General features: G+C 39.5%; 3 protein-coding genes across 4 annotated transcripts in view; all 3 read left to right on the top strand.

Annotated features, from left to right (window-relative positions):
- The window catches only part of LOC122874957 (cytochrome P450 2J6-like), a 15177-nt gene extending 2602 nt beyond the window's left edge, over positions 1 to 12575 (top strand). For both annotated transcript variants that reach the window (XM_044193554.1, XM_044193555.1), the window contains 10 exons: positions 1912 to 2074; positions 8489 to 8641; positions 8914 to 9074; positions 9302 to 9370; positions 9629 to 9733; positions 9906 to 10044; positions 11173 to 11258; positions 11590 to 11691; positions 11912 to 12053; positions 12179 to 12575. In XM_044193554.1, coding sequence (XP_044049489.1) covers positions 1912 to 2074; positions 8489 to 8641; positions 8914 to 9074; positions 9302 to 9370; positions 9629 to 9733; positions 9906 to 10044; positions 11173 to 11258; positions 11590 to 11691; positions 11912 to 12053; positions 12179 to 12366 — 1308 coding nt within the window. In that variant the 3' untranslated portion in view covers positions 12367 to 12575. The remainder of the gene's footprint in view (positions 1 to 1911; positions 2075 to 8488; positions 8642 to 8913; positions 9075 to 9301; positions 9371 to 9628; positions 9734 to 9905; positions 10045 to 11172; positions 11259 to 11589; positions 11692 to 11911; positions 12054 to 12178) is intronic.
- Positions 12576 to 14985: 2410 nt separating this feature from the next.
- On the top strand, positions 14986 to 27801 carry LOC122874956 (cytochrome P450 2D15-like). Its single transcript, XM_044193553.1, has 11 exons — positions 14986 to 15451; positions 16039 to 16201; positions 18135 to 18299; positions 18573 to 18733; positions 19051 to 19119; positions 22891 to 22995; positions 23161 to 23299; positions 24219 to 24304; positions 24455 to 24556; positions 25563 to 25704; positions 25826 to 27801. Exons 1-11 carry the CDS (start codon positions 15290 to 15292, stop codon positions 26029 to 26031), a joined length of 1500 nt encoding a protein of 499 aa, XP_044049488.1. The 5' UTR covers positions 14986 to 15289; the 3' UTR covers positions 26032 to 27801.
- A 699-nt stretch (positions 27802 to 28500) lies between these two features.
- On the top strand, positions 28501 to 58541 carry hsf4 (heat shock transcription factor 4). Its single transcript, XM_044194230.1, has 13 exons — positions 28501 to 28955; positions 34272 to 34380; positions 34472 to 34599; positions 42119 to 42243; positions 44428 to 44503; positions 45635 to 45702; positions 46969 to 47068; positions 48352 to 48470; positions 48748 to 48978; positions 49144 to 49261; positions 49556 to 49621; positions 53210 to 53307; positions 55509 to 58541. Exons 1-12 carry the CDS (start codon positions 28830 to 28832, stop codon positions 53267 to 53269), a joined length of 1326 nt encoding a protein of 441 aa, XP_044050165.1. The 5' UTR covers positions 28501 to 28829; the 3' UTR covers positions 53270 to 53307; positions 55509 to 58541.
- The last annotated feature ends 13548 nt before the right edge of the window (positions 58542 to 72089 follow it).

Below are 72089 nucleotides of genomic sequence, written 5' to 3'. Positions count from 1 at the left end.
CACCAATTACAGCCTCAAATCTTTTTGAGTATGATACTGCAAGCTTGGCACACCTATTTTTGGGCAGTTTCTCCCATTCTTCTTTGCAGGACTTCTCAAGCTCCATCAGGTTGGATGGGGAGCGTCGGTGCACAGCCATTTTCAGATCTCTCCAGAGATGTTCAATCGGGTTCAAGTCTGGGCTCTGGCTGGGCCACACAAGGACAATCACAGAGTTGTCCCATAGCCACTCCTTTGTTATCTTGGCTGTTTGCTTAGGGTCGTTGTCCTGTTGGAAGAGAAACCTTCACCCCAGTCTGAGGCCCAGAGCGCTCTGGAGCAGGTTTTCATCAAGGGTGTCTCTGTACATTACTGCATTCAACTTTACCTCTATCCTGACTAGTCTCCCAGTTCCTGCCGCTGAAAAACATCCCCACAGCATGATGCTACCACCACCTTGCTTCACTGTAGGGATGGTATTGGCCAGGTGATGAGCGGTTTCCACCAGATATGACGCTTGCCATTCAGGCCAAAGAGTTCAATCTTTGTTTCATCAGATCAGAGAATTTAGTTTCTCATGGTTTGAGAGTCCTTCAGGTGCCTTTTGGCAAACTCCAGGCGGGCTGTCATGTGCCTTTTACTGAGGAGTGGCTTCCATCTGGCCACTCCACCATACAGGCCTGATTGGTGGAGTGCTGTAGAGATGGTTGTTCTTCTGGAAGGTTTTCCTCTCTCCAGAGAAATGCTGGAGCTCTGTCAGAGTGACCGTCGGGTTCTTGGTCACCTCCCTGACTTAAGGCCCTTCTCCCCTGATTGCTCGGTTTGGCCGGGCGGCCAACTCTAGGAAGCGTCCTGGTGGTTCCAAGCTTCTTCCATTTACGGATGATGGAGGCCACTGTGCTCATTGGGACCTTCAATACTGCAGAAATTTTTCTGTACCCTTCCCCAGGTGTGTGCCTCAATACAATCCTGTCTCGGAGGTCTACAGAAAATTCCTTGGACTTGATGGCTTGGTTTGTGCTCTGACATGCACTGTCAACTGTGGGACCTTTTATATAGACAGGTGTGTGCCTTTCCAAATCATGTCCAATCAACTGAATTTACCACAGGCTGACTCCAATCAAGTTGTAGAAACATCTCAAGTATGATCAGTGGAAACAGGATGCACCTGAGCTCAATTTTGAGTGTCATTGCAAAGGCTGTGAATACTTATGTACATGTGATTTTTTGTTTTTTATTTTTATTAAATTTGCAAAGATTTCAAACAAACTTCTTTCACGTTGTCATTATGGGGTATTGTTTGTAGAATTTTGTGGGAAAAAAAATGAATTTAATCCATTTTGGAATAAGGCTGTAACAAAATGTGGAAAAAGTAAAGTGCTGTGAATACTTTCCTACTGTATTTATGTGATTGCATAACAGTCATTGTTTGTACAGAGTTGACTGCCTGTGAACTTGGGACTGTATCCAGCCAGTAGCATAGGCCTTTACATATTGGGCGTTGTCCAACTTACACCCACTACATGGATGAGTCCAAGGTCTTGTTAAGCCAATATTTGTGAGGAGATTTTGAGCTCTCCACTACTGAGATCTCAATACAATGTAGATGAGAGGGGTTCGTTTTGTGGTGCTCAATGCATCGAAGAAAAAAAAATAATAATAATCTACAGACACCACAAATAATTACAAGGGTTGTGGAAAGAGACATTGCTGTTGATTATTCATTTAACGTGCAATGAAATCACTTAATTTGCACTCCAGCAACTAATTTGCACCCTTTGTAGTTAATAGTTGTCCTAGTGTCTCATTTTGAACTTGTTCTTATTTGCTGGTTAAGTGGGCAAATATGTTTGATTTCAGTGAATTTGCCCCTTTCAAGAGTAACATCCATCTGAAGTTGTATTTCAAACCCGTTATCTCGTTCTCTCCCAGCTGAAGAAGTCCTATGGAAATGTCTACAGCCTGTTCATCGGTTCCAAACGAGCTGTAGTCATCAATGGTTTGAAGGCCATGAAGGAGGCTATAGTGACCAAGGCCACTGATTTTGCTGGACGACCCCAAGACCTGTTTATCAACGACACCACCGACAGGAAAGGTATAACAGACATATATGTCAGTAATGAGTCTCTTTCTATTCATGCATGCATGCATGCATGTAGGGATGGGACAGTTACTAGTATAACAATTATCTTGATAAAAAGGTAGTGCAGTTCAAGTTTTTATTGCCGTCATTATCCCAGTAAATGAAAATGTGCCCTATCCACACACACACTGTGGACACAATGACACTGTAACGTTCAGTGCCAAAACAGGGCAGCAAGGAAAACAGGGGATTTGAGCCAGATGCAGACACCGGAGCAGGTGCAGTTCAATGATTTAATGAGAAAAGTCAGTAAACAAAGGCTTACAGAATGGTGAGGCAGGCAACAGGTCAAAAACTCAGAAAGCAGTCCACAACAGGCAAACAAATCCAAGAGGAGCAGGCAGAAAATCCAAGGTCCAAGTAACAGGCAGAATGTCCACGAACAAACCAAAACAAACTGACACAGAACAAGGGAAGCACACAGACTATATACAGAGGTGAGGGCAGGATAACTAGACACAAATGATACTAATTAGGGTGGAGAAAATCAGAATCAGAATCAGAAATACTTTATTGATCCCCGTAGGGAAACTCTTTGTTACAGTAGCTCGTCTTTACGTCAGTGCACACAGGAGAAAGTACTAGAAAAAAATAAACACTATAAAACGGGTCAGAAATAAATTAAGTATCCTGTCGGTATAAGTATAAGATAAACTAAGTGTCAAGTACCAAGTGGGTTTACTGGTTGGTGATGAAAGTACAGTCTAGAATACAATGTAACTCCTTATGTAATAAATAATATTAATAAGCGGAGGTGCATGTACTGTCGAAGAGTAATTGAGGTATATAGTTTCAGTAGCAATAAATAAGATAAAAACTAACAAGGGGAAAACTAATATTGCACGGAAGTATTACACAGAATATTGCACACTTATTATTAACTATGGCGGAGATGTAATGCTCAATGTCCAGTTTAGTGACCTAGGGTCAAACTGACTAACCCTTAGAGGGAGGAGTTAAATAGTTTGATGGCCACAGGCAGGAATGACTTCCTGTGGCGCTCTGTGGTGCTTTTTGGTGGGATGAGTCTTCCGCTGAAGGTGCTCCTTTGCTTGACCAGCACGTCATGGAGCGGGTGGGAGACACTGTCCAAGATGGCATGTAGTTTGGCCAGCATCCTCCTCTCTGACACCACTGCCAGAGAGTCCAGCTCCACCCCCACAATGTCACTGGCCTTGCGGATCAGTTTATTGAGTCTGTTGGCGTCCCGCTACCTTTAGCCTGCTGCCCCAGCATGCAACAGCATACAGGATAGCACTGGCCACCACAGACTCATAGAACATCTTCAGCATCGTCCGGCAGATGTTGAAGGACCTCAGCCTCCTCAGAAAATAGAGGCGGCTCTGGCCCTTCCTATAAACAGCCTGAGTGTTCTTGGTCCAGTCCAGTTTGTTGTCTAAGTGTACTCCCAGGTACTTGTAGTCCTCCACAATGTCCACACTGACCCCCTGGATGGAAACCGGGGTCACTGGTGCCTTGGCCCTCCGTAGATCTACAACCAGCTCCTTTGACTTTGTCGCATTGAGCTGCAGATGGCTCTGCTCGCACCATGAAACAAAGTTACCCACCACAGCCCTGTACTCTGTCTCATCACCACCGCTGATACATCCCACCACAGCAGAGTCATCAGAAAACTTCTGAAGGTGGCAGGACTCTGTGTGGTAGCTGAAGTCTGTGGTGTAGATGGTGAAGAGGAAGGGAGAGAGGACGGTCCCCTGAGGGGCCCCAGTATTGCTGACCACGCTGTCTGACACACAGTGCTGCAGGCGCACGTGCTGTGGTCTGCCAGTCAGGTAGTCCACAATCCAGGACACAAGGGGGGCATCCACCTGCATCGCTGCCAGCTTCTCCCCAGCAGGGCAGGCCGGATGGTGTTGAAAGCACTGGAGAAGTCAAAAACATGATCCTCACCGTGCTTGCCGGCCTGTCCAGGTGGGTGTGGATGCGGTTAAGCAGGTAGATGATGGCGTCCTCAACTCCCAGCCGGGGCTGGTAGGCGAACTGAAGGGGATCCAGGAGGGGTCTGACCATGGGCCGCAGCTGTTCCAGCACTAGCCTCTCCAGGGTCTTCATTATGTGGGAGGTCAGTGCCACCGGTCTGTAGTCCTTGGAGCCACTGGGGCGTGGTGTCTTCGGCACAGGAACGAGGCAAGATGTCTTCCACAGAATGGGGACCCTTTGAAGACTCAGGCTCAGGTTGAAGACATGCTGAAGGACTCCACAAAGCTGGGGGGCACAGGCTTTTAGCACCCCGGGGCTAACGCCATCGGGGCCTGCAGCCTTGTTTGAGTGGAGCCTCATCAGCTGTCCTCTCACCTGGTCAGCAGTCAGGCACACAGCAGAAGTTACAGGTGGGGGAGGGGGGGAGTCGTCGGTCTGGAGAGGGCCGTTAGCCTGATGGGGAGGGGGAGCAGAGTACTCAGAGGAGCTTGAGGGCCGACAGCAGCTGAGTTAGAGGGGTGATGAGCAGGAGCCGGTGTGTCGAATCTGTTAAAGAACAGATTCAGTTCGTTGGCCCTGTCCAAGCTAGCAAAACAATCAAAACTAGAGCGAAAAGCAACCAAAGACAGGAAGTAAAACTACACAAGACACATGAGGCAGCACACTTACAAAATAAAACAGGAAACAACAAAACCCAAGACCCACAACCATGACAGACACATGCAGCAGCATGCTGGGAAATGGTAAAAAGAGACAATGACAATGTCAGAAAGAAACGGCTACGTGGAGGTGATGATGAAAATGTCTGAGAAACAAGCACAAGGTCACCTTTTGCCTAGAATATCTTTGTAGAAGGCAATTCTATGGTGTTTATTGTCTTCTCTATTCTAAGAAAAACAAATTGTGCACTGAATGGTGTAGTTCTCGCTTTTGTTATTGCGTGAAGATCAGTAATTATCAAGATAATAGTGTATTATTAGATACATTTGGCCAAAATAAAATGTATTTATTTATTATATATTTATTATTAAAGAGAGTTTTTATTGTAAATGTTCTCAGTTTATCACAAAACACAAAATACATGATATATTAACAACACCACACAACTTAAAAGGAGGGACACAGAGGAAAAAAGGGTTAAAGTCCATTTATGAGTTCACTTTGAGCACATGTACTGTATGTTTGTACAGTATACTATTCAGTTTGCCAGAAAAAAGGAGGCAGGACTTTAACTGATTATCCTCTTCCTTTATCAAAACAACATCCAACCAGGCAGTCAGTCCATCATCAAACTTGTCTGCATGTGCGCAGGGAGAAATTCATTAATTATGTATTAACTTGACATGCCCACTCCATGCTCAGTAGGTCCACATATTGTTCTAACCATGGGTCTCTTGAAAAACAGGCTGCTCCACTTTTCAGATCACTGTTACTCTCAACAGCAGGGGAAGCACCTTCCTTGCATAACACTGAAAATGTTATGCAACAACTTTTCCAAAGTTCATTATATAGAGTACTTTTTCCTGTCGTAAGAATAGGATTACATCAGATGGGACAGGATGGGAGCGAGACCTCATCAATATGAAATCTTTTTTTGTGATCAGATTTTTATTATCACACAGAATACACACTGTTTAGGTGCTGCAAGACAATATAGTATAGTCATGTACATATATCAACATAAACAGTAAATTGTTTGCCCCCACACCAAACTGTGTGCCTCTTGTTATCCCAACTCCATCCCTGCCCTGGCAATGTGGCCAAAAGTAAAAGTGGGTACAGCTAAGCTGCCATCATCTTTCCCCCTCTGTAATGTAGATAATTTAATTTGTGGATGACCCCCGTCCACAATAACCTAGAGACCAATTTATGTAAATTATACCAATGGCCGACAGGTGGTGGGAGGGGAAGCATGCTGGAAACTAAATTTATTCTAGGGGGAATATCCATCTTGATTATTGAAACACGAAACTTAAGGGATATCGGAAGATTCATTCATCTGTTCAAGTCTATTTCAATATATTTATTAATGTCATTAAAATGATTTCATACCACTGACTGTAATGAAGGGTAAATATCAATGCCAAGATATCTAAAGGTCTTAATCACTGGAATATAAGATGGTATGGTGGAGGGTTCAAAAGAGGAATTTAGCGGGATCAGGTGGGAACCGACTAAATCAAAGGCATTCAAAATATGTGGGATAGAAGAAGAAGCATTATTGCCATAAAGTAGAATATCATCTGCAAAAAAGGAAATATAATGAGAAGTGTTATGATAGGATTAATTATGATAGGATCAATAAGAGGATGCTGTTTTATCTTTTATCATATTGGAATCAAAGCCACATTTTTCCTGTGTAATCCATTAAACCTTCCACTCTAGTCTATCAATTCATTTGTCATTTGTTTTCCAAACAAGGTCATAAAGTCAGATTTAAAGGTAGGTATATTAAGAGGGATTGCCTCACTTATATTTGGATTGATCTTGTACCCAGACAGGCTGCCAAATAAAAAAGATTCAGAACTGTTGGTGTAGAAGAATTGGTCTGCTTATAGTGAGCATACATGTTCAATTTAAAACCATAACAATGAAGATTTACACCATAGATATCATTGCAGGCGTGAATTGCACATGTTAATGGTTCAATGCCAAAAATGAAAAGCGGGGGACTGACTGGGCAGCCCTGCCAGACCCCGTGCTGTACCCACAATAAACACGGTAGTCATCCGGCTACTTCACTCTGATACTGCTTCCTCTTCATCTGCTTTTGGGTCCACATACCACTATACAGCACCCCTTACGACATTTTCTTCCTAAAGTGATGCAGCAGTGACTTGTTATTTTCTAATAGACGGCCTGAGATGAAGAACTTTAGCCAGAATGTTATAATCGCAGGAAAGCATGCTTAAGGAGCGATAGTTTCCCTCTGAGGTTGGGTCTTAAGAGTAACTTACATGGACAATGACTATGAATAAATCTCACTGATTTGAGTCAACTCCCTGATACAGAAATGTCTCCGGTTTAAAAGTAAATAAAGAAAATACATTAAAGTACTAAAATAGGCTAACACAGGCCCCGCCCCCCGCCCATATTCATAAAGCACCACTCCATATTACCAAGTGTGCCTGATGTAGCCACAGCTATTAAACTATTTCTTGCTCTACCTGACTGTTGCAAGTGTCCTTCTCAAAAGTAGGGACGCTGGAAGTCAGTCACAGTTGGGCGTGCTGAGAGAAGGTCAGTCTATAATGACATCATACTAAATGGTGTGCGATATTCATGTTTTTTTGTATTAATTTGCATGGCCAGGATATCTAATAGTAGATAGGTATCTAATAGTTATTAACAACAATTTACAACAATTTGAGAATGTTTTACACCACAGCAGACAGCAAGCTTGAACACCAACATACTGATTGTTAAAGCAGCCACAGCAACTACATAGTCAACGACACAATACTAATGCATGTGAACTGCAAGGAGATGAAGAGGGAGAAACTGCGACTGAGATGTGACCGAGTTGTTGTGAAGATACAGACGTTTCATAGAGGAGACAAGCGTAGGCTACATAACGCGGATCTGTTAGTTTTTCATAACATTGAGTAACATTAGGCTTTATGATCAAAGAAAATTTTTCACGTCAACATATTCTCACGCTCCCTCTTTCTCACTCGTCCACATGAGCTCTCTCTCTCTGCGAGTCTTCATCACACTTTATTGATGTTTTTTATAATGCCTGGTTTTAGAGGGTACTTTCTGTGTCCATGCTCAAAACTGAAACTAATTTAAACATATCTGAGAAGCACCATGGCACAGGAGAGACTGTCAGGGCTGGCCACGGTGAGTATTGAAAATAAACGCACTGTAAGAAAACAGATACTGTAGTCCTATTGCTAAGATCAATGTGTAGGCTATGTTGCTGTGGTTGAGAAACTGATTAAAAAATATGTTGGCCTTAAAGGAAAAGCTTGTTCTATCTATCTTCACAGTACAGTTGTGTATCAATCTCAGCTGAGTGGGCAGGTGGGCTTTTTACAGTCATTTTGATAATGAAATTCTGCACATTGCGACAATGAGTAACGAGGAGGAGTCAAATACAGAGTACCGTGGACAGCTCCCGCAATCATGGCCTTTGCAGGATCAGCACCCTGACAGCGGTAGTGACACTTTAAAAAGCTCCAACTGTTTAAAATGAACTCAATACAATTAATTTAATCTGTGTCCAGTGTTCTAAAGTGGTCTGTTAAATCTGCGTTAGAAATTATTTAGTATCCTCACTATGAAAGATGTTGAATTTCGCCTGCTCAGTGCAGCAAGGAAGGGGCCCACTCAGGGTTAGCTGCGGGGAGGCCTCATATGTTTGTATTACGGTGTTGCCTGTAAGCTCATACTGTATGCTCTTTGTCACTACACCTGTTGTAGGAGTGATTCTGGCAGATTATGGCTCTAGTTGGAGGGATCATCGTCGCTTTGCTCTGATGACCTTGAGGAACTTTGGTCTGGGGAAGGATTCCATGGAGGAGAGGATTCATGGAGAGATACAGTACACCATTAATACACTGGAAAAGAGCATTGGTATGCCATATTAACTAATCAGTAACACCACAAATATTCTAAAATTAATTAATATTACAAGGTGGATTTTGATCATACATTTCCAGTCATGTCAGTGGATTTTATGGCGTTTCTTTTTAAAAAGCCTCCATTGTGTTCCATTGTCATTTATCTCACTGCGTGAGCTTGTGTCGACTGGTTGAATTTTGCATTGTGCTGTTGTTAGTGTAATGTTCTTTTGTATTCTTGTACAATGCTGTGTCGTACTTCAATCTACATTATGTCTTTTACAGGCAAAGCCTTGAGTCCTCAACTTATGTTTCATAATGCGGCCTCTAACATTATCTGCCAGGTTCTGTTTGGTACACGCTTCGAGTATGATGATGAGTTCATCAAAGTGATTGTTCAATGCTTCACTGAGAATGCCAAGATAGCCAATGGACCATGGGCTATGGTGAGTCAATAAATTACTGCATTTTCAAACTATCCATAGTTCTGCAACACTTCTACAGTAGTTCTTGGTGTCTTGGTATTTCTCAGTGTGCCAAACACACACCAGACATCTTTCTTCAGCTTGACGAAGTTCTCTGCTTGCCTCACAGACGTTTAAGTGTTGCCAGGAGGCAGAATCTGCATGCTTGGATTCAAATACACTAATGATTTGTCTTTTCTTTTTTACAGCTGTATGACTCTCTTCCCATGATTCGTAAATTCCCACTGCCCTTCACCAAAGCCTTTAAGAATGCTGAGGTATGTTAATTGGACCAAGAGATTTATTGTAAATATATAAATATATAATAAATTCTGAAAAAAGCCTGAATTGAAAAAAATATTAAATTGAGGTTTAAACATATAAGAGGAAAAAAAGATATGAACATCAACGGTACAATGTTTTTTTTCTCTAACCTCACACACATATACTGTGACAACCACACATATGCACTTTGTCAGTGGAAAGAAAAAAAAAGGAAATTAATACAAATTCTGAATGTTGACTTATGTTTTCAGACTTGTCAGAATCTTGCAAAGTGCTTGTTGACTGAGCACAAGAAGACCAGAGTCCCTGGAGAACCACGAGACTTTGTTGACTGCTATCTGGATGAAATGGATAAGGTGTGTGTGTATGGGGTGTTAAAGGAGTCAGCTCACTACCAAACGCATGCATGTTTGTGTGCACACGTGTGTGGTAGTGAGCTGACTTTTCACACCCCCGTAGAGTGTATGTATGTGTATCAGTAAGGTATAACTGCATTTACTGTCTGTTTGTCTTAAAACCGCTTTTTAGAGAGCCGATGATGGTTCTTCATTTTCAGAAGAACAACTGACTATGTACACTCTAGATCTTCACTTTGCTGGGACTGACACTACTTCCAACACCCTGCTTACTGGTTTCCTCTATCTTATGACCTACCCACACATACAAGGTATGCCTGCACATGTTCATATGGGTTTATTACTTTTCTGCCATTGACTATAGTCCTACCATTGTCTTTCTATGTAAGATTTGTATCTACAGTGGTGTGCAAAAGTGTTTGCCCCCTTCCTGATTTCTTATTTTTTTGCACATTTGTCAAACTTAAATGTTTCAGATCATCAAACAAATTTAAATATTAGTCAAAGATAACACAAGTAAACACAAAATGCAGTTTTTAAATGAAGGTTGTTATTATTAAGGGAAAACAAAATCCAAACCTACATGGCCCTGTGTGAAAAAGTGATTGCCCTCTAAACCTAATAACTGGTTGGGCCACCCTTAGCAGCAACAACTGAAATTAAGCGTTTGCCATAACTTGCAATGAGTCTTTTACAGCGCTGTGGAAGAATTTTGGCCCACTCATCTTTGCAGAATTGTTGTAATTCAGCCACATTGGAGGGTTTTCAGGCATGAACTGCCTTTTTAAGGTCATGCCACAGCATCTCAATAGGATTCAGGTCAGGACTTTGACTAGCCCCAACCAGTTATTAGGTTTAGGGGGTTGATCCTAAATAGTACAGACTAGAGCCCGACCAATAAATTAGCCAGGCCAATATATCGGCCGATATTAGCCCATTGCAGATGTATTGGTATCATGTATATGTCAGCCAGTAAATGACAAGAACTTGAAAGTACTGAAATGCCAAAGGTATGTTTTCAAACAGTGTCACCATTCTATAGTTTGTCAACCAGAGAGTTCTGACAAGTTTATTTTTTTAACTGTGAAATGTCCTACATTTCTTGGTCGCATGTTAAAAAAACAAATTTAAGGGAACCATATCAAAAGTTAGTATCCATCATTTATTTTGAACTGAACCTTACTAAACCCAAATATTCACTGGTGCTTGAAATGTAGCAAAGTACAATACTTGAGATAAAAAATACTTAAGAATGAGAGAAAATATTATTCGCTGTTTCCACCTTTGCATACAGGCTAACCTTTCACCCACTCTCAGTCATGTTGTTCATCGTGTCATGGTCTTCACATTTCAATTGTATTGTGAATTGTGGAACGCAACTTGTGATGTTAAGAGTATCATATTCCTCTGTCCCCCACCCTCTCTAATGTATCTCTCAGAGCGTTGTCAGCAGGAGATAGACCAGGTGTTGGAAGGGAAGGATCGGGCCAGTTTTGACGACAGACACCACATGCCTTACATGCAGGTATATCATCAGATAGATTTTTTATAATAATTTCACTTTTGAGTGGTCATGACTCAAAGGCTCTAAAGGTAGGTAATTTGCAAAAGTGTAAAAGTCAAACAATAAATCTGGTGAGAGAATACATTTATGTTGGGGTCCTTGCCACAGAACAAAACAAAACTTACTCTGTGGAGTTGGAGATCATTTGTAATCATTGCTTCTAAACAATTTTTTGCCTGGTTGTAGACATATTACTGGTGGGTTCCCATATTGCAAGTTGATTGGTCTGCTTTTTTGTGGCATTGTTTTGATAAAGCATAAGAACATGTTTTTTAAATCTCTCTTCATCCAGGCTGTGATCCATGAAGTGCAGAGGATAGCCAACACTGTTCCACTCAGCGTCTTCCACTGTACGACTAAAGACACCGAGCTCATGGGATATTCCATTCCCAGGGTAAGAAGCAACTGGTTTTAAATTGTTTTTGGCAATAGTGACAGAATAGTGTAGTGCTGTGGAAAGAAACCTCACAGTATTGTATAGCAGCTGTTTGTACCATACTTAAGGCACAAACATTACTTTTACTTAGGTAGCTTGAGTAAATCTTGACCTCTTACATATGTTTTGTATGTTGTTCCTCTATGCCCTTTCTTCTTTTGCTTCATTTTCTCCTCAGGGTACGATGATCATCCCTAACCTGACCTCAGTGCTGAATGAGGAGGGACAATGGAAATTCCCTCATGAATTCAACCCTGAAAACTTCCTCACTGACCAGGGAGAGTTTGTTAAACCAGAGGCCTTCATGCCTTTCTCTGCAGGTATGAGAGCATAAAAAACAAACAGCAGTATGGGTCTCATTGTATCACCTGCAGTGGCATGCACAGATAGGGTGGGTTTAATCAAACTGTTGTAGATGACTTTGAGGGGTTTTTTTATGTCTCAGGTCCTCGTATGTGTCTCGGAGAAGGTCTGGCTCGTATGGAGCTCTTCCTCATCATGGTGACGCTGCTGAGGAAGTTTGAGTTCATCTGGCCTGAGGATGCAGGGGAGCCAGACTACACACCCGTCTTTGGGGCCACTCTGACTCCCAAACCTTATCGCATGAAGATACAACTCAGGGCAACGCAGTAAGGCGGTCTGCAGACACACAGGAGAAACATGGGAGATGCTCCCATATTAACACAAGCAGCCATTAACTCCTGAGAACAAATATGATAAAAACAGTGGAGGGCTTGAGTAACCGGGTCATGATTTCTGGAAAGAGACATTGCTGTTGAGTTTTTCAAATGTATTTTTTTGGCGTTTTGAGCACCACAAGCCGAGTGCCATTTACTGTAGTTCCATTATATTAAAAAAATGCAGACATCTCTATGGCGATATCTCCAAAACTTGGCAACACCAAAACAATCTAGATGGATAAACAGCACTACAGGTAAGAGGAAAAATGTGTATACACAGTCAACAGTGTTTGTTTTTTTGTTGTCCCGAACCTTAACCACGTCTTTATTACTGTAACCATGACAACAAAGGTCCCCTAACCTTAACGAAACATTAATTTTAACCCAAAGCACGATGTTTCCCTTACCCTTAACAAAGACCTTATTTTAACCCAAAGTTTGATCTTCCTCTAAACTAACCATAGAGTTGAAAAATAAATCAAAAAACCTATTATTATTATTTTTCAACAGTGATTTGCAAACCGGTTTTGCAATGAATAGACGTGGCGTGGACAAACAACGTATTTTGTTGTTTAATTTGGAGGACTTGATTCCATTACATGTTTTGATATGTAATTGATTCATATGGAATTGATATGATGGAGGCCATTCTGGTCAAATTGTCATGTTTTTAGTCTCATGTGTAACATTCCTCGCAATAGTATTTTAATGATATGCATTTATGAGTTAAAAAAATAAACTGCAATATTAATATAATCTTATCAGTCTTCCCATTACGTCTGTTGTTTTGGTTGATAGACTGTACATTAAACACAAAATGGCAAAAATAAATAAATACATACAATATAATTGCATGATGGGGTGACAATGACAGAGGTCTTAACTGCAGCCTGAAAGAGCTGGCCATGTTCTCAGAAATGACCATAGAGTGGAATCAACACCTCTGTCACAGTGTCATTGGAAACCATACAAAGGGAGAAAACAGATGGGAAAAAAACAACAACATACAAACTTCATAAAGGTACTGTAGTTTTACTATGGGCTGATCTGGTGGAGTGCATTATATCGCACAGCTGTACCTAATAAACATAATTCAGTACATTTTAAACAATACATTTTTAAAGCTGCATTTCTCAGTATGTATTGTATTTTTGAGCCAACCATAAAAGTTAGCAATAAGTGTATTATTTTCTTCTTTCTGTTATTTCTGCTTTCTTTCATTAAAAAGTCATTAAAAAAGACAAAAGTAAAGTTATCCTGGTTTAACCATAGACTGTATACAAAGTAAGCAGTATGTATAGTAAAACAAATTATAAGTGTGGTAAAGTTAGTCACAAAATGTTGAAGTTACAAAAGTGTTACTAGAAAGCTGCAATAACAACCAGGTGTCAAGGTTAACTGCATTAAAGGTGGGGGAATGCGATTTCTAATCCAAAACACGTCCTTTTGTCAAATTCAGCGAATATCTCCTCACAGGCTGCTAGCTGTCCGTTCTGTGTGTGCGCTGAAAAAAACTCTGGTGTTTGTACACTGCCCTGGCTCTGTAAATGGGAAATAAACTGCCAGTATATGGCACTCCCACAAGCCGAGTGCCATATAGTCCCATTATATTCAAGAAAGGCAGACATCTCTACGGCTGATATCTCCAAAACCAGACAACTCACACCAAAACAATCTAGATGGATAAACAGCACTACAAGTAAGAGGAAAAATGTATGTATTTTTGATTTGGGGGTGAACTGTCCCTTAAAGACAGATAGTTCATGGCTCCTTCAAGTGGACATCACTGGATAATGGATTTAACATTCAAGTTGATTTTGATAAAAACCGTTTTATGTACATATCTAGATATATATAAAATAGGTTATTCATCTATTTTATATATTTCTAGAACAAGATACAGGAAAAGGCATCCATCTTTCTCTGACTGAAGTTTAGATCCTCATTTTGGCCAATCAAGGGCAATTCTTTCAGCAATGATCCATGCTAAAAGACTAGAGTCCAACTTAAAACAAGGGACGACTCCTGCATGGGCTCTGTAGGATAGTTGAAAGGCCCAAGGTCAGCTGCTGCGTGGAAGGGACGCAGCTGCGTCATTTGTAGTCGTGATGCATCTGTCTGTGGTTGTTTTGCGTCTGTTTGTAGTCATTTTTTTGTCTCTCTGTGGTCGTTTTGTCTCTTTGTGGGCATTTGAGGTCTCTGTAGTCATTTTGTTTTTCAAAAGCTGAACCAGAGATTTGTCTTCAAGTTCAAAATTGAAAGAATTCATATGTTTTATCAAAGTTACATTTTGGAACATGAAATGATGTCTAAAAGATTTATCAAAGTAATTGGGTCCAATTGGTTTATTCTTTATAGTAAACAGTGCATTTATGATCAGAGACACAGGTATCTTGAGTGCAAAGTAAGTTTACTGAAAAACCAAAAGAGACCAAATCCATGTATGACTGGGCCAGAGACATGTTGGAAAAAGTTTAAGTCATTCTGAGGTGTTCCCAAGCTACTATTATTATTATTATGTGACCTCTCCACTGTGCTTTACCTTCTTCAGAAGGTAAATCAAACATTAGGAGCATGGAAAGTTTCTCACATCAGACAAGACTGAGGATTGAGGCATGTCCAGTGAGGAACATTTAGCATGTCTTTAAAATTTGAGTTGTTTTATTAGTTGTTGTGTCAGTGATAACTGTGGTGGCCAGACTCTTATCTCCTGCGGCAGATCTTTGGGCCAAATCAGTGGGTAACGCATAAATAACCTTATGCCGTAACTCTGCAGGCCACATGACTGTGCAAAGGTTGTGTGGGTTTGGAAAGCTAATATAATGGCAGAGCCAGAATGAAAAGGAGAGTGTAAATTCATAAGACTCAATTTCATCATGTGTGCATCTGTGGCTCTACTCTTGGTGGCTGTTTTGCTCTTCCTGTTCCTCTTTCAGACCCACAGAGCCAAAAATTTCCCTCCAGGCCCCCGACCTATCCCCATCTTTGGGAACTTGCTGCAGCTCAGTCTGGAGAGCCCCATTGCAGATCTGGAGAGGGTAAAGTAAAATAATGTTACTAAGATACTGAATTCATGTACTGATGGATTATTTAAAATTCTATAGAGTGACACTCTTTTAATCCAAAAATGGTCATTATTTTTGCATCTCTGTTTTTTACTGTGTCACACTGTATGTATCTGACTTGAACTCTGTTTCTCTACTTCTTAGCTAGGGATTGGGAAAATCATGGATTTTGCTTAATACAAAATCATTTAATAGCCTTTGTTTCACACCAGAGGCAGAAAATGCTATGCTCAGGCTTGTCTGGTGAGCTGAGTCCGTCACCCAAAATGACCCAAGACATTCATCTGGGGTGACTTATTCTGTCATCATATACTGGATTATTTATCAGCATTGAGCAATAAAAGTGCTTTAAAGTGAGGCAGATCATTCTGTTAGATGAGAAATATCTATCAAAGTGGATGTAGCAGCAATATGTGCTTAAAGTAATATCACTCATTTAACTGCTACCACTACTCCTACTAATAGCAACTTGAATCATTACAGTGGCAGATGATTGCACTGCATAAAGGTCATAATTCATAAATCCTAGTAATTGTAATCTACTATGTCTTTGTCCCCAGCTGGCCAAACGCTATGGTAACGTCTACAGCCTTTTCATTGGTTCCAGGCCTGCTGTCATCATCAATGGGCTGCAGGCCTTGAAAGAGGCCCTGGTCAACAAAGCTGCTGACTTCTCTGGCAGACCACAAGACCTAATGGTCAATCATGTTGTACAAATGAAAGGTACAGAGCTAGTTCTAGCTTTTTGTCTAGAGTGACTTTCATTGGATGCCATCATTCATTCATTCCTGATAAGTATGGTGTCCTGTCACCCTGTGCTGTTTGGGATTAATTTCTCTGGTGAGTTGTTGCTCTGATGTCACCAGGGTCCATACATAGTCATTTATTATACTCAGTGGTGTAGCACAAAAATCTACATACCAATATTAACCCATTCTGACACACAGGTAGGAAGTTGTGTTCACAAAACAGCTGATTCCCCTCTGATTGTTTTCTTTCTTGCTCCTGTCTTTCTTTTCTCTTTTGGTAGCTTGATTTGACTTGTTTTCTAATCACATGATTGCTCAACTGAAATGGGCATGTTTGTTTTCAGAGGGCAGATGGTTCACCTTAAGACAACAAAGTCAAATTGCACAAATCTCACTTATCCTGATGCCCAGTGATCGTGTCCAAACTCTGATGCTTGATCAGTTTTGACACACACTTTATTGTGGGTCTCAGAATAAGCACAGTCAAATTCATAGTGACTCACCATATTAACCAGTGGTGGCAGAAGTATTTATATCCTTTACCAGAGTAAAAATATAAATACCACAGTGTAATAATACTCCATTACAAAGTCTTGCACTGATAATTTTACTGAAGTAAAAGTACATAAGTATGACCAGAAAACTACTTGAGTATCAAAAGTACTTTTTAAGCAGAATGGCACCCATCACAGTGTCATACACGTATATCTTATTATTCTTAATGCATTGATGTGTAAGCAGCATTTTAATGTTGGAGCTGGTTGTACTAATTTTTACCTACTGCTGTTGGGTAGTTTTGATGTAAAATCTACAGTTGTTAAATAGAATATTGTGGGGTAAAATGCACAACATTTCCCTCTAAAAGGTATGGAGTAGAAGTTTGAAGTAGCATCAAGTGGAAATACTCAAGTACGAAATTGTCTTAACTACAGCACTTAGTTACTGAGTAAACTGGCAAAGCAAGAACAAATATATTATACCAGTACATTGTCTTTTCACAGAGAAATAATACTTAACTAAAAAAACTTAAAATTACTGGTTCTGCAGTGAATGCCCCCTGTGACTGATATATACGATATGACACTGTTAGATTGTTAATACTGATGCATCTATGTGTAAGCAGCATTTTACTGTTGTAGCTGCCCCAGGTGGAGCTAGTTTTAATTATTTTACCCTCAAAGGGTCACAAGTAAATCTGAGCAGTTGAGAGATCATTAATGCAGTAGGAACAAAGAAAAAACTAAGTTCTGCTACACAATGTTCTACTCATTATTTGGATTCTGGGCTGAATCTTTACTTTTATGTGAAATATTGAATAATTTTACCTTGTAGGTTATTTACAGTAAATTAAACCATTTTGCAAGTTTAAAGAGGAAATCAATCTTAGGAACTGAGAACCTAAAATGAGGGGCCCCAACTAGACACTGATTTTATGTCAGGGGTCACAAGCCAAAAACAAGTCAATGTAGTGTATTTTACAAATTAATCATATGTTGTTGTTTTTTTACATAAAATCTTAATCTGAAAAGTAACTAATAACTATATCTGTCATGTCAATAAATGTAGTGAAGTATAAAGTATGATATTTAATATTTCATACTTACTTAAGTACAGTACTTGAGCAAATGTACTTAGTTACTTTCCACCACTGGATGGTAGTATTAGTAATGACACTGAGATTAACAGCAATGCACTCTGCTGAACATATTTTCTTGCTCAGCAGAGTGCATTGCTGTTAATCTCAGTGTCATTATTAATGTTATGTGTTGATGATGGTGGGTCAGAAGGCAGCTCAAGCAGTTGTTAATAATAATATGGACATTTAAACTTGCACTGAAACATTCAGTGCATTTTGCTTTTATAAATGTTTTTTACAGTGAAACTGAATACACTTTTTCTTCCTGTAGCTCATGCTCCCGGAGTGATTCTAGCTGATTATAACCCTGGCTGGAGAGAGCAACGGCGCTTTGGTCTGATGACCCTGAGAAACCTTGCTCTGGGGAAACAGTCCATGGAGCAGAGCATTCTGGGAGAGATAGATCACATCATAAAGCTATTGGAGCAGAGTGTTGGTATGTCCATTTTGCTCACAAACAGGACACAGCTAAACACACTTTGTTTATACAGCTAAACACTGATATTGCGCAGGACATCAGGATCTAGAAATTGATCTTTTTAACTCTGTACTGAAAACCAGAAACCCAGAAGTCAATATCTTTATCTTGTTTTTTTCTCCTTATATCTTTTTTCTCTTTTTTTAAATTTAAGTATATGAGGTTTAGACAATTAGTGACTATTTTGGTCAATGTCATGTCCAAGAATCGTTGTTCATGTTGTTTTTGCAGGTAAGACCATGAATCCACACCTGCTGTTCCACTGTGCAGCCTGCAACGTCATCTGCCAAGTTCTGTTTGCTCGGCAGTTCGACTATGAGGATGAGTTCATGAAGTTTTTTGTTGGCTTTTTTCATGAGACTTCCAAAATAATCAACGGGCGCTGGGGTATGGTGAGTCACATTTTTGACAACAAAACCACTCAATGACATAGCAACACTACTATAAATGTAGAGTGAATATGTAAAGTTGCTCAGTAAAAGCAGTGTGAGATAGATGATGAATACTGAACCATTATATCTCTTATCTGAAATGATCTAGATTAGCTTGTGAACAATACATGTTAGAACAAAAAGAAGTGGATATGGAGATTATCTCAGTACTACAGTACATTGTACCTTTTTATTATTGGTACATAGTTATTTAGCAAACCAACTAATTTATTATCAAATTGCCACTGAGAACTGTAACACGGCTCTCTCCCATACAGATATATGACTCTATTCCTCTAGTGCGCAACCTACCACTGCCCTTCCAGAGAGCCTTTAAGATGTTCAAGGTATGTTTTGTAAAGTGTTAATTTCAAAGTCTGGCAAAAAAACATTAAATTACCTGTTTTCCCAGGTAAGTGACAACAGCCTTCCCAAACTCACACTTGGCAGGATTTAGCATCAGCAATGCCTCAGCAAGCTGCCAGAACACTAATGTCAAAGTGGAAATATGTTTTTCCCAGGTGTTGGAGTACACGACGAGATACACCTTACAGTGAGGCGATCTTTAAGTACTATATGCATCAGGCACTGGAAAGTGGCAGGTGCATTCCTCATACCAAACGCCATCACTGTATACTGCAAAAAGTGGTCCAGGTTTACAAACGCAGAGGCATTAGAAGCTCTGGGGCTCAAAGGAACCTACCAGTATCCTTTAAGTCAAACTTTGTGATAACCACAGCCGGTCCAATGCTGTCAATACAGTCCTCTATGCGAGTCAAGGGAAAGTAGTACTAGTAGTCACTGCGTTAACTGAAATCTGTACAGAAACAGGGAGTGCCATGAGATTTAGGAGCCAGTAAACACAGGGAGCTCCAGGGACTATGACTAGGCCGGGCTAAACCATTTTCCAGCAGGTACTCAGCCTCGTTCCTCATTATCTCTCTATTTCCTACTGGACAATGATAAGCATGCTGTTTGATGCGAGCAGCAGAATCAATATCATGATGCAACATGGTAGTACATGACTGCACATCACTAAACAGAGTGGGGTAGGAACCGACCAAGTTGATTATATCATCACGCTCGTGTTCCGACAGGTAGGACAGCTGTGATGCAATGCTAGTCAAAAACTCGGAATTGGACAAATTACTACACTGCTAACTGTCAGCACACATAGTCAAACCATCATCAGAGGGGATCCCACACAAACCAAGAAAGCAGAGCTCTCTTCTGGGGCAGCAGTCTCCAGAGTTTTTTCCTGCTTCCCCTGAACAGCTTCTCAGAAATGATAGGCTTTCAACATGTTAATGTGGCACAAATGTGTTTTTCTTTGCTGCTCAGGTGTGTGTACAACATAATCTGTGTCAGACACCTTGTTTTTCACCACATAGGGACTGGAGAAACAAGCAGAAAGAGCAGACATTGGCAGAAGAACTAAAACTTTATCACCAGTCTGAAACACCTGTCGCTCCATCACTTTCCTGTCAAACCACTCCTTCATACCACCCTGGGAAGAGGAGAGAGCTTCTCTTGCCAACTAGAACACGCAATACAACTGTTCCCTGCACTGAGAGACTGGAAAATCCAGCACATTAGTCTTTGTACAAGAACTAGACATAAAATGCTCCTTTAATACCTTCAGAGGGCCATGCACATTGTGACCAAACACAAGTTCAGCAGGACTGAACCTAAGCGACTCCTGTTTAGCATTATGGATGGAAAAGAGACCAAAAGGTACCCCTTCATCCCAGCTCTTCCCTGTATCTTGACAGTACTTACGCAACATTGACTTCAGAGTTTGGTGCCAGCGTTCAAGTGCACCCTGTTACTCTGGATGATAGGTGCTGGACACAGAGTGAGACACCCAAGGACTGCAAAGTCTGTTTAAAGTTTTGGAGAGAAAATTCGTTCCCCACTCGGTCTGCACAACCTTCAGAAGCCCAAAAGTGGTAAAGAACTTTATTAAAGTGCTAGTGATGGCTGGGGTGGTAATCTTCCACAATGGAAATGCCTCAGGGAACCCAGTGGAAACCATTACCAGAAACTAGCTACCTGACTTTATTTGGGGCAATGGACCAACACAATAACAATGACATGCTCAAAGGGCTCACCAACAGTGGGAATAGGGTGCAAAGGGGCTGGAGGCACTAGCTGATTTGGTTTGCCCACAACCAAATCAGCAAGTGTGGCAGGTTTTTCAGAAACGCACCACATCTGCCTTCATACCTGGCCAAAAGAAATGTTTTAAGACACAGTTGTACATTTTAGTGACCTCCAAATGACCAGACCACAAGTGCTCATGTGCTAGCTCAAGCACATGCTGTCGACATTTGTTGCTTTTGCTTTTCATTACACATACTAGGATTCTCAACGGCTGCGGCAAAACCTTTTGCTAACGATTGTTCACCTTTCTGAGCGCTGACGAGAGCCTCATGTCAATATCATCCTGGGCTGGCTTATGGGCCTGAGCTGGGGTCAGAACACTAACTGGAAACACTCTGGATGATGTTGGACCAGGTCACCAAGCTCAGTATCAGAAATGGGAACACCAACAACCTCAGGAACAGGAAAAATGTCACCACCAGCTATCTCATTTCCCATGACGAAATCAATACCGTCAATAGGGAAACAGGATCGGACAGCTAACAGGAAAAAAACAGTAATCAACTAAGACTGCACATGTATGCGATGAAGAGGTGCGGGCACTAAACTCATTCCAATACCTCTCACCACAGCTCACATCACAGGCAGATTCAGCACCCAGGAGCAGGACACTGGAGAGAATGATGGACTGCGAGCAAGCAGTGTCTCGCAGCACCGTGATCGGGCACTGGTCCTCAGCCTTCCCTGTAAGAGACACAAACCCATCAGAGATGAAAGATTTAAAGCAGTCATCTGGCTCACTTTTTTTTTGTGACAGACTGACCACCGGGATACACAGTTTTAATTAGCCCCACACCCTTCGGTTTGGAACTGCTGCTTGCTGCTTTCGTTGCAGTGTTAGACAGTCAGCCACCAGATGACCAGGCTTGTGACCAAAAACTCCCCCACAGTTTCTCATCTCTAGCACCTGACACCGGCAAAGTGGCACAAGTGACTGGCATGTCACCAGCAGCCTGCTGCAGAGTGGTTACCTTCTGCTCATTTAGGTAATGATGGTACACTCAGTTCTTAAATTCTTTAAGCAGCATGAGCTCACAATCAGAAGTCTTCAGCCTTACACAAGGAACACCATCGGTCAAGTAGGACCCCTTGTTGTTTTTGTAAGGCTTCAAAAACACTGTCTATATGCCTCTGGAGCCAGCTCATACACTCACAAAATGGTGCGTTTTACTTTTTCATAAACAACACTGTCTTCAACAGACAGGGATGAACAAGCCTCCTGAGCCTTACCAGCTAGCTTACAATGCAAAAGAAATGCCCACACATCTCACGGCCAATGCAAAGCAACTGCAATACGCTCATATGCACTAAAATATGACTCAACCTCACACTCTCTAAAAGCGGGGACCACAGAAATATGCACTGGAATCAGAAATAGAGCGTGCACCGACAGTGACCTTCTGCAGTACTAACTGGTGCGTTTTAATGGCCGTTTCAGCCTCCAACCTTTTCAGCTCCAACTCTCTCCGGAGAGAGAACTCCGGCCTATAAATGAAACAATTTTCAGATCTCCTTTCAAAATTAATCCTGGACGAGCCCCCAATTATGTTACATCCCCAGAAAGGCCAGGGGATGACGGGAGTAATAAATTAATTTATAACCCCAGGTTTTTAAAAGGAGGGAAAGGAAAACAGTTGTATGAAGACAAAAATATGTTTAATTTACAATATAAGTAAATACAAGGTTCAACACAAATGTGCTTCTTCAAACTGGAAGAGGCCGGTCCACGAGTCACTTGTCATGAGTCACAGCACGCACACACACAGGCAATCATCAGCAGTTCTCCCCAGGCTTTTAAGCTCCCACTCCTGACTGGAAGTGGACTCAGGTGTGATCCACAAGTAATGAGAGGGAAGAGCAGAACCTGGAGAGAGGGGAGAGGAGGATACAGACACAAATACACTCACAGCACTAAATGTTTCTAAAACTTGATAAACCTGTTTATTTCTTGCCAGATTGCACATGTAAGACGTTTGGAGGTGTTGGCTGAAAACAAAAAGACCCGAATTCCTGGTAAACCACGGCATTTCATAGACTGCTACCTGGATGAACTGGATAAGGTGTGTGTGTGTGTCTTTTTGTTAACAAGAAGAATTCTGTTCAGAGCAGCTGGTATGAACCTATGAACTGGCATGATGTTGATTGGTAAAACATTTTTGCTGCAGCGGCGGTGACAGAATGCACAGTATTTACTCACTCTTTCTCTCTCTTGTCTGCTTGCAAAGAGAGGAGATGATGGCTCGTCATTTTCTGAAGACCAGCTTTGTGCATTTATTTTGGATCTTCACTTTGCTGGGACTGACACAACTGCCAACACCCTGCTCACTGCCTTCCTCTACCTAATGAACTATCCACAGATACAGGGTAGCCTATATGTATCTGTCAGTCTCTACTTTATTTAGCCATGCTAGAGGCTCTAGGGATGGCAATGTCAGCCAGTCTGACTGAAATATCTCAAGAGCTGTTATATGGATTGACATGAAATTTTGTATTGTATTTTGTTTTGACATTCGTAGTTCCCAGGTGATGTATCCTAATGACTTTGATGATCCCCTGACCATGAGGTTGACATTTGTGGTTTTCAGTTAAATATCTTGACAATTATTGAATGAACTGCCATGAAATTTGGTACACACAGTCATGGTCACCAGACAATGAATTGTAATCGCTTTGGTGATCCTCTGACTTTTGATGTAGGGCCATCATCAGGTCAAAGTTTGAATTTACTCTTTTACTTTGGCTTATGACCAAATAACTGAAAAACAAATGACATTTCCATCAGCCTCAGCTGTACTTTGTACTAATTAGCAAATGTTAGCATGCTAAATTAACATGGAGAACAACAATAAACATTACACCTGCTAACCATCAGCATGTTAGCAGTGTCAGTGTGAGCATGTTAGCATGCTGACATTAGCATTTAGTTCAAAGCTCAGTACAGCATCAAAGAGAAGCTTGCGTGGCAGTAGACTCATGTTTATCGTATGACTATTCCTCTTTTTCAGGGGTTCAGTCTGAGACAATGACATGGCAAACTGATGCTTATCCATGGACAAAAGATCTTTTTAAACATATTTGTCTCACTTTATTTTTGTCACATGGACAACACACCTGCATGTCATTTACTATCTCTACAAACAGTTTGAAACAGTTTCCTTTTGAATCAGCTTACACAGTTCAGGCTGTCATGTAGCTCATACACTTGCATTGTTCTCTCTTTCTGTTAACTGTCTCACTTTTTGTCTCCCACTGTCCATGCTGTCTTTCTCTCTGTATTCCTCAGAGTGCTGTCAGCAGGAAATAGACAAAGTTCTGGATGGGAAGGATCAAGCCACTTTTGAACACAGACACCAGATGCCCTATGTGCAGGTACAAGGATTATTGGATCATATTCATGTTCACACATCCTATTTTGTATCTGATTTTTGTTTTTTCAAAATGCTGTGAAGTGTAAAATCTCAGTTATCTAAAATATCTGAGATGTAGTGTGATGCTTTAACAGCTGTCTCTGTCATGCAGGCTGTCATTCATGAGATCCAGAGGATGGCTGACACTGTTCCTCTTAGTATTTTCCACTGCACCACTAAAGACACAGAGTTAATGGGATACTCCATACCCAGGGTAAGAAGAAAATATAATTGGTGTCAGAATTCAAATTAATTTTATTTACATAGCACCAATTCATAACACAAGTTATCTCATAGCACTTTTCCTATAGAGCAGGTCTAGACCGTACTCTTTATAATATTATTTACAGAGACCCAACAAATCCAAAAGAATTAAAAAAATATATAGAAAAGGCTTATCATAGGAATATCCCTCTGAGCACTTACAGGCCAAATTTACTTTAGAATTGTGTGTCCAAGAAACTTGAGTGAGAGAAATTATGCTAAAATTTCCAGTCTTTACAACCATCTTTACAATGTGGTTCTATGAAGCACTTTTCAAACCCACAGAACTTAATATTATAATCAGGTGGACATCCATGTGTATAAAATTATTCAAATAGATATTTAGACTATTTACAATGTAGCTTTGTAGCCATTAAAAACATAACATCTTGGGTTTGAATATATCACTCAATTTAAGCATCATACAGCTTCAATGAACCGCAATATGCTAAATTTAATCAAGAGTTTAAGATGTTAAATGATTTGTATGAAAATGCTCATTTCTCCATGGTTTATGTGCCTTTTACATTTTACTGATACATTTATTATTATTCATTTTGATAAAAAAAACATCTGGGCAGCATTACATTTCATCCAAAACAGATTTGCTGTTGTAAATTAGTAATAGTTTAGACTTAAAATCATGTCACATAAAAAATGTCAGAAGAATTCGGTGTCATTCTGTAATTCTTATGGTTTTAGTTGTAGAGTATCAAAGATTGTTTCATACCTTTCTGTGTAGTTAGAAAGTTGTGAGTATTGATGTGTGAATTGTGAATGTATCTTTTAACATTTTTTGTTAGCATTAAAACATATTTTTGGCATCCAGATTGAACCTACGGGTTTCTGATTAAATGCGACTCAGTGTAAAAGCATGGGAAAGAGGATCCACAGTGGTGAGAGTCATAGTAGTCATTTTAATAGACCTTTTTTCTTCTTTGTTGTTTGTACTTCAGGGAACCATTATCATCCCCAACCTGTCGTCAGTACTGAATGAGGAGGGACAGTGGAAAACCCCCCATGAATTCAACCCTGAAAACTTCCTCAATGAGAAGGGAGAGTTTGTGAAGCCAGAGGCCTTCATGCCTTTTTCTACAGGTGAGTGAAAATGATTATTACATTCATAGATAGACTGACAGATTGATTGGAAGGTTTGATTGAGGAAATATCATTAGGTAATTAGGTAAACATTAAAAAATGTTGGTATTTTAACCTGCAGGTCCTCGTATGTGTCTTGGAGAGGGTCTGGCTCGTATGGAGCTCTTCCTCATTGTGGTGACTCTGCTGAGGAGGTTTAAGTTCGTCTGGCCTGAGGATGCAGGGGAGCCAGACTACACTCTTGTTTTTGGGATAACCCAGACCCCCAAACCTTATTGCATGAAGATCCAACTCAGAAAAACTATTCCAAGACAGAGGTCATCCTAATACTGTAATTGGCTTACTGAAACATTGAACAAAATTCAACTTTTCAACATAAAACCACTTTTGGTTAAAGCTGCACTAATCAATATTGTTATATGAACAATGGATCAAATGACTATGTGTATGTGAAAGGGTTTACTTGTAGTGACGAACCCATGGATAATTTTCACAAACTCTGCAGTTTCCCTTACCTCTACAGCGCTTTATTGTGTCTTTCAGCTTGTTGTTTTGGTTTTACAGCACACAACAACTCTCGTCAACCTAGTTTCCAGCTATTCCTATAGCTATAGCTAAATCCTTTATTTAAACAGGTTGTCTCATTGAGACCGAAATCTCCTTTTTTAGAGAGACCTGTGCACAAGAGAACATATACAGTATGAACATGGACAAAAAAACAGAAATTCGCACAAACACTCAATTTACATAATCAGAACAGTATTTACACATTTAGAAAAACTTGCTTTAGTCTAATATTTTAAAATCATCAAAAGAAATTAGATATTTTTGTAACTCATCTTTGTGAGTAGCATAGTGTTTAAAACCTGATTTTCCAAGTTCTGTTTGAACACACAGTATAGACAAAGTTAAAATATAGTTGCAGGAGACCAAAGCACAACTAGAAGAAAGTGAATATTTCAATTTGAATGCTAATGAATTCTAATGTTGCTCCATGTCTGCTGGATTTGTAAAGAGGCAACTGTTTGTTTGCATTTAAGCTATAGCAGGTTTATCATGTGTGTGTGATGTTCAGCTTGCTGTGGAGTTCTGCCCCAAGTGGCTGTAATCAATATTTTTGTAATAACAATGTATCAAATGACAATGTAAAAACAATGTGAAAGGGGTTGTTCTTTGTGATTAACCTATAGAGAATTGTCACCTGAATCTGCAGCTCCCCGCTGCTTTATGTAGCTTTATAATGGGTTTCAGCTCATTGTTTAGCTGTCCAGCCCGCATCTTTAGTATTTTGGTTCACTCTCACTGCTCTCATAGTATTGTTTTTTGCCAGGCAGCTGTTTTCAGTAAAAAAACTCTTAAAAACCCACTGTACACTAGCTGCTCAGCACCAAATGGCAAATATCCAAAGTTAGCGACTAGCTGCTCAACACAGTAGAGCATTTAGCTGCTAAAAAGCCAGATATTTCCATTAGGAGTTGTTAGAGGCCAAAAACGGAGCTAAAAGACAGTGAATATTGGATTCATCAGGTGGCCAGAAACACAACTCTGAATTAATGATAATGTTGGTCTGTATCCGCTGGATGTGTAAATAACTAGCTGCATGCTAACAAGTTTGCCATATCAACTTAAAAGTTGTATATCAGTGTTTACAAATTGTTTCTGCCACCCTCAAGTGGCCCAAAAAAATGGATTAATGCAGCTTTAAGCATCACAGAGGAAAGACAAGAATTTCTATAAACTACATTGTGATCTTTATTGAACAAAGCTGCTAATTGTAGTCATAATGTAGTTTACAGTTTGTAAATCATAGCATTATATTTTATCAGATGAAACTATAAACTCTGAATCCAAAGATTTTCTATTTTTCACTTACAATCAGACTGATGTAGTGATTATCATAAAACTTATTACTCAGTGTTCCCTTGTTACCAGTGTAAAATTTAAGTTCTAAAATTATGTACATTTTTCATCAAATTAACAAAGTTGTGCAACATCATGTGTAGGATGGAGTGTCCACAATGGAAAATGTTCATTGTCTGGGGAGCATTAATTTGTCTAATAAATTCAGTGTAAATCTGCCCTTAGATTTTGATATAACTTGTGTACAAGTGGAAATTTTGACCTGATGGTGGCAGTAAAGGAACGGTCATGGAGTCACCAAAATCACCAGGATTCGTTCTGTGGGGACTATTATGATAAGAGTATTTTTACATTTAATACTTTAAGTATATTTATTAGTATTAGGACTTTTACTTGTAATTGAGTATTTTTCTACTGTGTATTAATACTTTTACTTGAGTAAATGATCTGAATACTTCTTCCACCACTGACCAAAGTGTTGGGCAGACTGACAGTCATGGATTCACTTACCCTGTTATGTCCCCTCCCATAAACCTACATTGCCAGACACTAGAACGTCTCTGTTTGTGATTAAATCAGTTAGTTAAAAGTTAAACAATTAGGTCAGCATAGTTGTTGTGGTGTTACTGCACAAACAGTACAGTACGTCCACTTCTTAACAACATCAAGACGTTTGCGATAATTCTCAGAAATAACAAGGGACCTGTCTTCTTTTCTACCTGCCATAGAGGTACACTGAACCCTGCACAATTCAGTTTAACCAGTAGCTTTTTGGATGGTTGGACAGTGATGTATTATTGACGCTTTTGTGTGGATGCTGTATTGTTTTACTGGGTGGTCTATTGATTGTCAGTGGGAGGCCGGGGGGAGGGGCCGGGGGAGGGGGGGGGGCGTATGGGTGTGTGCTGACGTGGACCCTCTGTGATGACACTGAGTTGGATGACTGCTGTGGCAGGGAGGACAGAGACAGAAACTGAAAGAGCCACAAAGATAGATTAAATGTGGATATAGAAAGTGAAAATCAGAGACAAGGTGAGATTGTGTCAACAAGGACTTACAGAGACAGTTTGACTGATTGAAATGGAATCGAAGAGACTGAGACAAACTTGGGATTATCAGTAACGGATCATCAGAAGTGGAGTTTCTCAAACATGGACTAGTCTGGTAGTCTGTACATACATACGCACACACACATATACACACACCGTCTACACACACATTTAGTTTCCTTTAGTGAGCTGTCTTGGCAGTGGACAGGTGTCAGTATGCAGGAGTCTCCAGGTGCCATGGGTGTAGATGGCAGCTATGCCAGCAATGTTCCAGCCTTTCTCACCAAGTTGTGGACCCTGGTGGAGGATCCAGATACCAACCACCTCATCTGCTGGAGTGCTGTGAGTCCGTCCTCAGGACATACTGTACATGATGCTGTAGTAACTCTGTGAGGAATGTAATTGGCTGTGGCATTACATTTCCACCAGTGTGTTTTAGTGTACTGGCCACATTCATCAAAAGTAATTTCAGCTTACAAAAAAACAAAAAGAGTACAACGTAAGAACTATGTCCTCCAAACCACCATCATCTTCCTCAGTGAACACACTGTAATACTAGTGTTCATCATCTATATGCTGTTCTTTGTTTAGGAACAGTCCATTTTGATAAAATGATCAGCAAATTTTACTGTTTTGCACAAGTCAAAAATAAGTCTAAATTTTGAAAATCTTTAATGAGAATGACACACATTATTCACAGCGCTGATCAGAAAATACGTTTAAACAAACAGTAAACTTCATCAGGATAATAAACTTGAACAAATAAGATTAATAAAACATGAGTCAATACATATTGAGCTAGCAATTTAACTGCCCGAATGGAGGTGAGCTAGCTCCGTACTTGGAGTTGCTATCAAGGCTTGTTTCTGTGCTTCCCTAGCTTGCTAACTAGCCTAGCTAATGGATACTTAGATAGCCTCACTAACAAAACTGCTACTTCCATATCTGTTTAGCTTGCTAACAACTCGTGAAGTGGAATGGCCCCAGAGAAAAAGTAAAGCACTACCAAGGTGCAAGGTAATTTGTATATCATTTTACAACACAAGGTTGTATAATGAAATGAAAGTTTGTAGTCCCTTCATGCTACACACATAGAACATAACAGATAATTAAATTCATATTAAATAAAATAAGTAAAATATAACAATATATACATAGCCTGTACGTAGCCTATACACCCAGGAAATAATTCTGCAGCACATTTTCTGAATTTGCGTCTGGTGGAAACAGCAGATAGAGATAGTGATGATAATATGGTTTCCCTCTTCACATAAGACGTTCGACATTTGTGAGACAGTGTCCATCCACTTTGCCTATGTTTGAGCACCAATACCATCAGTAAAAATGAAAGTAACAGTACCAAAACTATAATGTAGAAATACTCCATTACAAGTAAAAGTCCTGCAGTCAAAATCCTTAAGTGAAATCACAGAAGTATTATGAGCTAAATGTACTTGAAGTATAAAAAGTACTCGTTCCACAGAAAAATGGCCCCTGTGACTTATAGCTATTGTCACACTTTATTTTATGTACACTAATAAGACGTAATAAACCGTACTTTGTATCAAATTAGACAGAAACTAGAAATAATGTGTTCTTCATTACAGTAAAGAACACAGTTAAATACAAATATAATACCATATCAGATCCAAAATATGCTACAGTTAGATGCTATTCTACCCTTACTACCAAATTATGCTATATTAGACACCACATTTAATGCTGCCAACATGGGCCTATGATAGCTTAATTAGACAACACAGGCTGTAATTAGACGGATTTAATTATATTGGATATAGCCTTTATAATAGTCAGACAAAACATACCATACCAGTTAAGACATCAGACCATTTAATGCCGTGTCACTCTCTAACCCCAGTAACATTATGGAAGCTGCGAGGACAATGCATCTTTACTTCCCACTGTTAGACCTTCTCAGACCTTCTTAAAGGCTAATATGTGACACATTACAACAGAACTGTACCGTGAACTAAAGTGAAATCATATATCTAACCCTAACCACACATTAAACTGTATTGGTGTGACGACGGGACATCGTTACCAGATCTCTAGTTAATAGTAGCCTAAATAGTATTACTAGACGAACATGGATCATTTATGCACAGATTTGCATATTAGTACATGGGTTAAATAAACACACAAATGTACTCATTGATTGATTGTTTGTGTGTTGCCAATTTGTCTAATTTTAGCCTGTGTTGTCTAGTTAAGCAATCATAGGCCCATGTTGGCAGCATTAAATGTGGTGTCTAATATAGCATAATTTGGTAGTAAGGGTAGAATAGCGTCTAACTGTAGCATATTTTGGATCTGATATGGTATTTTAGGCCTATTTGATTTATTTAGACTATGATCTTGTAAAATGGTGTCTAATTGGGTATTGGGATCTCCTATTTGGTTTCTAATTAGAGTATAATTTGGCATAATAGTGTCTAAGTATAATATATTTGGGGTCTAATACAGCATTATATGCGGTTTCATTACAGCATAATTTAGGTGTATGGTGTCTAATTAGGGTATAACTATGTTCTTTACTGTCTAATAAAGAACATATTATTTCTAGTTTCAGTCTAATTTGATACAAAGTACGGCTTATTACGTCTTATTAGTGTACATAAAATAAAGTGCAACCTATATTATTACACATGTAGCCTACAGTATATTACATTATTATATTGTTACTGATGTAGCTGATAAAGGTGTTTTGTTTTTAAATATTGGAGAGTTTCACCTTTTGGGGCCTTGAACACTTATTTAGTTCATCATCATTCTTTTGTGGAACTGCTGACACCTGAGATGTGACAAGGGGCCCCAGCTAGACAATTATATATTTATAATAGGTCCTAAAAAGATTGTGATTATGTAAAATCCTTTTTTTTTTTCTTAAAACCTCCTTTAGAGTGGTCCTTTGAACTGGTTGTATCGAAACTCCTATATCAAGGCTGTCTGATGCATTCTGTGTAAGAAGAATGTAAAAGAGATTCACAGTACCGCTTTACAACAAAGTGTACTTATGAAGAGTTCATAGGTTTTATAAATAGTTATATTATTGTTTGATTAACCATTTATTTGTGACATCTCACAGTGTTTTACAGTAATGAGCCATCAGAATGAATATAATTACATATATAAAACTCACTGTTTCTCAGGTTGTGAGCCTGCATTTAAGTGAGAGATCTGTTTAATTAGTGTGTATCCTCTGCCAAAGCAGCATGCTTTCTTTGGTGTTAAAAGTGCATTCTGATGACCACACTTTTACAACATGCTACCATTAGCACTTTACTTGACCTTTGACTCAGGATAAGAGGTTAGATTTTAAATTCTGTGAGCAAATAGGAAGTACTTAATCATCGTTTAATTCTTTTTTAATGAACACAAATATCTAATTTTGATAGCACTGTCTAGATGATAGAAAACAGAGACCATATATGGCTTTCTACGTGTTTATCTCTGTTTGTCCTAGGGAATGAGTGATGCAGGACCGATGTGTGACACAAAGACTAGGCTTCAGTGATAAACAGGAAGAGGACAGCTTCTCTGTTCTTCTTCAAAGGGAGACAAACACACAGACAGATGCTGTCCAGTCCCATGACATCTATAGTCAGTGTGCAGCATCAGCTGTTGCTTTGTCAGACTATCAGTAGGCAAGTGAGCATCACTACAACAGCAGCGTCTTATTAGAATTGTCTAAACTTTTTAAATTTCACACCTGTTGTGCAGATGGGTTTAGCTAACTCCTGATGTAAAGTATTGTAAATACACAATATAACAATATACACCAGACTGTTATTCAGAGTGAAACAGAGCTACTGCAGTTGCGTAGTAAGACTGTAACATTGGGAGAGAGAGCATGACTCATCACTCACAGTGAGAGAGAGAGAGAGAGAGAGAGAGAGAGAGAGAGAGAGAGAGAGAGAGAGAGAGAGAGAGAGAGAGAGAGAGTGAGTTTGATTGGCTGACTGAGCTGAATTTGGCTGCTGATGATCCTGCACTCTGGGGAAAATATATCTCCTTACAAAACTCCTTTCATCATGAAGGTAACATTATTTCACATACAGTAAGTATCCATCTAGTAACAGGTAGTGAGTCGTGTTTACGACAGTGATGTAGAACATTATCACATCAGTGTATATCACTGTACACTTAGTGTTGATTAACAAATTAAATGGCTACAAAAGTGTTCTTTTGTATAAATGACATTATGACATAAATGACCATGAAATGACTTCAAACAGCTCAAGCAGAAGAATCTGTAATCTGCAAAAAAAGTGTTCTACAGCCACGCTTTGGATTCAAAAGTGCTATATTTTCTCTGACTCCCTTGACTGAATTTCCCTATGAACTGTTTTTGAGTTATGAGTCTGTTTGGGATATGATGTTTACATGAAATACAGAGTGACCTGGTTAATATATATCCCTGTTCATGTGATTATAATATGGCAGTTTTTGTGATCAGAGGCAGAAATGCAATCAAGCACAGCGTGGTGCAAACTGGAGGAGAGGCCGGACGAATTAGGATCAAATTATTCTCCATTTTAACAGGGTCAGACTTTCACTTTTACTGTCACCTTAGCAATTCATAGTTAAATTTTGTTTGTTTACCTGCTTCACCACCGCATAACATGAGTCACAACAAAAGTGACCATAAACCTGGTATAATCCAGCTAGAGTAGCATGCTCGGGTTTTTAAAACCAAAATAAGGGCTTATCCAGTTGTCTGAACCCATATGACATTTAAATACACAAACATAATCATACTCATTACAAGCTGATTTAGTGTGCATGTCAAAAATATTTTCTTCACTTCTGTTCTTCTGGACTGTCTCACCTTCACCATCAACAGCCTTCAAATGCTGTCAGAAATATTGTAATTACTGGCTGACCGTGCTCAAATAATCCAGTAAAGTGTTAAATTCAACAGTTGTCATGTCTTCAGAACGCATGCGTTTCTTAGTTTGGACTAATTTTAAAGTCTTCTCTTGCCTTTTGGAACTTTTTGGAACATGCTCCCAACTCCATCATTTTTTCGGAGAAGTCGGACAGAGCTGCTACTCTTTTGCAAGTTTCGTTTTAAGTTCCTTATCACTGCAAAGGTCGTCACTAGAAGCGGAGTACTTTATGTGTGTGGCAACCAGTGGCCACACTTTGCAAGCTGGCACTTCTTCCATGACTTTTCAAAATCAGATTCAAATTAACATCAAGTTTCCACACAGTTTTCTACAACAACTCAGCTACTTCTGACAAGTTACAGATTTCAATTTTAACATCTTTTTCATTTTCCAGTGCTGTAATTAAAATACATAATGAATGCTGATTCCTTTTGATGTTTTCCGGGCCAGTATTTCTGATAACACAAAACATCATTCACTGAGAAGTTTTGGCATCTAAAAGTTTATTTTCAGTCACACTGAGCAATGGTAGAAAGAAGTAATGACTAACCAGACAAGTTATGTTGATGATAAATGTAAAATCTATCATTAGAATGGACTGAATAGAAAAATACTTTGATTGCATCCATCATTTACAGGCTCTGTCTTGTCTGTCTTTACTGTAAATGTTCCCTCTCTCTACATTGTATGAGATATGATCAGAGATGCTGTTAACTAACTCTACATTCCTGACTATTCTCTATTTCAGACTGGGACTAGTTTCCATGTGTTTGACCAGGGACGCTTTGCCAAGGAAGTTCTGCCAAAGTACTTTAAACACAACAATATGGCGAGCTTCGTTCGACAGCTCAACATGTGTGAGTACTCTCTTCTCTTCTCTTCTCTTCCCTCAATTACACTATGTATTTATATTTGTGTCTGTGTTGGCTCTTATATATGTGTGTCTAGATGGTTTCCGTAAGGTGGTGAACATTGAGCAGAGTGGTCTGGTGAAGCCTGAGAGAGACGATACAGAGTTCCAACATCTATACTTCCTCCAAGGACACGAGCACATGCTGGAACACATCAAGAGGAAGGTATGGACATACACACGCACATGCACATACACACACACACACACACAAATGCACACATGCACAAGACACAAAGACAAACTGACCAGAAAGTGTCTTAAAATAATGCTGACTTTATAGGCTTTAGATTTAGCGCTGGAGAAGTCTTTAACTTTGATGAAGTGCACATGTAAATAAAGCATGTCAGGGATGCCTTCACCGCATCTATTCAGTGGCACACTTGTTCAGCAAACAAATATAGATCACCGAGTCAAATCAAGTCAATTTTAAAAATATTGTCCAAAATCACAAATTTACCTCAAAATGCTATACAATCTGTACTGTATATGACACCCTCTACCCTTAGACCCTCAGAGCAACATGTTAGCAGCTCTGTAGATGAATCAGGGTGCTGATTTATGTGTTGCTTCTTCAAGCAGCGCCGCCATTACTGCGGTGGCAGAGTGCAACTGAACACATTTACACTGACATTAAAAGCACTGATGTTTGGGCTAATCACGGTCAACAGTCGCCCCCTCCAAGTAACAAATTAAACCCAGCAGGAATTACTTGCTAGGTTATGATTTAAATCATAAGGCTCCATGATGAAATGCATCATCTAATAAAAATCAGAAACAAATGATCTGAAAAAGTGGAATTTCGGCCAGGGCATGTAAGAGAGTACCAAGCTAACAAGAGATATGCAGGGTAGCAGCTCACTATTGACCCCGTGTAGGCAGGACTCAATTCAATTCAATTCAATGGGCTTAATTGGCGACTCTCGGTCTTTAGCTGTCCCTGGTCATTCCCTTGTCGGAAAAGCCACATGATATGATGTTGATTTCATGGAGCAGAGGCTTGTGGCTTTTACTTTCCCTTATTTCTTAAGTTTCAGTTTGTTGTTGGAACAGCTGATAACAGCACAAAGCGTCTAGCCCTCTGTTAAAACTGGACTTAATTTTGTTGAAAAATCTTTATTTTAATGGCATTTGATGACTGCCCTTACAGAATTTCCTGGACAAATTATTTGACAACGGAGCTTAAAAGGTGAAATCCTTTATATACATTACAGTGTTATATGTGGGTTTACATGTGAGGTGCCACCGCAGTAATGGTGGCTTGTCTAAGCTTCTGCCTACAACTTGGATTTGTCTGTAAAGCACATCATTGCTTTGAGCTAAATGCTAACGTCAGCATGCTGACATGTTCACACTGACAATGATAACATGCTGATGTTTAGCAGGTATAATATTTATCATATTCACCATCTTAGTTTAGCATATTAGCATGCTAACATTTGCCAATTAGCACTAAACACAAATTACACCTGACACTGATGGGAAACAGGTTTTTAGTTTTAAAATGTTTTGACCCAATAATGGTGCTAAATGAAAAGTGAAGGGATCACCAACATTATTACACTTCAAAATGAGGGGAACATTAATTCCTGACAACCCATCCAATAGTCAGTCTATTTAATGACGTCATACAAAATGCTATGCGACATTCATGTTTTTTTTCATTCATTTGAATGGTCAGGATAATTTCTATCTAATATGACCTCTCTCTCTCTCTGTGTCTCTTTCTCTCTCTCTCTCCAGGGAGTACAGTACATTTAAACATATTAAATTAATACTCTGCCAAACCTAAAAAAATTAGAGCAAATTCTAGTTACCAGATATATTTCATAATCTAGATCTATAACCAAATCATACATCCTGTTGTACTAATGACCTATATGTGTCACTGTACAGTGGCAGTAATTGCAGTTATGTTATGTACTCTAGCTGTAGCTGGCAGGATTGAACTCTCTGCGTCTGTCTGACCATGTTCCCTGATGTCTTCAGCGGGACACTCTAAACTCCCTAAAACATCTTAATATCTTCGTGTGTGATAGATCTGACCTGCCTTGCCTTGGTTGGAAATGAGGTTGTTTCTGTATTATAGACTAATACATATTAATGATAAACCAGTGTTGGGCAAGCTACTTGGAAATTGTAGTGAGCTAAGCTGCCAGTTACTCTACATTAAATGAAGCTTCACTACACTGAAGCTACCTCCCAGAGAAATGTGGCAAACTAAGCTACAGCAAAATGGCAAAAGTCGCTTACTACATCGAAACTAATTTTTTTTACATTGAATCAACTTCATTCCAAGTCAATGCTATCTCAGTGATCAATAAAACTGTCAATAAGCTGTGCTCTCTGCTCTCACTGTTTCAAGAACCACGCTTAATTTTATTCATTTTCTGCCTGCAGACAGTGAAAGAATTGTAGCTAGCTTGTGGTTAGCTGTTGACAAGCTGCTGTCTGGTGCTTGCAGACTGCACTGAATCGTGATGGTTAGCTTATTTGGGAATCACCTGAATGTGTAAACTGTCAGCATGTTCGTTTATTTGTGGAAGAACAATTGGATAAAATCTATTTCTTAGTTTGGTGTTTTTTAAAGCATTGGAGGATCAAAAGCATCTTGTACAAGGATCTTTTCTATTCAGTAAACCACAGTCAGCAAGCTTAAGCATTAATGTCTCTCACTCACTCTTAGGGACTCTAACACTATTTTTGGTGCTTTGTGATAAAATTCACGGGACTCCCTCAGGGACTCTAACCCTGTTTCTTAGGGACTCTAAGCCTATTTTTTAGTACTTTGGACTCCAACCCTTAGGGACTCTAATCCTATTTTGGCTTTAGCTTTTGATTCTCCAATTCACAAGTCACTTATTGTTTGTTCAATGTAGTTATTTATATTATATGATTTAGACTGTAATTTCCTTACCTTCTCCTCACTTACTTTGATTTGGTAATAGTCAATGCGCAGAATTTGGTTGTTAACAACAGGTTTCTGCTTACCTTTTCTTTAAGGGATCCCGATCGGGGTCACCAAATTTGTGAGCACGTTCGTTTATTTGTTGAAGAACAATTGGAGAAAATCTATTTCTTAGTTTGGCGTTTATTAAAGAATTGGAGGATCAAAAGCATCTTGTACAAGGATCTTTTCTATTCAGTAAACCATAGTCAGCAAGCTGTTAGTCTGTAACCAACATCCTAGAAAAGAGTGCTCTTCTTAACATTACACAGGGTTTTATAATAGAAATGTGCAGTTATCTGACTGGTTGTAAAAAGAAGGGGGTGGTTTAGACTTGGCTTTCCCTTGTTAGTGCACAGGCTGGTCTGAGCCTCTTGGCACACGATTCCACCCATCTTGAGGTGACAGCGCCCTAGGGTGAGGAACCCTACACTTCCTCTGTTAGTGAGTTGTTTACTGACTCTGCGCCGCTCCCCATAACTGCTACTTCTCCTTGTGGTCATAAGTACATAATGTCCTCAGTACATGATATTCTTTCTGATATTCCTGTTTCTTTGTATCAGTGTAAGTCTGTAGCAACAGCTAGTCACATTCTTTCCTGCAGACAGCAGGTCTGCAGAACAACGCCTTAAAATGTTAAGCCTCATGGCCTGTGTGTGTGTATGTGTGTACAAGAGTTTCAACATGGTATTAATATAATAGGCAAACAACCTTTGTTTAAGTTATTAATTCTCACAAATCCCTCCTTTTACACCTTTTAAGGTGGAAACACAAAATGGTACAACTACACACTACAACCCCCTTCCCCGTCTACCTGTACCCCCTGTAACTCTTCTTCCTCATCTGATTCCAAATCTTCACCTAACAGGGGCATTTGGTAGGCAGGCGGGTCTTTCTCTTTAGTAATGGCGGTGGTAATGAGTCGGTTAATCAATGCACGTAAGTAGGGGATGCAGTAACAGCCACAGCACACTAAAATGGCTGTGAAACAAGCAATGGAAACAATTAGGGACATGAATTGGGCCTTATATTTGCCAAAATAATGATCTGCCAAATTACTAAACGGATCGCTGATGCCTGAATTTTCCAACTCTCCAACTCTTCAACTATCCAACTCTTCAGACAGGGAATTAAGGCCAGCTAGAGCCTTGGTAATGCTTCCATCAAAGGCAGTATTATTGGGAATGAATGTACAGCAGAAGTCCCCAAACATTTTGCTCTGCCCTTTTCTACCAACAGCATATCTAAAGCTATCCTATTCTGCCAGGCCATGAGAGAAGTCGGTCCCAATTGTTCCTCTTAGGCCACAGAGGCCTGGTTGGCGAGAAGGGTGCCACGGTTGACCCCTAGGGTCAGCCATGTCAGTTAGGGCTTCTCAACTCTTTGGGTCAGGTTCTCAGTTTTATCTTTTAGAGCCCTTACTCGTGTTTAGCCAATTCAGTTCTAACCTCTGCTAATGTGCATGAGGGTGGTGGTGCTGGTACACAATGTGTCAGGTGGTGCCTAATTGCTCCAGCTTTTCCTTTTACCTGGACTGCGTGGGAGGTACACTCAACCACTTCATAAGGTCCTGTCCACCTGGGATCAGTCCACTTTCTCTTGTGAACTTTGACTCGTACCCAATCCCCTACCTGTACTGCTGGAGTCTCGGTGATGGTTGCTTCGGGTTCAGCCAGCTGTACCTGTTTACACAAAACTCGGGTCAAGTTAGCCAATGCAGTCATGATTCATCACAGTCAATCTGCCAGATATCCAGAGGGGTATATGACCTCCCTCCCTGGGTGGCCTTGCCATTGGCGTACCTGTCAGCAACTCAGGGGGTGTCAAGTGTGTCTTGGCCCCTGGGGAGGTTCTCATGGACATAAGCACCAAAGGCAATGCATCCACCCAACTGAGCTTTGTGCCAAAACAGATTTTAGCGATTTTTCTTTTCAGAGTCTGGTTGGCTCTTTCCACCAGACCCTGCGATGCAGGATGATACACTGCTCCGAACCTATGTGTTATTCCCAGTGGTTTTCCCACCTCCCTCAGCTATTTGTTGCTGAAATGTGAGCCGTTATCTGAGCGTATACTAGGTGGAACCCCATATTGCGGTTTTTGCTTGTTTTCCAACCACTACTTGGTACAACTACCCACTTGGTGAATCGATCTACCATCACCAGCAAGTAACAGTAACCTTTCGTTCTGTTTTCTGCACCCATGTCGGTGAAGTCGATCGTGATGTCTTGGAATGGTGCTTCTGGTACTGGAAATCTTCCCATTGGGCACTTGTATGTTTGCTTAGGGTTGTGTCTATTGCACGTGTGGCAGTCTGTCACATAGTTTTCCACTATGGCTGTCATGTGGGGATGCCACCAGCATCCTTCAATGTTCTTCTGTGTTTTCTTCTTGTTCTCATGAGCTGGTCCGTGTGCTTGTTTGAGTAGTAGCTGACAAAGTTTGGCTGGAGCCACTTTTCTTCCATCATGAGCTCTCCACAGGCCTTTGTTGCTCCTTTCCGATGCCATTCACTTTGCTCATATGCTCCTGCTTGTTCTTGCATGTCAATGATGTCTTTCTCTGTTAGTTCTGGTAACGGCAGCATCATTTCCTTCTGCTATGCTGGTATCCAGCTTCTGGTGTCCTTTGCATTTCATCACTGCCACAGTTGCAGGCAGTAGTACTGCTCTTACCATTTTTCCTAGCTGTGCTCGGTACTTCACTGGAGTGTTAGCTGTAGTCAGGAAGTTCCTTCTGACCCACTATGGTCCATCCACATGTACAGCTCCATGTCCATAGGCTGAGTCTGTGTAGATGTTTACTCTTTTTCCTTCAGCCAACTCCAGGGCACTTTGTTAAGGCCACTATTTCAGCCAGCTGTGCTGATGCTGGTTGTGGTATGAGACCTTGGTCTATTGTGAGATGCGTCTTTGTGTGTGGATCCTGTTTTACTACAGCATTGGAGGCCACATTTCCACTGTCTCCTCTGTAACAGCATCCATCTGTGAACAGGACCACCTCTGGGCTTTGTAGAGCAACACACTTTCTGTGTCTTTTCACACCTCTCCACATGTTCTTCTAATGTCAACACAATGGAAGGGGGCTGAGATGCAACCGGCTCGTCACTTACTATGTTAACACAATATATTCGTAAGACACAGTTGGCAATCTACCTTGGGGGCGTGATACCTCTCCCCAGTCACTCATGTCCATGAGAACAACTCAACATGATACTGTGCAATTTCACAAATTCACCAATATCGTGATTTTCAACACTGCATTTTAAAACACACAGCAAGTTTCAACACACGCAACTATATTAAGATTCACACTATTTTATCATAAAGTCTATTTAAATTTCACAATTTATTTATTATTATTTTATCTTATTATTACTATTCTATTTAGTTTTACTTGCTTTTATAGTGATATCACTTAATTCCCAAATGTAATTGTTCACTTTTTCTCAAAAAAGCATACTTTAAATTTTTTTCTAGTGCTCCTTTTAAGTTTTTTTTTTTTCATAGGTTTCACATTTATTCCCCTTTGTCTTCCCCTTAACAGCCAGTCAGTTTGTATGGAGTTCACCCGAGCAACTGACCCAACCAGTAAGACTTGTTACTGGTTACTCGTTTGCGTTATCACCGCTAGGTTTCCACAGACAAACAGTTTCATTAACACCGCTAGATTTCCACTGTTTGCTGTCTTAGTGAGACACTGTTACCAACTATCTGTAATTGTCTCAACCCGTAAGACTCTGTTTGTGTTAACACCGCTAGGTTTCCACTGTTTGCTGTCTTAATGACACTCTTAATGTCTACCTCCCATACATTAATGACACATGCACACAATATTATTATACACACAAATCCCCAGATAAGGCATTAATGTCTCTCACTCTTAGGGACTCTAACCCTATTTTCTGTGCTTTGTGATAAAATTCACGGGACGCCAACCCTCATGGACTCTAACCCTGTTTCTTAGGGACTCTAACCCTATTTTTTGGTACTTTGGTCTCCAACCCTTAGGGACTCTAATCCTATTTTGGCTTTAGCTTTTGATTCTCCATTTCTGGAGATACACAGAAACTCTCCTGTTTCTGTGTATCAGTGTAAGTCTGTAGCAACAGCTAGTCAAATTCTTTCCTGCAGACAGCAGGTCTTCAGAACAACACCTTAAAATGTTAAGCCTCATGGCCTGTGTGTGTACAAGAGTTTCAACATGGTATTAATATAATAGGCAAGCAACCTTCGTTTAAGTTAATTCGCAAAAAAGTCAAGCTCGCGTGTCCAGCCCAAGGATTGGTACATGATGTCACCATCATACAGAAGTGCTTCTGTCAGAAGCACATGCATGTCTGTGTATGACAGTGGCGTCACTTACTGATCCTTAGCAGTTTTATTTCAGACCGCAGCAGAAAGCTACGCTGTGTTTTAGCTTCAGAAATGCTCAAGTTTACTCGAAATGCTTGGGGAGATGTAACGTTAGCTTGTGTGGATGCTACCGCAGTAAACAATACTTGTCCAATAAAAGAGCTAAGCTACTGAAAAGCTATTTGATTCAGAAAACAGCGGCACTGCTGAAAAAGCTAGTTTCTCTAGTCCCAACCTCACGTTGGCACTAGAGAAAAAAGCCATGCTGCTAGCATTGGTAAAAATTCCACTGAGGTCTCTGCTCACAAACACAGCAGGGGGAATGTGTGGTTGTATGTGCTGTATCTGAGTAAATTACTGAAGTAGGCTGTACTTTGTGTGTTCAGGTATCCATAGTGAAGAGTGAAGAGACCAAAGTTCGTCAGGAGGACCTCAGTAAACTGCTGTATGAAGTTCAGCTTCTCAGAACACAACAGGACAACATGGAGTGTCAGATGCAGGATATGAAACAGTAAGTAGAGAGCTTTTTTATGTGTGCCATGGCCCCACAGGAACTCAGCCCTCCAACAAAGTCCATCCCCATCTGCTGTTGATGTGTGACTGACACTAGCAGGGTAATGGTCTAATGTACACCAAGTTTGAGCATCAGTAACATGTTCACTTTTCATAATAGAGTTAACCTTAATCTCCCATGTCAATCGAGGTGAAATACTGTTTTGTTGGAGAAGTGAAGTCTTTGCTGGTTCAAATTCTTTGCTTAGCTGGGAAAACGATGATCATCGTACCTTTGAGCAACGTACTCAATCCACAACTGTTCCAGTGAAGTGAGCCAGCAGCCATCTGAACAGGACTACAATGGTTACTGGTGTGAAACAAGACTGGATTACCAACATGGCAAAGCGGGCAACTGCCCTAAGGCCCCAGATCTTCAGGGACCCACATCCAAATCCCACCTCCAATTTGTGTCAATTGGTTGTACATTATTTGGTTACTTGCAAATTTGTTTAGGAATTTGATTCAGTTCAAAATCGACTAACACAGGTCCTGCATTATTACGTTATCTTGAGGCCCTGTCTCGTAGAGGTGCCTAAAGTCTAGTTTTAAGCCCCCCAATACAGCCCCTTGTGTAGTTTTAACACTGTTTTCTTTCAGTGCGCCCACTCAATGGGAACTTGAAATTGACAGAGTACATACCCAATGCACAAGGCACAAAATATTTTACAAACAAAAAACTTGACAGTTAAAATTGTCCACTGAGTAATGACTTTGTAGCCTGACTATCACTACAACTTTGTAAGGTTAAATACCAATAAAAATTGCATGGCCTTAAAACTCAAAAATACAAAATGTTGTTCTATCTTTTGTTAAGAAAATACTGCCCCCTTCTTTTTTTTTTAACCACAGTGTAGGGGGAAAATGTGAGAAGAGCAATTGACCTGTATGTTATTCCTTTTGCTAAGTTGGAACAAGGCTATTGTTGCCGAAAATAGCTGCTGTGTGTCTATTGTGTGGTGGAGCTGCTTTGTGCTCAGTATTGTTTGCTAATGAGAGGAGAGAATGTTCACCTGCTCACCTGACTAACACACATACACACCAATAACGACATTCTTAGAAAGGATGACCAGATGTGTGCATGTACGGACAATGCTCTTAGAAAATATTCCACCACAGACTTTTGACTTGTGATGTTAATTGAAAATGCATGAAAATCTAAATCTACATACACATCTTGATGTACAATGCCAAAGTAGGTTTTTTTGTTTCTAGATTGCTTTAACTTACCCACACATCACAGTTTAAAGAGCAGAAGTGAAGGTTACATTTCATAAATGTAACCGTAGGTCTATGAACACAGCCTTCTCCCTCTAACAGAGCTTGTCAGGCTTAGCTCATCAGCTGTGTGCTGAAAATGTACATGTACACTCAGTCAATCAGAATGAGTCCTGAGAAGCGGACCCTGTTTACCATAGCTGAAAATCTGTCGCCATTTGGTTAAATTCCGTTTTAAATGAAAAATATGGCACCCTCGTGACAAACAAAGGAGGCGGAATGCATTGGCCAAAATGCAATCTCGGAACCCATCAGCTATCGCCTGATGGCGATTTAGCTTTTTATCAATCTCAGAACCCTAAAGATTAGATTTTTAAACATTTTTCTGCATTCAAATCATCATGAGACGATAGCCGTTGGGTTCTGAGATTGCCAATCGGACTGTAAACAATGACTGGCGCACAGAAGAGGAAGTCTTATCCAGATATCCGATGGGTACACCGGAAGCCTCGAAACATTGGCCGTTGTCCCCAGAGGCTAAATAGTCGTCAGTACTTTAGCTTTGTTTGTCCCAGCGGCAGCAGCAACAAACTGCACGTGGTGCGTCGCAAAGCGAAGTTCGGCCCTGTTCTCAGAACTGCCATCTTTTCCATACCATTGGAGTTTGCAGGCATGGTTTACAGACCACAATCTCTCTGCTCGAGAGGGGTGGCAGGAGGCTAATTAGAAAACTAGAGTAAATATTCGTAACTACCGTCCTATTTCACACAGGTTTCACCTTGCAAGATTAAAGGGGAATTTTTAACCAGTTGAAAATTAAAACAACTCTTACAACAAAACGAAATGTATACTAAACATGATTTTGTTTTCTCTGTTTCTCCTTTTGCTCTCCACCACCTCTGTCTATCATCTTCCTCCTTTGCAGGCAGAATGAAGTGTTGTGGAGAGAGGTGGTCTCACTGAGACAGAACCACACACAGCAACAGAAAGTCATGAACAAGGTCAGTCTGTGTGTGTGTGTGTGTGTGTGTGTGTGTTTGTATGCCATGAACAATAAGTCATTTGTGTCACAACACGACAATCATCGTGATAGAGCACAATTATTCATTGCAGTTTGCTGCGCGTTCTGTTGCTGAAACTGTCCCCGTAAATACATTACTTCGTCCGTGAACATGATTTCTGCCTAAGTCTCATCAGGTAGATTTTCATCGGCAATGGCAGTTGTCTCCCATGATCCCACGCTACTTCACAACCTCATCAAAGTCCGCCTTTTGTTATTGTTTTGATTGAGAGACCCCTAGCGACAGAAATTACATACTGTGCGTTTGAAGTTAATTACATTCTGATCTTGCTGATGTTTCTACTCCGCCTTTTACACCCTCACAAGTGAGATACTTTGGAGGAACTCTTACACTCAGTGGTGTAGTGTAGGGTGTGTGAGTTGCTGGATTGTATTTGTCGTCCTGGGATCTTGGTTGTTAATTAGGTTCACTGTGACATTCTTATCGCACACAAACGATATATTATTCTCATGTACTAAGCTAATCAACTTTGTTTAGAGGTGTGTTACATCATATGACCCAATATTCTTATTTAAAACATTTACGTTTTTTTTGCTATGCAGTGAAATTGCTCTCAGAGGGATAACATTGGTGGTGGAAAGTACCTAAATATATTTACTCAAGTGCACTTAGATTTTATGCTACTTTATACTTCTACTTCACTACTTTTCAAAGATCAAAAATTCAGCTGGCAGTTAGCTGCGACACTGTAAAAGTTTCTACGCTCAGAAATCCTGCTGCGATTCTTCGTATTGTACAAACTGTATATGTGAAATGTTCAAAATTGAAGTCATTTGTCATTTTTCAAGGTGTGTTTGGTTATACAACATATTACAACTACAGTGTATGATAGAATCCAAAAAAGGTTCAATATGTGTCAGGCCCTCACTTCACTTCACAAGATCACTAACATGTTTTGATAAGATGACACAGGGTAGGTAATGGGTCATGCAACTTACTTTCCTTTTCCTGCTTTTATGTTTCAATAAGGAAATTACAGGTCAGTGTATGTGTGTGTGTGTGTGAGGAGGAGGATGCTGATTCATGCTGTGCTTTTTCTCTCTTTGCCAGCTGATTCAGTTTCTGTTCAGCCAGATGCAGTCCAACACACCCAGCACTGTGGGTCTAAAGAGAAAGCTGTGAGTAAATGCATACACGCACGCATGCACACACACACACACACACACACACACACAAACGCACACAAACACACACAGTGGAGCAATCAACAAAAGTGAGACAAACAGGGCCACAGTGGGGCAGAGGGAAGGGCTGGCTCAGCTGACAAACTAAACAATCTAACTCAACAAGCGCTGTGAATGGAGACAAGTGCTGAATCAGTCAGTCAGACACACACACGTTCACACACAGTGAAGGCAGAGCAGAGTGCATGACCCTGCTACAGCCTGTGTGTGTAAAATGCTGGTTCAGCTTTGCTGCTGAGTGTGAACAAGGCCGACATGAGAAAGGAAAGGCACGCTGGAACACAAAAGTGCTATAGAAATGTGTATTTCAGTGTGTGCTACCTGGCAAATGTGCAATTTTGCCCCATGTTTTAATGATAGTCATGTATGGACTTCTGGCTTTAATATTCTCTGTGAATGTCCACCATCTGTGTTTAGCATCTACCCACTATCATGACTCACTCATCCCCTCACTCCCCCACCCCCCCAATTTCCTGTCACATCTCCACATCAACTACCTAAAAAGGCAAAGAGTGCTCCAAAAGTCTTAAAAAAACAAAGACAAAGACTCTACAGCCATGCCAGAGGGTGTATTTAGGCACAGTGGTGCTTTGAGCTAAATGCTAACATCAGCAGCAAATGCTAATATGTTCACATTGGCAATGATGCAGGTATTTTACCATTTCTAGAGCCATGGTGCTAGCGTGGCAAAAAATTGTATTCAAACTTATTCTCACTTATCTATCATGCTATCTAGAGGCATTTATGTATACCAACATACTTAGCTTTAATAATACAGTATGTCAGAAAATTTTAACTTAACAACTCTTAATTTGCAGTGTACAATTACCACAAAAACAAAAAAAGGAATCAGAAGGAGTTGATGACCTTTCACAAATGTTGTCATGCATTTGAAGTTATCAGCATAAGTAGTGATATACAGCAGTGTAGTCAAGTAGTTTTATACAGTAGACTATATGTAGTAGATGTAGAGTCCTTTCTAGAGTGAACATAAAAACATTTGTACCATTCAACACCTTCGAAACAGGAGAAATGCTAAAAGTAAACTGAACAGATGTCTGCCCAATGAAGTTTCCATATGTAACAGTTTCTACTAACTCATTAATTAGTACTCTGATAATGATGCCCTGCTGTGATTGACTGTGTATAGCTGTTATGACTCCAGATGCGTAACTGATTGAAAACGGATGTTCCCTTCAGACCCCTGATGTTGGATGATGGCTCTCCCAGCCCTCCTGCCTCCAAGTTCAGCCACAGTCACCCAATGGAGCCCATGCATGAGCCCTTCTACATCCAGTCGGTGAGAAAATCTGAAAATGATACCTAATGCGTTTACCACTTTGCTTCATGATTCCAAAAGTCCAGTAAGCATGTATTAAATTAGTAAAATTATCTTAATTTTGGTCTTTCCTAGAGTAGTAAAAAAATATGTATCTTTTCCAAAAATGAATCTCTTCTACAGTTATTAGTGCTCAATGACACATTTTGCTGGGGGCTTTAACGAGTAAACTACTGTGCTGCTGATTTTCCACAATCAGCACAAATGCGGTAAACATCAACTTTGAAGTTACTGACTGGCCTTTCTAAGTACTTGGCCTTGTTGGGATTTTAAATTTATCTTTGAAGCCAGTTGATTTAGCACACACCAGATCTAATACAGTAAGTAATCACTTTCTTCAGCAGTTCAAGACATTTATTTCGATGTAAATTTAAAGTGTACTTGAAACATGGCATATCCATTATATCATAGTGAATATATTATTTGGTCATAAATCTCCTTTAACATGCTGCCATCATGCTGTTATGTTATATCCCCACTAGAGGGAAGCAGTGCGCAGAGACAGATTTGGAGGCCTATAAATGTGATGTGTATGAGTGTACATTATTACAGGCTGTACGCACAAAAACCTTGGACTGAAGTGAATTGACTATTTTTGCATTGTAGTTTGTAAAGAATAGTCACACTAGGGAAACATGCTGCCCTGCAAAGGCAGAGAGCAGTCACTACAGTAACAGTGAAGTTGAGAAAGGCTGGCTGGGAAAGAGCTGAACAGATAGAAAGGTTGTAATAGCTTCATTTTATAAGGCTGTTTTTTTTTTTACTCCAAAATGTCACTAGCATGACCATACATGATACCTATTAGGATGCACATACTGCACTCTGCCGTTCGAACCTTCCAATAATGCAATGGGGAAATGCAGTACCTACAATCAAAGAGTGTTCTGTTCACTTTTTTGTCCTTTTAAACTAGTTTGTTTCAGAAAATAAACTATATTTTGTGTTAGTTATTTATAGTTTCATTAAGGCATTAAATGTATCTCTGTTTTGCTATGTATAAATATGAGATTTTAAAACTAGCTTAACCATACCAAATAAGTCAAAAGCTGAGATGCTGAGAAAAATATGTATTTACCCTGTTTTGTAGGGCAGTATAAGCCTACTGTAAATCAGGAATGTTACATTAACAACAACTTTATTAATTCTAAATGAGCAACATAGCGGGACCAAAGAGGGAAATGTTAGCAAAAGAGAAGACAGCCAAGAGCAAACACACATCACAGTCCTCTCCTCTTCTTCTTCAGCCATCCAGTGATACTGCTTCTTGCTCTGCCAGTGGGCTGACAGGAGGACCAGTCATATCTGATGTTACTGACATGTCTCAGGCCACCATGACCCTCCAGATGCAGCCTGAAGAGACCAGGTGCGTGATGCGTTATAATAACATTATTATTTCACATTATAAAGGTCTACCATCAGCTCTACATCTATTGCAGCATCTAAAAACCATGTTTTTCCTAGATAATTGTGAAAGAGATGGATATTGGATCATAAAATGTTTATCGTAGACAATGTGTAATATGAAACAACTTTCTCAAAATGCATTGTCTGTCTTGTGAAAGTGAATGTTTTTTTGGCCCACCTTATGCTACTGGTAGTTAGCACTACCTTTGACTCAAAGTGTTTGTCTCTACCAACAGGGAGAAGTGCATGATGCTCATCAAAGAGGAGCCTGTGAGTCCAGGAGTGAGAGGAGGAGGGAAAGGAGGCAGTATAGGGGGAGGAGAGGCCGTAGCGTTGACCTCCTCCTGTGAGGTGTGCTCCTCAGAACCTCCTGTCCTCCCCGTCGCAATGGTCCAGTCTGTTCTGGAGGGGAGGGGCTCTGTGGCCTCTATGGTGGAGAGGAGGAGTAAGAGACCTGCCTTGGACAGGTTGGTGCTCACACAAGATCCCAGGTGGACACCCACATAGAGAATGCAATGTACACACAGACAGTTGCACAGACACAAAACTGCACACTGCAAATAGTGAGCAAATGACCCTGTGTGTCTGTGTTTACATATTACGTATTTGTGTGTGTATGTGTGTGTGTTCAGAGTGGAGGTTTCAGATGCAGTGGAGAATGTGGATATGAGCCTGGAGGAGCTGCAGCAGCTGTTGCTCAGGAGCCATCAGCAGAGTACTGTGGAAGCTGGGACCAGCGGTGTTATGGATGTCAGTAGATCTGTACTGTACATAGACGCACATATAGTAACACACTGACAGACAACTTGTTTAAGTGCACATAGATTCTGATATGTCTGATACTTGAAATTTCAAAGTGGTAGTTGTATCTGTCACTGCTTACACAGTACACAGTGGCAAATGACTGGAACTATTCCTTCATACTGACCTGCATGAATACATTTTTCCTCACTCATGTCTCTCTCTCTCTCTCTCTCTCTCTCTCTCTCTCTCTCTCTCTCTCTCTCGCTCTCTCTCTACCTCACTCTCTCTCTCGCTGTGTAGCCCTTCAGTTTAAGCCTGCCTCTGACTGAGTGGAACTTCACAGAGATGGAGTCCAACCTCAAATCAGTAAGTCATATAGTGTGATGACTGTGTATAGATAACACGTGAACAGAGCTTTCCTACTCAGGAGTAACCACCTGCTCCTATAATCATGTAATAAGATGAACTACTTTCTTATCATCCCAAGATGCACGCTTTCTTATTACATTGCTTATTGATAATAGAGGATTATAACAACAATATCAAGGAGGGGTAAGGGTTAAACTAAGTGCTGTTAACCATTGGTTATTTGAAGGTTTTTTGAAGACTAGATGGGGACTGTCTTCTCCAGAAAATGTTCACTAGCAAAGGTGGAGGTAGATGGATGCTGCATTAACTGATTTTGTTGGCCACTCAGGGGCACTGCAACATGCTGTAAACACCACATTGACATCACCTTATAAAGTTGATATGGTGAACTTGTTGCAAACAGTTTCCCTTTTACACATCCAGCAGACACAGAGCAACATTAGCATTCATTTGGAGTTTTGTTTTTGCTCTGTTTTGGTGTCCAATATTTTTCTCTTTAGCTGCTAGATGTTCACCAACTTTGGAATAGTGGAAAAGTTGAATAACGATTCTACACAAAACTCATAAAAGAGTCAGTTCTAAAGCTGGGGCTGAAGATCAAAATGTCCAATGTGACTCTTAGATTCAGGATCCGGTACAATACAAACAGGGGCACAGCCCCCCCATCTTCACAGTTTGTATCTCCAATATCAGAGAGCCCACTGCTAAACCTCCATGCTAGCAAAGTAATCCTTAAGTCCAATTTTCTGACCACCTTGCATTGAATAAACAGGATGGTGAGGCTGTTCAATCTGTCTTGACAGAGCTCCCTCACCACCAGCAACTTTTGCAGGAAGAGTACAAAACAGCCTAATAGTATACAGTACCTCTCCAAAAATGCTTTGCACCTGCATTTTAAAGATTGCATTGAACAGCTGAAGTGGAGAGAAGTTAGGTGGGAAATTGGTGCCATGAAATGATAAATGATGAAACTAGTTTCAAATCATTGAATACTCTCTTGAACTCATCTTCGGCCGTCTCATCATGAAAATGTTTTTTTTTCCTGTGATGGCTCGTGTGTTGTGGAAGTGCCGTGCAACACATGTCTCATTTGTCACAAGGGTGTCTTCTTTATCAAGACAAATATTTGCTGGAATATTTGGAGAATATTTCTGTCAGTGCACTGCAATACTTTGAGCCAAACTGTAAGGATAACAACTGCATTAAAAGACATGAAGTATTAACCTATTTGTTTCTTATCTTGCTTCACTTGTTTGACTGCATGAAGTGAAGATGCTGTTTAAGAGGTCACCAGGAAACTCCATAACTAGTCATTTTTACAGTGTATGAATTAAACAATATACAACGTGATAAATAGTGAGCTTCATGCCAGACAAGTCTTTTTTGTTGTTTTTCTTTACCTCAAAAAGAGCCAGACTAGGTGTTTCCCCCTAATTCCAGTCTTTATGCTACTCAAAGCTAATTGCCTCCTGTCTGTAGCTGCGTAGTCGACAGACTAACATGAGAGTAGTTCTTCTCATCTAATTCTTGGCAAGAAAGTGAATACGTGCTTTTCCCAAAATGCCAAACTATTAATTTAAGGATATGACAGGCGCAAGGTAAGTAAGTGCGCAGAGGGTTTTCTGGTACCATTTTCTAATAAGGAACCCTATATAAAGGGTTTATAATTTGCAACTAATTACTTCATTAATCTCTGGAAATTATTTACTGTATTGAAGTTTGATTGATCGGCTACAAGCCATAAGAGCAACATTTGGGTTGGCAGGTTGTGAAATATCTCTCTTGCTGGTGAGTCATTAATAAAATATGATATCTGATCAAGTAACAGGCATTAAATGTTCATGAGTGTCTCACCTTCTAATAGGCCATTAAGTCTGCTGTTATAAATGTTAAGAAGTCAATGATAAAGGGTATTAAACATCACTTCTGCAGTTTCTAATAAGTCTGCAGTTAGTCATAAATAGTTAATAAATGGATTGCAAACTTATCAGATCCTGGGGGTGATTTTCCTGTATCATACCCTTGCCTTCTGCAGGGCCATACCCCTGTCATGTAATATATATAGTAACTGCCTGCTTTTTCACGAAAGTCTTAAAATTCCCCAAACTGTTCATTAATCTTTCATTTATCCTTTTCTTCATCATAGTGCACATATCTGACCAGTAGAACATTTTGCTATATGGAAGAAGCTGATTTTAGAGCTTCCTTCCACATACTTCGTTGAGCTCTGGTATCAGAGTTGAGATAATAGCAAAGTCTTTCTTTTTTATGCCTTTTTATGCACTTGTGCTTCTTTAAAAGTGGGTAGCATATCAACAGCTCTTGCGTACCTAGAAAAAGTCATTATCATCCATCATCCAGAGCTGTAGTTATCCTTTTAAGGCAGATTTCTTGATGAGTGGTATAATATCACATCTAAAAGAGAGCCCATTTCGCCTCTGTTTGTTTTTGCTTGTGCAGTTGACAGTCAATATGACTCCCAGTAATTACAGACTGCTGCAGGTTTTTCCACTTCCAGTTACAGTCTGTGTGTGCCTTGTTTGCCTCGTGTTCTGGTAATTTATCATACGTTCTGTGCCACTTACCCAAGCACATTCTGTAACCGTCTTTCAGAGCCTCTGCGCTACTTGAAGATCTTTTTTACTCATGAGGGAAAATCTGATATGGGAGGCAATGCATTGGCGCTTTCACTGAATATGTTCCAGTCACATTACTTCTTCCTCTTTCCTTTGGCTGACTTTATGCACTGAATATGACTCAAGAAATGACTTGCCTTCACAATGCTCAGGCTTTGCTGTGTTAGGTCTGTCTGTCAAGTGGTTCATTCATAGTCATATTTATCACTATCTTCTATTCTCTGGCCACAGTCAACAGACAAATCACAATATTCCTCTTTTTCATTACTCTCTCTTTAACCCACTTCGTCCATGTTCCTTTCTCTCTCTCTCTCTCTATCTATCTATCTATCTATCTATCTATCTATCTATCTATCTATCTATCTATCTATCTATCTATCTATCTATCTATCTATCTATCTATCTATCTATCTATCTATCTATCTATCTATCTATCTATCTATCCTCAGCTTCTCCATTACTGCTGCTGTTTCTCTTCCACCGCATCTTCCTCTCTGCTGCCTGACCGGGCTACGCTTCCTTCAGAGACCCCAGGCACTGCAGAGCAGATATACACAGCGAGAACTGTTATGTAGCTTAACAGAAGCACTTTAATGCAAAAGGATGTGGTGGTTTAAAAGAATGGAGTAATTCGAATTTGTATGTGCTTTAAGAACAGCCATCCAGTCTTTGTGGGTTTGAATCATCCTTGACCACATAGTCAGATGACCACAACCAGGGCTCACCTCTTATATTAGCAACAAAGCACAGCAACAAGCGCTACACCAGGGTCAGGTGCTGAACTTGATATTGCTGGTGTTGGCAGCCCAGCTTGGATAATAGATATCCAACATAAAGATAGAATAGGCACAGCTGTTCTAATATTTGTTATAAAATTAAGGGTTAGGGGTTAAGGTACTAAGTGTGTGTGTGTGTGTGTGTGTGTGTGTGTGTGTGTGTGTTTTTCCAGTACATGTTCCAGAACCAGGAAGCAGAGGCCTTTCCAGCTGCTGGCTGTGAGGAACACTGATCAATCTGTGCTATGGACTGTCCTTTCTGAAGTGGAAGGTAACAGTCCTGTGACTTAATCTGTTAGTGAAGCGGTCAGTTTTTCAAAAGCTGGAGGACATACTAATCTTACAGTGCAAAGTCATCAAGAGATAAGGCTGGTGATATTATACATTTTTGTTAATGTCAACAAATCCAATGAAAACACTCCAAAACCAACAATGTGTTAGTCTGTCTTTAAATACTTTCTGACTTCCCCAGCCTGTCTGTAGCACTCAGCCACAACATACTTCTTATCTTTAAAAACAGGTCATGAAAATTTACTTTCATTAAAAAAAGGAACAATAACTACCCCATACAGCAGGGCACTGTAGTTTGTAGTGTTTGTTACTCAAACAGGAGTAAATAGCGCATTTGTTGGGGACTAGTTTCAGCCATGGATTAATACATATTTGGTGCACTAATGAGTATTTCTAGCAGTAGGACAGTGTATGTGGGATTGACTCAAAGAAAACTAGAGTTCTGTGTTCATGGTGATAAAGGAACATGTTACTCAGTGCACCACTGTGTTTCTAATAGTTTTTGTATAACAATCGAACATGGAATTTGTTGATGATAAGAAAAATATAGCATATCAACATACCGATCCTTAAAAACAGGAATAGCAGAGAATTATGTGTCAAACACCATCCATATAAGCAACTAACAGCTTATTTCAAGGACAAGAGAGTTTAATCCAACTGCTTTTCTGAAACAGCACGTACTGCTCTTTAGCAAAATGTTGTCATTGCCATGGTAACATGGCAGGTGCATTTTGAGCATCTGTACTGTAGACATATGCCATTTTGATATATTAATAGTTCAAGAGCATTAAAAAAATGTTTAAAAAAATTCAAGTCCATCTAAATACAATACTAAGTAATGTTGAGAAAATTATTGGTCACTGTAATCATTCCTTCTGTCCATGCTAATCATTAATTGATCCCTTACTAACTACACTGTGTAAAAAAAAAAAGGCCAAAATCCACAGTCGTTGCAAAAACGAATTCTAAAGGTTAGCTGAAGATAAAATGAGCCTTCAGTCTGAGTTAGACAAATCAAGTCGGTATCTTTCAAATTTTGTATGAAATGATTGCTTTGTGTTTCCCTGGTCGGTATTTCCTTGCAGAGCCACAGCAGAGGGGTACATTCTGTTAGTCGCATGTAGGTTTGTTTGCCAGGACAAAAAACTTGCAATAAAGCTCAATACGACTGCAGGACAAAGACTGAATTTGGCTAACTCAGACTGCTAAAGCCACATATAGCTTTGGTTGAAGTTAGTGTAACACCCCAGTCAAATAAAGGAGGGCCTTGACTGATGGTTTAATGCAGTTTATTTGTGTTTTGTGCACTTCATTAAACCAACACAAGAGCTAAACAGAGATGTATAAACAAATAAAGGGAGGAAAATAAATTACAACTCCCCAGGACCATAACTCCATTACGTTGCTGAGCTAATAGCAACAAAAAAACTTAGTAAAATGTACACATAAGAATGAACTCAAAATCCTTACAAGACCAGAATTTTTCAAATGTACCTACTTGCCAATTGCGACTGAACCTAAACTCAAATTAGACTCTCACCATAAAGCCTTATACACTGCAAATCTCTGTGAGCTCCGTCGTTAGCATTCTGTTTACTTTACCATTACCTTTTGATACCGTCAAGTTCATTTTGTCACATCTGACTAAGGTCCTTTCAAAATAAGGAAATAACAAAATAATAACACTCAAAATTCAGACAAGAACTTCACACACATTAGTCATGAAACCAACCATGTAAGGGGGTCTTTTACACTTAGGAATTGTTTTTGCATGGAACAAGGAATGTGGACTTTGTCCACTATTTTTTACAGTTAGGAAGGGATCACTTCACTACCAGTATGGAGATGAGGGATGATTACAGCAACCAGTAACTACACATATGGCATAAACTGTAAGTATTGTATTAAGACCTTAAAATTAAATGTTACCTAACTTTATCTGTACCTGTTTGGTCTTGAATGAGTGTACTATTATATTTGCTTGGGGAGAGATGAACACTGTACCCTCACTGATCTTTACTGATGAAATACAGTGTCCCTAGAGTATTTTCATCCAAGAGTTACAGGTTATTCAGTTAATTGTTGTTTTCCTTAGCCCCATACCACCATGTGTAAATATGGAGGTGCTGTGCGTGCTCACAGGCTGCCTCTGTCATCTCTTCTTGTTTCTCTCCTCAGGCCACAGAAGCTGCTGTTCCCCTCATTATTCCACTCTTCATGATCCCACGGCCCTGCCAGGCTGTTTCTTACACATGGCTTTATTCACATTCACGCACCTACAAAATGCAGCAATGAAAAGGCCTGTATCCTTATATTTCCTGGTCAGCTGACATTGCCAGTGGACCTGTGAGCTACCAGCTCTGTGGGCATGACCGCTGCGTGCATGAGGAAAGACGCTGGTCTAAGATTTTCATAAATACCCAAACAAACAAGTGTGTTATGACATAATCATATCTAGACTCCAATATTAAGCCAGCTGGATGCAGACAGTGCATTCTTGGCTCCAGCACTTTAGTCTTTGTGTGAAAGGGAGTTCCTGCTTGTGGACGTGACTTTTTCTTCCTACTGTATAAAGAATCCATTACGGATGTACAAGTGAATATTTTTATCATTTTATCCTTATTACAAAAATACTGTATTTGTATCCAAGAGAAAACTTTGACAAAAAAGTCGCTGTGAAAAACCATCTTGGGGGCCAATGTAGCATACTTTATATTACAAGTTATGTGATTATTTTCAGTCTGTGAAAGGGTGTAGAAAATTTAAGGGCTCCTCATATTCTTCATGCATTTCAAATCATGATAAATGTGTTGAGATAGATCAGAGGTGAGTTAGCCTTCCATGATATGAAAGGTTTTTTTAGCAAAAATATGGATTCAAGCCACTCTAAAATCCATTAAGAAACCTTTTGTTTTTTGAAGCATATCATGATAGGAGGTTTTACACACTTAAGCACCCATCTAATGTATCTTTGCACAGGCCTGACATATAGCCAGAGACTTAGAGTTACTTCTCTTCTGTCCATTTAAATGTGAAGTTTAAAGGAATTATTAAAAGATAGACTTCTCATTTGACAAAACCATGAACACCACTGCATTTTTGCACAATCTGTATCACTAGTTATATATAGTTATGACAACAGGTCATTTATTTTCTGTTTGTAGATGACCAACACTTTGTTGCTCTACACATGCATGTCTAAAAGAGATACTGGCCTCAATAACAGGGTTTTCCAAAACTCGAAAGCAAAATGTGGTCTTGGAGACACAAGGTCTCTGAATGTTACTACTGTTTTCATTTGGAAACAAAGGCCACACGTTGAGACTTGAGTGTGCATAGAACGTAGAAACCCTGATAAACAGTCAAGACAGTGGGATGCTGCTTTTCATACTTTGTACAAAAAAAAGAACAAAAAAAAAGAATAATCAACTGTCCAGGAGCCAGTCTTTAAAAAGATTTCATTATGGTTGACTGCATTTCATTAAATGTATGGTGGGGTGGTTACTTGAGAATTTAATCTGTAATAGAACCATGAAAACCTGCTTGAAAAATTCTCTGGATTACTAGAAATCATCAATAACTCTAACTGATTATGCCATTTGATGTAAAATAATAGCACTGGTTGCAGGCAACAGTTTAAAGGTTAACTTAGTGCTAAATATTCTTCTGGGAAACTTCCTAGAGATTAGTTGAATCGTGCAATACTGTACATAACTGTGAGAACTCACAAAATTGCAATACATGGATGACCATAGGAATGTAGGAAACAGCAACTGTGAGTGGTGGACTGGAACACACCATAGTAAGATGCACTGCAGAAGGACTATGTTGGCCTGTGAGTCTAAAAGCCCGGCTATCTTTTTACACTGAGGCGGTCAAAAGCCTCAACTTAGCCTACGGCGAGGCTACGGCAGCTGCGTAACTCTGTAGCTACACCGTAACCCCTTAACACAGAACAGCTTTAGTATTGTTTTTTTGCACGGAATAGATGTGCATTTTGTTCCCTAAAAGAAATAAATCTGAAAGCTCTGCTAGCTCTTCACCCCGAGTCAGACCAAAAGGATTTGAACCAACTGAACAACCAGCCGACCAGCAACTCCATCGTCAGAGCTACAAGCTGCTGCTAGCAAGGTTAGAAATCAGGGCAGCGATTTGCATTAGCTTTTTGAAAAGGGCTAAGAATTGTATTTTCTCGATGATGTACTTTTGAATCTTTTGTGTACTACTACTTATTATGACTCCAATTATACTTTCTCACTATCTATATTATAACTACTGAATTCATAATGCTGTAACTTTGCATCTAGATTTGGTACAGTGTGATTCTGCAAAAGTTGGAAAAGAAAGTCTTCTGACAGACATGATTACAGTTGAGGTTTTTATGTCTGCATTAAGAGATGTAAAAAGTGAAATACGCTAAGACTAGCTCGAAGAACTGAAAGAATGTGTTCATATTGTGTAGATTTACCTAAACATTATATTAAATTAGCCTACTTAAAAAACTAACGCAAACTGCCCCCTGCAGGTTAACATTTTTATGACAGACCTTCCTTCTCAGTGCATTCGTCGGGAGAAGGGAGAAAAAGCAAGCTGTGGTGTATAACAAGTGAAATTGCACTAAAAATCACAGTTGTATGATATTTGAGAGTATACGGTACATTTTAGACATAGCATTTATTCTTGTTCCTCATGATAATATGAGTGTTAATGATTTTTTTTTCAAGGAGTGATGAACATACATTCAGTTGCTGTTGTGTTTCTAATTTATTCTGTTTTTCATTTTAATCATTTGCACTGGAAATGAACGGATGTGTGTTCAAATGACATTTATGCTTGTCAGGATTGCAAATAGATAAGGAAGTATTTTTGTTAACTGAGTGAAAAGACCTCTGCTGTAACAAAGCCTGGCATCCCAAAAGCACTTCTGCATTATATACAGACAACAATACATCAGCAAATACATATAACATATATTAACAAAAAATCAGCAAACAACAAAGTACACCCGCTGTCACTAAAGACACAGGCAATCTTAGTGCTTAGATGCTTTTGAAAGTGGGCCACAACCTTCTAAAAATGTGAATTGTTTTAAATGGTTTTTTGCAAAGACTAAAGTGTATTGTTACAGAGAGTCAAAGAAACTGACCATGTATTCCACCTTTGTATGAAATATTTAAGTTGTTAAAACAAATAAAAGTGAAAGAAAGCAGACATTGTGATTACTTTGTTGTGCATGTAATATCTGCTAGTGAATGTCCTTGTGCATGCAATAGTGATGTTACAGATCTTTCCACATCATTATCCTAGTGATTATTTTACAGATAAACCTAGCAACCCCAGCCCCCTAAAAAAAGAAACAAGAACGATGAGCCAGCCTCGAAAAAAGGAACGGAGCCATAAGATCTGGCTACCTTCAAAGAGCCGTAATTCCCATCTCTAGCATGCAAGTGATCGTTAGCTAAACCCTCTACCCCAAATAGCATAGTCCAGTATAGCAACTGTAACTGTCTGTCAAGCTTTGGATTTCTCCACTTGCTCCATGGGGCTATATACCATGAGTTTGGAGAGTGATGTCTTTTTTTGCCTTTGCAAAATCGAAAATGTCTAAGTGTAAGGAACTGATTAAACTGTGTGTTTGTCTGCTCTAACGTTAGCCTGCCCGGCAGTAGTTACCCATAGTATTATACCATGTTCTGGGTGAATACTCGATCCTGATTGGCTGCAGGGTGTCCATTAATTCCTGACAATGGACACCTACTAAAGTGACAGACTCAGTATATTGACTTAAAATATTGTTTAGCAGCAGAATCTTTTAAACATATGAACAGATTTCTTTGAATCCATCTTGCTTAGTTTTCTAGATCTATGTATTTTTTGTATAGCTGTAAAAAAAGAAATCAAATAAATGACTGCAATTGGTAGCTTCTGTTGTGGTTCTAAATTCTTATTCAAAACAGCATCCCTGATATAGCAAATATCCAAAAATATAGTACCATAAATAATACAGAATGCAGTAATTCATGACTGATTTCATATGAATGATGACAACACAAAAATCACACTTATTCCAAAAATATTGATGTGCACACTATATGTCTACAAAAACACACTGACTTACATCGCACTGACAAACAAGTCTGCACTGCAAGATAAATGGGACAGATTTGTAACAAGGTACTGATAGACTGACGGGTCAGGTGGAGAAGGTGGATTCTCAGGCTGAGGATTGTTCCTAACATGTCCGTAGCATCCACATATAACAGACATGAAGTGCTCCACAGATGAGAGCTACTTCAGAAAACAATTTTGTTCTTACCTCCAGCACCTTGAAGAGATCTCCATTGCCCTTTCATCAGCTCAGACAGAGACTGTCCGACACTGTCTCATTCTGAATGGTACGTTATGTGTCTATGTCTGTCTGCCTGTCTGTCTGTCTTCTGGTTTGCTTTGTCCACTTCTGCCTGTTTTGTTTTCCCTCTCTGTCATTCTTTTCTTCTTTTAATTGCGTTTTCTTTTCTTTTTTTTTACATTGCTGTTGCTTTAAACGTGCAAAACCATTTTTAGTAGCACTATACAAAGAAAGGCATTATCTTCACATGATGTCTTAGGACGTACAACAAAGGCTGAGGTGGGGCCATCTGTAATAACCAGCACACTATCTCTGGGAAAAAATGGCTTCACAAAACATACTTTTCATTTAGGAATGCCTGTTATCTTTTGTCCTCCACATGGCACAGATAACCAGCACTTTAGAAACTGCCAACCTGAACAGTAGCCTGTCCTGGATTAGATAAACATGCAATTGTGGTCATTTAACAATACTCATTTACAAGGCTGCCAGATATCAGTGTATTACAAAGATATTTTTAGAAAAGGGTTGGTAAAGTGTCATTTTGTGTGAAAAGACAATTTTATTAAACATTCAAAAGATAAGAACCACTTTTTTAGTTCACTTTGGCTCTGTTGGTAACATAAATCTCTTGAGAGATTCATGCTAACATGCTACATTTTCAGGTTGCCTGTCTGGCAGCTGCAGCAACCAAATCAATATGGTTATCTCTAGTTTGACTTTAGAGTAACTTAATACCAGGCAAAAAAAAAGCTGCTCTCGCTGGTTGAAAGTTTCAAGTCTGTTGCTCTTGATGCTGAGTATGGTCAGAAGTATGCTCTGTTGCACCTGTAACCACACCCAACAGTGATGTTACAGTGTACTGACACACCCTGGTGTACGCTTCAACATCAACTCAGAAAAGTTCAGCCACTGGAGGTCAGCATAAACAAGATTTTCAGTTTGTGTTAAGTTGCTCTTTCTTTGAACTTGTAAGCACAAATGTATCACTTAGAAACAATTTCAGGGCAAATGTGAGATTAAAAAAAAGCATTTTACCATGTTTAATTTTTTAGGAAATTTAAATTTGCTTCTATCTATCTGCGCTATTATTGTAACATAATCCAGCATAAACACAGGAATAAAGTGGTTGTTTCAGTTTGAAATAATGTAGTGACAATGCAAAAAGGTGTATGAGCCACAGCAGTGCAGTTCTGTAATGGAAATCCAAAGCTCTTGCATTTACCTTGTAGTGCAAGTTTGAATTTCCACTACATTTCACCCTGCTTCCTTTTTGTATTCACGGCTGCTGTGTGTAAGAGTTTATCGAGTTCTGTGTGTGCGTGTGCGTAGGTGTGTGTGTGTGTGTGTGTGTGTGTGTGTGTATTTCCAAGTATGTATGTTTTGTATTTAAATATAAATAAAAGAATCAAATGTGTGAGGGAGAGAGAGAGAGTGAAACAGAGAAAGTGTTCCAAAATTCATACAGGTGTGGGCATACTGTGAGGTATCCTCATTGATCCTCTGCAGTGGCCATAACATTGACTGCAGGAGTCTGGATTCCAGTTACATGACTCAAGAAATGAATTGGTAAACTTTAGACTTGACTTGAAAAGACTTGCAACTTGACTTTGACTTTAACACCAATGACTTGTGACTTCACTTGGTCTTCTTTAATTTGAAATGACTTGATATCTGGCCCAAGTCCAAAGATTAAAAAAGCATGCAGCGAATCAACTCTTCACTTTCAACAAGATGTATGACAACAGATGTACTTTGAACCAATCAGACATCAGCCAATCATGTGGGACAAGCTGGAAGAAAAGCACAGGCAGCGCAGACCAGCAGTCAGACACTTTCTGATGTGAAAACTAAAGGCAACATTCACACATACATTCAGATCAGAAATGACAAATAACTGTAATTGTGTCACAGAAATAACATACCAAGGCACATCTGATCATTTTGCTCATAAAGGATAAGTTCATATTTCAAGTCTGTCTTAAAACAATACTTACATGCCCATATGTACATTGAATTGTTCCTCCTTTAAATGTGTGATGGAGGACAAAATCCACTGTTCCCTTTTTGTAAAGAAATGAAAAGTGATGAATACTCATTTTAAAAAGCATTCAATATTTATTTAAACTTAATACACTTATTTGGCCAAATGTCTTATTTGGGACTGAAACACAAAGTTGAGGACTTGACTTGAAGCTTGAGACTTGAGACTTGCAAAACAATGATTGTGGCCAACTTCTGATTGACAGTAATGGCTACCAGCTGACAGCGTAGTTGTGATGAACAGTCATTTGCACATCTGTGTTGTGCCACAGTTCCATCTGCTAGTGTTGTCACTTTGATTTCTTACCAGAAATCTGCCCCTACCGTAAGATTTGGTAACCAAGCGATTATTGATGAGTCATGAATCGCAAAGCACAAAACACATACAGACACTTTCGGGTGTATTTTTTTTTTCCACAAAATATGAAATGAAAGTGGCAATATACACACGCCAACCCCCCAACATTACAAAGATAGTGTTTTGAAGATGGCATTCATTTCAAAATCCTGTAAATTAGGCATAACTACTTATACTATGAATTATAGTATGTGATCCAACATATTTTAAGGGCTTTATGTGTGTACACAAAAGCACACACACACACACACACACACACACACACACACACACACAGACGAAAAGTACACCTGCTATAAATAGCTCTCTCGTCTCAACTTGTGTATCTCTCTGGTTCTTTTCGTCTTGTCTTCTCTTTGTTTCATGGTGTCTGAGCTGCACTCGTCTCCAGTTACGCCTCTGATGCAGCACATGTTCCATTTGTGAATCCTCCAAATTAGATTTCAGTGCTTTTAACCAGCCATCAACCTGAGAGTGTTAGAGGGGAAATCACTGTCTAAAATTTTATTACAACAATGATGACAGAGAAAATGTTGTTTTTTTCTGATTACTGGCATGTCATAGTGGCTGTCAGGTATGAAGCAAGATATGTGCAGTTTCCCACTACAACGTTATACTGAATATATTTTATTGTTCTTTTTAAATGGACAAATGAATCAGTGAATTTTCTAAATTTGGACTTCAGTCATTAGTCTTGTTTTTAATGTTTCTAATCCTTTTGTTGTAATCACTGCTGCTGTTTCATGTTTTTATTAAATTAATCTTTCACGAGGTCAGCCCCATTAGGTGTTATTATTGCTGCTGTTTATATTTACTACTCTAAATATTTCAAATTGAACTAGATGGTTGGAGCTTCAGTCTGATCAGCAGCAGTGTGGCAAGTAGTGAGACCTGGAAGATGGCTTTATCTTTGCTGTTTGATATTTGGGGATATCATGCCTGAGCAGTTTGTCTTACATTTCCACTTTTCTTTGTGTTGTAGTTGCAGTTTTTAATTTTATGTAAGCCGCATGTCTGGCATTCATGCCGTTACGTTTATGACATTTAGCTGATCTTGGTCAAGAACCTGTTACACATACCAAAGTTGTGGTGGATATTACACCTGTGAACTAAGGGACAATTTTCTTTTAGGCTACCCATCTTTGGTTCTCAAAAAGAAAAAGGTTCCAATAAAAGTCGATTCAAAACAATGTTTGTTTTTTTAAATTGTCTATACTGTATCATAGGAACTTGCAATATTAATAACTGTAGTTTGTGGCAAAGTGAACCAGGTGATATTTGCTCAGTTTCAGCTCCACCAATACAAGAGCAGGGCTGTATATGAAGGGTTATTGTTAGACCTTTAGAAAAAGCTTTTTAGCTTTCAGAAAGCAAACTCTTTAAAATAAAAAATGGAATTGGATTTCTATCTCACAGTGTTGCTCTCTCCTGGCATCCTTTGTCTTTCCTCTCCTCTCTACTGTTCATCCCTCCATACTCATCTCTTCTTTTCCTTTCTCTCGCTTTCTTCCATTCTCCTCTACTCTTTATGTACAGATTGCTCTCTATTCTTGCCTCCACATCCATCTCCACTCTGTTTTCTGTGCCCTTTCTTCTCCCCTGCCCCCTTTACCATCCTCTTCCTCCACTTCTCTCTTCTCCTACACCTCTTCTGTGTCATTGTGAATCAGCCTTCCTCCCCATTTGGGCATTTTTCATCTTCCATCTGATCCTGCACCTTATTTCCTCTCTTATCTCCTGCACCTTTCATTGTTCTCGCTTCATTCTGCAACTCTTTTGCTCCCCACTCACTATACACAATCTCTCTTACACCCTCCCCTCTAATGCTTCCTCTTCTCCTCTTCACCTCCTCCTCCCTCCCTCCCTCCTCCTCCATACTGCTGCATTATTCAGAGTGCTATTTGGAATGGCTTGTGCTGTCCCTGAGTAACTCTCCTCTTGCACTCCATGGAGCATCACTCTGGAGGTCAAACCATGGCGCACTCTCTCAAACTCATGAAATCACACACATGTATTCAGATTCCTTACATTCAGGCGTTTCCCTGCACATACCGAGGGGAATTGTCATGTCACACATGCTCCTTGTTTTCTCTTTCTTCCCCAAATACCAGCCAGGGGTCTTCAGAGATCACTTAACCAGCAGCTGCAGGCAGATGCAGGACCCGACTACAACAGAACAAGGCGTCTTTTATTCATAACTACCAGTAGCACCGAGCTGAAGCACTTCAACAGCAGGCGCCACAGCCTTACAACACAGAGCAGGGACAAGGTTCTGCACAGAGGACAAAAAAGAAAAAAAAGAAACATCCCTGCATATTTAATTGCTTAAAAAGCAGGGAGGACTGAATGGAAATACAAAGAGATACAAAGAGTCGCTTCACAGGAAGATTCTGCATCTTTAGAAATGTGCAAAAGTAAAGGAGGAGGAAGAACAGATATCAGAGGGAGGTAAGAAGAGATAAGAAGATAAAACATGTTGGTGAAATGAGCAATTGACAGTATAATATCAAGTGCAGAAACTGATTTTCAATGACAAATACATGGTGATGAAGTGTATATGAAGTATGAAATCACAAGTGTTCTGGGAGAGACAGAAAACCCTTTGAGCTGCTTTTCCTCAAACATCTGCTGCTTGAAGTGGCTGTTTTGGCAGTTGTCTCCATTATTGAGTTTCCTCTTTTTTCCTCAAAGTGGCCTCTGTGGCCTCAGCTATCTCTTTGTTCTGATGGGAAAGTTTTTTTCCCCCCTACTTAATTTTGTGCCTAATAGCTGTGCAAATGAACTACAGGGAACACGACTAAAAGATATGAGTGTTCTTGGAAAAAAGTCAGGTTTAGTGGTAGTGGTGGCACTGATGATGTGACTGGAGCATCAGGGTTGAAACTCTTGTGCATTTTTCATGCAAAATGTCTTTTTATAGCCGTGCTCGAGTTGTGAGGATTCAAGCTAGCTGCCAGTGAAGTGGAGTTACTGATGTCAAACAAGACTGGGTCATGGAATCAGTGATGATTTATATTTGATTACAAAAGATCAAGATCTTAAAGGCCACAACACAATTATGCACTGAGCTTTATCAGTCCAATGTACAGTATATTTTTAGCAACATTCATTGTTTTCACGTATAAGTGAAAATAAGTCATTTCACCATCTCTTTGGATTATGAAGCCTGACTTAATGCCTTTAAAAAGAGCTCACATTATGAATCACCGACAAGGTCAAATCTTATATGACAGAATGTATCCTTGAAAATCTCACAAGCTCATAGCAGCTGATATAAAAAAAAGAAAAATCACACACAAGCACCCTTCTTTTGAAAACTCTCTCTCCACAACAAGTGAGAAAGAGGTCACTGTTATATTACTGTATTACAGTTAAAGCAGCTAAGGGGACTTCAGTGTTTATCAGTCTGTTTTACTTTGAAGCCTCAATAACTTGCTTGAGCAAATAAGACCATTAACAAAATAATTGGGTGTTTCCATACAGTATTGATTCCAAATGTTTCCCACTGTTGGCAGCAAAGTGGCAGAGGGTCGGCAGTCGGCACTGTCAGTTGGAGCTTTACTTCAAATTACAGAGCTAAAGCTGCACAGCAACATTAAGTGGCCTACATAAACAGTCTCAAACTTTTACTTTTACATTTCACCATCAGTGAAATGTAAAACAAGGTCTTAACTTTGGCATTTACTATAGCTATCAGCCTACCCTTCACAAACAATCAACCAATCAAGTGACTATAACTATTAAGACACAGCTAACCATCACACACACATACAACATCACATTGATATACTAATGAACAATTGCTGACTCACCACTTTGTTTGAATGAAACAAGAAAATGTGTCCAAATCGTCACCAACCTACTAAACCTTCGAAATACAACACTTGACAAATTAGCTACTGTTTTCCTTCACACTTGGCTGCTTATATTCCCTATTCATAACCAGCCAAAACACAGACCACTTGGTAAGCCCTGACCCGTCACTGTTAGTTTGTCATTCTTCCTGGTGCACAACTCTGTATGTGTTAAATAAGGAGGGGCCAGACTGATTGCGCTGCAGAGCGGTGAGTGTGTGTAAGATAAATTGAAACAGGGAAAAAATTATTAGTATGCACTATGATCAACGGGGGGCACAGGGGCTCAGTGGTTAACACTGTCGCCTCACAGCAAGAAGGTCCTGCATTTGAATCCAGCAGTTGGGTTCTTTCTGTGAGGAGTTTACTTGTTCTCTCTGTGTCTTTGTGGGTTTCCTCTGGGTGCTCTGGTTTCCTCCAACAGTCTAAAGGTTAGGTGACTTGGAAACTCAAAATTGCCCGTATGTGTGAATGGGTTTCTGTGTGTTTTATCCCTGCGACAGACCTGTCCAGGGCGTACCCTGCCTCTTGCCCAGTGCATTCAGGAAAAGCAGTTTTAAAAGGTAATGGATGGATTATAATCAATGTTTCATTGTGATTTTATAAAGTAATGTCATTTTAATATTAACCTTTTCATTTAAAAGAAAAATGTAAAATTGACACGACAGTTCATGAAATCCATTTTCCATGCATTTTTAATGATTTGTTATTTGAAATTTAAATAAAACTATTAATTTAAACTGTAATAAACTATTAAAACTATTAATTACATTTAAAAGGCTCTGACTCTTCAGTTTTGTTGTTTCTGAATGACACTAGACAGCTTTGCTAATATACATTTTAGTGACATTTTATTAGATACAATATGTAGCATACTGTATTTCTTGTTTATGAGAGGATAATATATATTTACATTATGCCAGACAAACTGTCATCCTAATCTTCTTCATTTCTTGATATTATCCAAGTTTTACACAATCTGATTTCTGCTTTTTGTAAATCTATTTTAACAACATTTTTTAGTTCCTCTTCAGTTGCAAAGATGTTGTGACGTATCATTGATGATTCATCATATCACGTATCATACTGTACAACATAGATCTGCTCTTCCTTTTCTTATTACACAACTAGTATATCACTTTGAATTGCATTTGTTTGAACATGAGCTATACAGTTAAACATAAACTACACACACACTCGTGCACACACGTACTCATCACACATTGACTGTTTGCTGTTTGTGTGGATTAAGAGGGATTACACTCCACGGACACATGCTTCAGTGCCTTATGGGGGTTTGTGTATGTGTGTGTATTTTACTTATTGTTATTGTGAGTTCCAGCCTTTAGCTGCCGCTGTCTCGCAGCTTGCATGAGACTGCAGACTGCTTGTGTTTATATTTAGCGGTCTGGGTCATTACTATAGGTTGGTATGAAGGGTCTGCAGATGATAGGGATGTCCTAAATAAAGGCTAAAGTACCTGCATGGTTCAGCTCTGTAACTGTAATTGGTAGTCACCATATTTGGAGAAAATATTGCTACTGTCATCAGAATCAGAAATACTTCATTGATCCCCGAGGGAAACTCTTTAAATGTGAAAACCTTGTATTTCTAATATGTTATTTAGAAGATCTAAGAAAAACAGCTTTGTTTGGATGAACTGCAATGCATTTCTGACTTTAACATATAACCCTTCAACTCATTTAGAAGCATTAAAATGAGCGGAGAGCATCGATATATGAAAGTAATGAAATGTGTGTGTGTGTGTGTGTGTGTGTTAATGTTTAAAGTCCACTGGCTTTTCTCGTCCACTTGTTCAGTACTGTTAATGAATGTACCAGTTACTGCCTTCAAGATTAAATATATGGGATTGAAACCGCAGTAGATTCATTATAATACCTGTACATTTCTGTTTGCAGAACATGTACTCCTTGCTTTGATCCAGCTATTACTATGCACACAGTAGGCTAAATCTAATCTAAAAGGTTTTACTGAACTCTCTGAAGGTAAAAAAGCCATGTTAGGCCATCTTGGCTCATACTGCTGTAAAATTCATGGACAGGTTCATCTTCAGAAGTTTTGCCCCCTGGATTAGCTAATTTTGCAGCAGTATATAACAGTATAGGGATCTTCTTACGAGGCAACCAGCCTGACTTACCAAGCTAGCTGTTTGGTTAGCCACCTAGCAAACTTCCTGTTCATCTGCAGTAATAACAAACATTCATTACTTATCTTTTTATACAGTATATAGCTGTAGCTGTACTAGAGTGTACTTCAAAAGAGGTAGAAAGATATTACAAAAATGTTCTGAAAGTCTTTGAATGTTTTGTAGAGATATTTATTGCTGTTGCTAACTGTACTGAGCTGACCATTGGTCGTTCCTTCCAGTTGATTATGGGAAGGTGAAACACAGTCTCCAGCACAGCAATGTTAACATGAACTTCTCGCTCAAGCTGTCTTTTTCATTCTTCACACAATTACTTTTGCTTCCATGTGTACAAAACTGTCATCGCTGTGTGCTCAATTATCACTTGTCGCCCATCTCCTGTAACCAGTGGTGATTGGGGGGATGGGGGCTTAGTGTATAGATAGTTAACAGAGAGTTTTCAAGCTGCTTTCATGTCCTTGTTTACTCTCTTCATCTTTTTTAGTCAATTTGCTTGTCTTGTCTTCATTTAAAATGACAAAAAAAGGGAAATAAAACAATTACAGTAAATAGAAAGAATACTGTGTTAAACTGACAAGAAAGGACAGTAAAGATTGCTAAATAATTCAATGCAGTTTTAAATATATATATATCAAAATCAAATTGAATGATTTCCTGGGAAATGCTATTTTCAAATATATTTTTTAGGTTTCAACATTAGGCCATATACTGTAGCATAACTGATTTTCTTGGTAGAAAACTAGTACACATATATTATTTCTCTTATTGTGGAGGATTAAAATTAGTTCACAAATGGGTATTGCCATTTGAAGTAAAAACACACCAAGTACCCCACACACAAAAGGATTAACTACATATATTATTATATAATTACCCATCATTAACAGCTGCAGAAGAAATAAATATTACATAATCAATGTTAACAAACAAACAAAACCAGAACACAGTAGTGGTGTGGTAGGCAAAGACAAGTACATCACAAATTCATGTCTGATAAATATGGTGTTATTTAAAGAAATGTTTGTAATAGCCCCACAACTTTCCAAACTGTCCAGGCTTCACTCAGGAAGCAGGAGTAGGCGTATTGTTTTGGAAGGCCCACACAGTGCAGTGCCCCCAGATCAGTCAGGGCTTTGGTGCTTTGTTTGATTGTTTACCACTGCAATAACTGCAACTCTAAAATGGAATCACCTTTGTGGAGAGATGAGATTTTGCTCTTGCTCAGCACCATGCAGTTTCAAAGCCACATTCCTGCCCAAGTTGGGGATGATGGCTACTGTCACAGTGAGAATACTACAGTGAGACACCAGATGTTGATCAGGAAGGGTTTCAGGAACTGAACTTCAGTGGTGAACTTTTACAGTTCTTCAACATCAAAATACAACCAATGGCATTAAATTTCACAACTCACCAGAAGTTTCTCAGAAGTCAGCGATCTCTAACCCTAATGCCTGTAATCATGTTATTACTGTTGTAATTTTTAACACACACAATAACTAGATATAATAGAAAGAAAAACATTAAGAGTCTACACATCAAGAGTCAACGGCTCTGTGAGGCTGTATTTAGGCACAGCGGTGCTTTGAGCTAAATGCCAATGTCAGCATGCTAACATGCTGACAGTGATAATGCTAGCATGCTAATGTTAAGTAGGCATAATGTTTAGCATGTTCACCATCTTAGTTTAGCGTGTTAGCATGCTAACATTTGCTAAGTAGCAGAAACCACACAAGTACAGCTGAGGCTGATGAGAATGTTATTTTTGTTTTGCAGGTATTTGGTCATAAAGTATTAGACAATTAGATTTTTGAGATGATTTTTTATTTTTGGCATTTCTGCTTTATTGTGATGTTATACCTGGAGAGAGACATGAAAGGCAGGGGAGAGAGAAAGGGGATGACATGCAGCAAAGGGCCCTGTAATCAAATATCCACCGTCTCATAATAATCTTAATAAGCTACACTTAACTTGACAGTTCATGCACTATTACTTACTACTTGTATTATTACACTTTAAAGCTGCTCCTTTCTCCACTGCTTTCAGCTGTCATTTCAGTGTCAGTGTGACCCGCCTCCACCCCTTTCACCTCCAGTTTTATCACAACCAGCTGTCTGTGGGTCCTTCCAGTGAGCTCATCAGAAGTTCCACATCACATCCATCCAGATCTTAAGCTACACCTGTTCTTTACAGTCATCAGGAGGATATTCCTGTATGGCTCATGGCGTCACTATGGACATCACAATGGGGTCTAGTTGCCAAAGACTCCTCACATATCTCATTAACGTTTCCCATTGTGCACACTATGTGAAAGAAATGTATTTCCTAAGAATTCCTTAAGAACACTTTTCAATTAACCTCTCCTGATTTAAACAAAGCTCAAATAATTCAAATCTATCAACATGATATATGTTTAATCACCGGCACATTTAAAGAACTGAGTCACTGCAACAAAAGGTACTTAGATTGTTACCACAGCTGTAAGTGTTGTGGCCATTTTTCTTACTGTCACTGCCAGCAGAAAGCAATTACTATGTATCTCTTGAATGGTCTGTAAAATTAATGACTGTTTAGGTTATCATGAAAGGGTGATTTTGGTAATTTTGTATAAAATACAATGAAACTCAATTTTAAGATCATTGATAACCGTGTCTTCTTCTACTGTGACTGTTTGGCCTTTATGATAAAATCTGTGAAAGGAGTTATCTTCTTTACTTCTTCTTCTTTACTGTGGATATTTTTGTCACAATGAATACATTTCATCGTTTATTTTACTTTCATTATTTAGTTTACTTTGATACAAATGATTTGTCCTGCAACAGGAAACAGACCTCAGTAACATCATTTCATTTATTTAATTGTGGTATTACATTTTAGGAATATTGAATATAAGTGTACGTGAATAAGTGAATTTTTTACGTAGGAGCATTATAAACAAATTTACCCCCACTGCCAGAGCAACATAGCAACACACACACCCACACACAATAATCAGACGTGTGGCCAGTGGATTAGGTTGTTTCAGTTCAATCAAATCAGTTCACAGCACCTCACACTACCAATTTTGAACCTTTTTATGCAATTACTTTTTGATATGTTCTTTTTCCAAGGTTATAGTTACATTGCTCACATTTTTAGCTAAACATCCAGTGACAGATAAATATACATACTTCAATGGAATAGTTAAATACCTGGAATTACTTTCTTGCCAAGAGGTAGATGAGAAGATTCATACCACTTTAATGACTGTATGGGAAATATGCTTAGCATGAAGACTGGAAATGGGGAAAAAGCTAGCCCAGCTCAGTCCAACAGTAACAAAATCCACCTACAGTACGAGCCCCACTAAATCTCATTATTAACACGTCACATCTCATTTGTTTTATTCTCATAAAAACCACAGTGAAAAAAATAGGTTTGTGTGGGACTATTTCTTGGGGGGTAGCAGTGATTTTCTGGAGTTGTTTCCTGGCAACCTCATGGTGAGCTATAAAGGTGCTGGTAGGTGGATTTTGTTTTGCCATTTCCGCCTGTTTCCAGTCTTTCTGCCAACCTAAGCTAACCAGCTGCTAGATGTCACTTCATATTTAACCTACAGACATGAGAGTGGTTTCAATCTTCTTTTCTAACTCTCAGCAAGAAAGCGAAAAACCATGTTTCCCAAAATGTTATTCCCTTAAACCTTTTATACATTTCCATGGTGTTACGGGGTAACTATGAGGTACGTAGCTGTCATCTTAAGAAGCAGAAGAAGAGGAGGAGGAGGACAGAAGACATGCAAAACACACCAGCAATGGGCAGTATAGATTTGTAAAACAATATGCTTTAAACCTATTTGTGTCTCACACATTTCAAAGGAATCTAGGCCAAATCTTTGTGGTTGTTCTTCTTGTGATAATCTTTTGATCTTTTCACTCTGCCCCTGGCATTGAGGTCAAGCTCAGCAACAAAGAAATGTCCCTGGAGATGGTAGGGATTCAGTATTTTATTC

This window comes from Siniperca chuatsi, linkage group LG4 (genome assembly GCF_020085105.1).
Source record: "Siniperca chuatsi isolate FFG_IHB_CAS linkage group LG4, ASM2008510v1, whole genome shotgun sequence".
NCBI classification, from domain to species: domain Eukaryota; kingdom Metazoa; phylum Chordata; class Actinopteri; order Centrarchiformes; family Sinipercidae; genus Siniperca; species Siniperca chuatsi.
The sequence above is the reverse complement of the archived record's forward strand: the minus strand, read 5'-3'. Positions and strand labels throughout refer to the sequence as shown.

Bases quoted from the DNA above. Each gene is read 5' to 3' on its own strand.
- LOC122874956 (XM_044193553.1), top strand. From the start codon at position 15,290: ATGTGTGCATCTGTGGCTCTACTCTTGGTGGCTGTTTTGCTCTTCCTG. The intron at 18,300-18,572 runs GTATGTCCATTT...TTGTTTTTGCAG, and splicing joins GCTATTGGAGCAGAGTGTTG to GTAAGACCATGAATCCACAC. The intron at 24,305-24,454 runs GTACAAGGATTA...TCTGTCATGCAG, and splicing joins ACCAGATGCCCTATGTGCAG to GCTGTCATTCATGAGATCCA.
- hsf4 (XM_044194230.1), top strand. From the start codon at position 28,830: ATGCAGGAGTCTCCAGGTGCCATGGGTGTAGATGGCAGCTATGCCAGC. The intron at 42,244-44,427 runs GTAAGTAGAGAG...CCTCCTTTGCAG, and splicing joins CAGATGCAGGATATGAAACA to GCAGAATGAAGTGTTGTGGA. The intron at 47,069-48,351 runs GTGAGAAAATCT...CTTCTTCTTCAG, and splicing joins AGCCCTTCTACATCCAGTCG to CCATCCAGTGATACTGCTTC.